This window comes from Vigna unguiculata, chromosome 3 (genome assembly GCF_004118075.2).
Source record: "Vigna unguiculata cultivar IT97K-499-35 chromosome 3, ASM411807v1, whole genome shotgun sequence".
In the NCBI taxonomy this organism is placed as follows: Eukaryota; Viridiplantae; Streptophyta; class Magnoliopsida; order Fabales; family Fabaceae; genus Vigna; species Vigna unguiculata.
The window spans coordinates 2,457,809-2,511,478 of NC_040281.1; the positions used below are offsets into that span (position 1 = coordinate 2,457,809).

General features: G+C 30.4%; 4 protein-coding genes across 9 annotated transcripts; 2 read left to right on the top strand and 2 right to left on the bottom strand.

The window, feature by feature from the left end:
• Positions 1 to 4,787: 4,787 nt before the first annotated feature.
• Positions 4,788 to 8,685, top strand: LOC114176393 (beta-amyrin 28-monooxygenase-like). The gene is made up of 4 exons (XM_028061435.1): positions 4,788 to 5,414; positions 6,233 to 6,651; positions 7,264 to 7,451; positions 8,126 to 8,685. Exons 1-4 carry the CDS (start codon positions 4,879 to 4,881, stop codon positions 8,423 to 8,425), a joined length of 1,443 nt encoding a protein of 480 aa, XP_027917236.1. The 5' UTR covers positions 4,788 to 4,878; the 3' UTR covers positions 8,426 to 8,685.
• A 4,435-nt stretch (positions 8,686 to 13,120) lies between these two features.
• LOC114177679 lies at positions 13,121 to 30,617 on the bottom strand. Of its 3 annotated transcripts, XM_028063135.1 has the most exons (29): positions 30,478 to 30,617; positions 30,124 to 30,378; positions 29,816 to 29,875; positions 29,360 to 29,452; positions 28,755 to 28,983; positions 27,387 to 27,493; positions 26,797 to 26,859; positions 24,798 to 24,898; positions 24,558 to 24,652; positions 24,405 to 24,425; positions 23,999 to 24,094; positions 23,790 to 23,910; positions 23,542 to 23,682; positions 23,222 to 23,412; positions 22,117 to 22,388; positions 21,307 to 21,408; positions 20,508 to 20,684; positions 20,220 to 20,408; positions 19,707 to 19,948; positions 19,479 to 19,625; positions 18,295 to 18,511; positions 16,853 to 16,981; positions 16,627 to 16,764; positions 15,249 to 15,308; positions 14,739 to 14,918; positions 13,934 to 13,993; positions 13,723 to 13,802; positions 13,418 to 13,457; positions 13,121 to 13,283 (listed from the first exon to the last, which is right to left on the bottom strand). In XM_028063135.1, the coding sequence occupies exons 1-27, from the start codon at positions 30,481 to 30,483 to the stop codon at positions 13,728 to 13,730; spliced, it is 3,567 nt and encodes a 1,188-aa protein (XP_027918936.1). In that variant the 5' UTR covers positions 30,484 to 30,617; the 3' UTR covers positions 13,121 to 13,283; positions 13,418 to 13,457; positions 13,723 to 13,727. The 3 variants fall into 3 exon arrangements, with proteins under 3 accessions (XP_027918936.1, XP_027918935.1, XP_027918934.1); XM_028063134.1 differs by having other exon boundaries at positions 13,121 to 13,457; XM_028063133.1 differs by lacking the exons at positions 13,121 to 13,283; positions 13,418 to 13,457 and having other exon boundaries at positions 13,485 to 13,802.
• Positions 30,618 to 39,613: 8,996 nt separating this feature from the next.
• LOC114178512 (serine/threonine-protein kinase STY13-like) lies at positions 39,614 to 45,778 on the top strand. 4 transcript variants are annotated; one of them, XM_028064462.1, is made up of 4 exons: positions 39,659 to 39,858; positions 39,957 to 40,014; positions 40,670 to 41,663; positions 45,131 to 45,778. In XM_028064462.1, exons 3-4 carry the CDS (start codon positions 40,753 to 40,755, stop codon positions 45,468 to 45,470), a joined length of 1,251 nt encoding a protein of 416 aa, XP_027920263.1. In that variant the 5' UTR covers positions 39,659 to 39,858; positions 39,957 to 40,014; positions 40,670 to 40,752; the 3' UTR covers positions 45,471 to 45,778. The 4 variants fall into 4 exon arrangements, with proteins under 4 accessions (XP_027920261.1, XP_027920264.1, XP_027920263.1 ...); XM_028064461.1 differs by having other exon boundaries at positions 39,962 to 40,014; XM_028064460.1 differs by lacking the exon at positions 39,957 to 40,014 and having other exon boundaries at positions 39,614 to 39,858.
• Positions 45,779 to 47,096: 1,318 nt separating this feature from the next.
• Positions 47,097 to 50,863, bottom strand: LOC114177500 (probable methyltransferase PMT18). The gene is made up of 6 exons (XM_028062875.1): positions 50,399 to 50,863; positions 49,410 to 50,185; positions 48,941 to 49,151; positions 48,506 to 48,803; positions 47,576 to 48,040; positions 47,097 to 47,463 (listed from the first exon to the last, which is right to left on the bottom strand). Exons 2-6 carry the CDS (start codon positions 50,091 to 50,093, stop codon positions 47,235 to 47,237), a joined length of 1,887 nt encoding a protein of 628 aa, XP_027918676.1. The 5' UTR covers positions 50,094 to 50,185; positions 50,399 to 50,863; the 3' UTR covers positions 47,097 to 47,234.
• Between the last annotated feature and the right edge of the window lie 2,807 nt (positions 50,864 to 53,670).

Here is a 53,670-nt window from a genome sequence, read left to right on the forward strand (position 1 = left end):
AAAATATTATTCTTGAAAACAAAAAACGCGTGACTGGTATTTAATTTAACCATGTTTGATAAAGTATACATGTTAAATAAAACATCAAAGTCACGATAAATTATAATAAAAGAGTGGTGATATATAATACAAACATTAATAACTTATTTAAACGAATGATAACACAAACTTGTCTCTAGTCTCTAAATACTACTTACTTGCAAGGACAATGATAAAAACACAATATACGAACAAGAAGAATAAGGAGAAAACAACGCACAATTAATAACGAAAAAATAAATTAAATTATATAAGAGATAACATAAAAGTCTCTCTATATTAATTAAAAAATAATTAATATTTGAATCTTGTGAAATATTACAAGTTTATCATTTCTCAAATAACCAATATTGAAGATTGAAGATTGTCATTTGGTAGTAACGATTTTTCTTCATACAAATACTATGTTTTAGTAATTAAATTACTCAACATTAACGAATGTAAGAATGAACATCCATATTCAAAGCAAATAACCAAATAGGTATTTATTTTATTCATATCAAGGTGTAACAACTGGATAAAATAGTTGTTCGGACAAGTATAACAAGTGTATTCATTTTTATAATAATTATCTTAAAATAATATTAGTTGGTACTTCTTTCATTTAATGTCTAACCCTAAGATTTTGTAAAAAATAATTGGAAAAAATAAAAAGGGCAATGCAAACAATAACGTGAAAGTTGGTTGCAGCTGGCGGCTAAATTGGCTCACAGTTTTCATATTGGGATATTTTCACCAGAACTTTTCCTAAATACTTTTAGAAGAAAAATAAAAATAAAAATCATAATCTATGAAAAAAAATACAGGATTGATTGGTTGATAAAAGTAGGAGAAAGAGTAAATAAAATGATTTTTTTTTTTCGATAACGAACACGATTCTATCAAACTCTAATATTAGAAAAAACAATAAAATTTGTGGGCATATAAATTTTAAAAGCAAACCAATTATATAGATCATAATTTTTTTTTTACAAGTACAGGAAGCTTGTTATGAGGGTTAAATATTTTTTTAGTTCTTTAACTTTTAGTGAATTTTTGAAATTATTCCATTTCAAAATTTTGGATCAATTTAGTCTTTCATCTTTCGAAATACGTAAATTAAATATTTTAATCAAATTTTATTAAGCTTATTTGACATTTCAAGTTCAATTCATAATAGTATTTGACTTAATATTAAAGTAAAGATAGGTCAAACAGTATAAACAACTCAAACACAATTTTAAAATGTGTATGAAACATTAAATAAATCTACAAATTTGATTAAAAAAATTAAATAGATATATTTCAAGAGATAAATGACTAAATTAATTTAAAATTTACTTAAAATTAACGAAGAAAATCATATTTAATCTCTTGTTATAATATAACGAGGATTTTATAATGAGTTGGATTTTGCCAAACGCGGATGATAGCTTCGTATTTCTTGCGGCTAATGAATACGAACAATAATTGCGTATATAACAAAACATAATATCACGATTTTTCATTGGTTGCTCCGTGGCGCACAGTTTAAATATATATTGTTTTCTTAATTTTCAAACACATTTTTTAAATATAAAATCTTGACTTACAAAGTAATATTTATAGTGATTGATTTTGATTATAATGATATTATCTAAACAAACTTACTTAAAATAATTTTATTTATTTTTTAAATAAAAATTAATATCAAGTAAATGAGTATGTAATATTATAATAATTTAAATTCTAAATACTTAGGGATTGTAATTTAATTTCTAAAAGTAATATTTTTTTAAAATTATCCAGTTACAAATTCTAATTGATTAGTGAAAGTTTTAGAAAATATTTATACATCTAAGTGTAATTTAAATAGCTATATTTCGAAAAAGTAAAATTAACAAAACAAAAATAAAAAAGGGTTAAATATGTTTTTGGTCCCTCAAGTTTCAGCGAAATTTGGAATTAGTCTCTCATCAAAACTTTTGACCAATTTAGTCCTTCATCTTTCAAAATACGTGAATTTAGTCCTTTTAACCAAATTTTGTTAAGTTTATCTTACGTTTCGAGCGTATTTTATGATAGTATTTAAGTTAACATTGAAGCAAAAATGTGTCAAACAGTATAAATAATTTAAATACTATCATGAAATGCGCTTGAAATGTCAGATAAACTTAACAAAATTTGGTTAAAAGGACTAAATTCATGCATTTTGGAAGATGAAGGACTAAATTGGTCAAAAGTTTTGATGAAGGACTAAACCCAAATTTCGCTCAAACTTGAGGGACCAAAAATATATTTAACCCAATAGAAAACTATAAAATAGGGAAATTCATTATCCGTTTTGTTCTCTTAAGTAAGTCAATGAAACTCTGCCCATCTCGATTTATTCTTGAGCAGACAAAATGTTAGGTGTTGGAAAACAAGTCCACTCTTAATGATTTAGGATTTAAACGTGCGCGCACACACATACATACATACATACATATATATATATATATATAATACACCTTATTTTATGATTTTTTAAGTTACAATTTTATGCTATTTTTAAATTTTATAGGTAAATATTTTTGCGGGTCGAATTACGAGTAGACAGTATTCATGTCCAATCCGTTGTCATTTTTAGTTCTACTTAAAAGAACAACTACTTTATTTATAAATATTGATTTATCATTACATAAAGAAATTAATTCTCAAGAATTCGAAGTTAAGATTTTTTCGTATTTAGTTTATATTTTTTAAAAATATTATTTTCAATGGACTCGAAATTTCCTTTTTTAATATGTTTCTTACATAACTGTTGGCGTGAGTGACCCGTGATGGAAGTTAGAATCAAATTGTCTCAACTTCAAAAAAATTTTACTATGATAAAAAAAATATCACAACACTCTAATTAAATCATTTAACATTTTAAATAATGACATTTCTATCGAAAAATTCTCTGATTTAATCCGAATTACAATAAACTTATTGAAGTTTACAATAAAACTATCTATAATTTTATTTATTTTTAAAATAAAAATTAATATAAAGTAAATGAGTATGTAGTATTATAATAATTTAAATTCTAAATACTTAGGGATTGTAATTTAATTTCTATAAATAATAAATTTTTAAAATTATCTAATTAAAAATTCTAATTGATTAGTGAAAGTTTTAGAAAATATTTATACATCTAACTGTAATTTAAATAGTTATATTTCGAAAAAGTAAAATTAACAAAACAAAAATAGAAAACTATAAAATACGGAAATTCATTATCCGGTTTGTTCTCTTAAGTAAGTCAATGAAACTTTGCCCATCTCGATTTATTCTTGAGCAGACAAAATGTTAGGTTTGGAAAGCAAGTCCACTCTTCATGGTTTAGAATTTAAACGTGTATATATATATATATTAATAATAAACCTTATTTTGTGATTTTTTAAGTTACAATTTTATATGATTTTTAAATTTTATACAATAATTCTTATTATTATATAAACACTTGGGTATTTATAAATCTTTGTTGGTTTATTTTTAAAATTTTGAGATCGTATCTACCAATTAGAAGTTATGACTAATCTTCTAGAACAAAAAAATATAGTTATATTTAGGGATGACAAAATTATTTGTGTTCCCAAGTATCCCCTGAGTTAATCCATGGTGGATAGTTAGTATCCATTAGTATTTATTATCCGTGGATAGCAGATTTTTTAATACTCCTTATAAACGAATCGGGTATAAGTATCATATTATCCATACCCGCGAGTATCGCTACCCACAAAAAATTAAAATTAAAATTTGATTTATATTTTATTAAGTTAAATTTAATTAAAATTAAAATTATATTTTATTAGGTTACATTTAATTAAAATTAAAATTTAATTTATATTTTATATTTTTATAATTTAATTTAAATTTTATATAAAATATTATAAAATATATATCTTTTTTTAAATATTTGTAGATATACAGATATCCACGAGTACCCGTGAATTTTAAAAAAATTCGTGGATATTTTTTAAATATGTATCCAACGGGTAAATGAGCAACGAGTGGATATTTTTGTTGCAGATCAGGTTGCGAGTAGATACTATTTGTATCTGACTCGACTCGTTGCCATCTTTAGTTGTACTTAAAAAAAACAACTACTTTATTTATAAATATTGTCATTACATAAATAAATTAATTCTCGAGAATTCGAAGTTAAGATTTTTTTTGTATTTAGTTTATATTTTTTTTAAATATTATTTTCAGTGGACTCGAAATTTCCTTTTTTAATATGTTTCTTACATAACTGTTGGCGTGAGTGACCCGTGATGGAAGTTAGAATCAAATTGTCTCAACTTCAAAAAGATTTTACTATGATAAAAAAATATCACAACACTCTAATTAAATCATTTAACATTTTAAATAATGACATTTCTATCGAAAAATTCTCTGATTTAATCCGAATTACAATAAACTTATTGAAGTTTACAATAAAACTATCTATAATTTCTAATTAATTTAGGAATTTAAAGAGTTATCCGGTCATAAAACTCGGTATTAAATGCTTGAAATACACCATAAATGTGTGATGATGTAATAATCAACGTACATTGTTTTTTAGTCTTTATGAGGAGTTTTTCAAATCTACTAAATGAAAGATTAGTCATAGGATTTTGTAATTAATCATGATTTAGAAGAAGATAAGTTTGAATCGAACACATTTTTCACTGTGTGCAAGTTTTTTTATTCTCATGTTGAGTGGCATATGCGGTATATAAGGAGCATGAGGCACCCACGAAATTTCACACCTCATCATGACATTGTGTCTATAAATTGGCACCCACAAAGTGCAGTGAGTGACTCACTTCAACGAGAAAAAAATCACACACACACGCACACGCCAAAAGCATGGAGCATTTCTACCTTTCCCTCCTTCTCCTCTTCGTTTCTCTCGTCACCACATTCTTCTTCTTCCTTTTCCACAAGCACCGCTCTCCGTTCTCCGCCCCCAACCTGCCACCGGGAGCCACCGGTTTCCCGGTCATCGGAGAGAGTCTCCAGTTTCTCTCCACCGGATGGAAAGGTCATCCGGAGAAGTTCATCTTCGACCGCATGATCAAGTACTCCTCCGACCTCTTCAAAACCTCCATCCTGGGTGAACCCGCGGTGGTGTTCTGCGGCGCCGCCTCCAACAAGTTCCTGTTCTCGAACGAGAACAAGCTGGTGGCGATGTGGTGGCCGGAGAGCGTGAACAAGGTGTTCCCCACGACGGCGCTGACGAACTCGATGGAAGAGTCAAAGAAGATGAGAAAGTTGCTCCCACAGTTCCTGAAACCCGAGGCTCTCCAACGCTACGTTCCCATCATGGACACCATAGCGCAGACCCACTTTTCTTCCCTTTGGGACAACCACACCCATCTCACCGTCTATCCCTTGGCCAAGAGGTTCATCATTCACTCCTTTTCTTCACATTTTGTTTTTTACGCCAGTATTTTGACGCAATTCTTTTTTTTAACTATCATTTGATCGTTATTTCTCATAAATAATTATGTTTTAAGTATTTTTTTAGTATTTGAACTTTGATTTAAAATTGAAATTTGTTCCTGGTTAAAATTTTGATAAATTTTAGTCCCTAAACTTTAAAAATGAATGAATATAGTCTTTTTAACCCAATTTTGTTAATTTTTTTTTACGTTTCGAACGCATTTCTCAGTAAATATTGAGTCGAGAATATGTCAAATGGTATAAACAACTCCAATATTTACCGAGAGATGCGTTCGAAACTTAAAAAAAAAAGTTAACAAAATTGAGTTAAAAAGACTATATTCATTCATTTTAAAAGTTTAGGGATCAAAATTTATCAAAGTTTCGATCAAGGACGAATACCAATTTTGGACCAAAATTCAGAGACTAAAAACATACTTAACCAATTATTTATTTATTTTCTTTTTTTAAAATATAAAAATTAACTTTTATTAATATTATTTTAATCTTATATAAATGGTCAAATCGTCGTCAAATAATTTCAAACAACTTTTTTCTTACTAAAATAAAATTTTAACAATAATGTCGATCTTTCATCTAGATTTCTAACGATTTAATGAAATCGCCAGAAATCTTAATAACTTTATTCAAAATAAAATCGTGACTTCTAACGATTTTCTTACATTTAGTTATTAATAATCTTTTACTTATTTATTTATATAATATTTCGTACAAATTTATAGAACAGAGATTATTAAAATAATCGGTATTGTAACAGGTACACGTTCCTGTTGGCGTGTCGGTTGTTTATGAGCGTTGAGGATGAGAATCACGTAGCGAAATTTGAGAAGCCTTTTCATCTTTTGGCGTCGGGAATCATATCAGTGCCCATTGATCTTCCCGGAACGCCGTTCAACAAAGCTATCAAAGCAGCAAAAAGCATCAGAAAGGAGCTGTTGAAGATCATCAGAGAGAGGAAAGTTGGTTTGGGCGAAGGAAAAGCTTCAGCAACACAAGACATACTGTCTCACATGCTGCTCACGTGCGATGAGAACGGACATTTCATGACTGAATTGGACATTGCAGACAAGATTCTGGGACTTTTGATCGGTGGTCATGACACTGCAAGTGCTGCATGCACTTTCGTTGTCAAATTCCTCGCTGAACTCCCTCACATTTATGATGCAGTCTATCGAGGTAATTTATTAATTAATTAACCTTTTATTCATTTTAGTTCATTATTTTTTGTAAATATTTGTTGAAAAATTATTTATACCCACAAACATCTCTTACGTACTTAAAGTCAACTTTCAAGTGCACAAGTCAAAAGCTTCATGTTTCAATCCTCTTAACTTGCGTCAAACTTCACCGATTTAATTTACATGATTCGGTTGATGTTTGAATTACGAACTAAAATCCAAAATAAATTATCAAAGATGACCTCATCATTTATGCGTTTGTTTGTTGTTCTAATTTCGTGCAATTTTTATCAAAATTTGGTAGAATTCATAATAATTTTTTACCTAAAAAAACACAGTAAAACTTAGTTTTTTTATATACAGCTCCAGCAGAAAGAAACCTTTCTTTCGGGGTACTTCACCCTGAAACAAGCACTTTGGTAACTAAGTCAAGCCCAAAACTAAAACAAAAAGTTAAGAATTCTCTATATGAAAAAATACATTATTGTTTTAAAAGAGAGTATTTGTGTAAAAAAATAAATAAATATTTATTAATGCTTTTTAATATAAGATGTGACACTTTAACATTTATATCTATATATATACTTAATTTTTTGTGTGATTGTTTCAGAGCAAATGGAAATTGCAAAGTCGAAATTGCCCGGAGAGTTATTGAATTGGGATGATATAAATAAGATGAAATATTCTTGGAATGTAGCTTGTGAAGTGATGAGAATTGCTCCTCCACTTCAAGGAGGTTTTAGGGAAGTTATGCATGACTTTACTTTCAATGGGTTTTCAATTCCAAAGGGATGGAAGGTAAGAAAATTGAATACTACACAGCCAAATAACTTTACGTACACTCTCTTAATTTTCCATTTTTCACTACATGTGGCTTGAAGCATTATTAGTTATGTGATTATTTTCTATAACAATAAACTGTTGTTTCTTTCTATTGAAAGAGGCATCACGAACACTAAATCACTCATAAAATAAAAACTTAAAAGTATTAGACAATATATTTGTAAGATTTTGTATAACATTTGAGGTGGGATTTTACAATGAATTTTTATCACAATAAAATATATATTTCTTCCACCCATTTATCTTTTTAATATACTTTTAGTTACCATCAAGACAAATTATTCTTATGAGAAACTTAACATCACTTTCAATATAAAACCTTAAAAACTTAAAACTTATATATTATAATATTATCTTATCTTTAATCAATGTAGAACTTCCAATAATAAAAATCAAGTAAACCTAATAACAAATAATACAATACGTCTAAATTTTGATTAAGATAAACTCTAAATGAGTATAATATTAAAGTAATGATATTTAAATATACTTCAACCTTACCGAACTAACTCAATATCAGTAAACTAACTCAATAAGATGAAGTTTATATGTGCTGTAATTTAATATTATCTGTATCTAATGAATTATTTTTTGGGTGATGACTTTGGTTTTGCTATATATGTGTGTAGTTGTATTGGAGTGCAAATGCAACACACAAAAATCCAGAATACTTTGAAGAGCCAGAGAAATTTGATCCAAGCAGATTCGAAGGAAAAGGACCAGCTCCTTACACTTTTGTGCCATTTGGTGGAGGACCAAGAATGTGCCCTGGAAAAGAGTACGCAAGGTTGGAAATATTGGTTTTCATGCACAACTTAGTGAAGAGGTTTAAGTGGGAAAAACTTATTCCAGATGAAAAAATCATCGTTGATCCTATGCCCATTCCTGCAAACAACCTCCCAATTCGTCTTTATCCTCACAAACCCTAATTTCCTTTAAATCAACACAAAAACTCTTCTGAGTTTTCTACAAATCAATCTACACCATACACATACATATATATTTATACGCCAAATCTTTTCAATGCTTTATATTTATTCTTTTACACTTCATCCTTTAATTTCTTGTATTGGAGGGACTTGTCAATATTCCAACTGATTATTGTTTGTATTAAAATATCAGTTGGGGTTGATGAGATAATAATTTGTACTTTACCTTTCAGTTATATGAACTATACTTATTTACTGTACTTGGGGCTTCCATTTTCACCATATAACTTTCCTTGTTCATCCAAAATACAATAAAATACCTACAAATGTTTGTTTTCTTCATTAAAGTATGAGCCTTGAAATTTTAATAAGAAAGAATAGATAAGATAAGTATAATTAAATTTGACTTTCTTCACATATATGTCTAATCATGACCAGATTCTGATAGAAAGAAAAATTAGGTTTAGATTTGCTTAAAGTTTTCCCCGTTCGAAAAAGTAAGGGCTAGTTGAGTAAGTAAAACTTTGAGACTTTAGGCAAAATTATTAAAAGAACTTGATGAATAAAAAAGATAAGGGATAATATATATATATATATATATATATATATATATATATTTGAAGCTCTGTAAAATTAATAGTAAATAAATAAACAATTTTCTAACTTCAAAAGTTGTCAATGGAGATTCAGGAATGCAAACCTACATTTTTGGCTTTAATTTTTCTTTTTCCATTATGCCTTATTACTCAGTTAATTAAGGGTTAAATTTGTTTTTCTCATTCAACTTTTATTAAAAAATAGAATTAGTATCTTTTAAAAATCTTAAACTAATTTATTCGACTTTTATTAGAAATTAGAATTAGTATATTTTGGAAACCTTGAATTAATTTAGTCTCTTATCTTTAAAAATGCGTGGATTTAATCTTTTAAATTAATTTTTTTTAGTTTATTTGTGATTTCAAACGTATTTCTTAACATTAAAACGAATATATGTCAAACGGCGTAAATAAACTAAAATATTATAATAAAATATATTTGAAACATAAAATAAACTTAATAAAATTTGGTTAAAAAAACTAAATTCATGCATTTAAAGAGTTGAGAAACTAAATGGATTTAAATTTTTCAAGAGGGATTAATTTTAATTTTTACTAAAACTCGATGGATAAAAACATATTATTAACTTTTTATTTAATTCTTACATATTAAATAGTGTGCATCACGTACGGACTTATGCAAAATTAGAAAAGAAGGAAAATTAATATTGAGTTATATATAAGAAGCCACGAATCTTTATCAGTTTTAGGTCGACATTTTCAGTTTTGGACTCTCTTATATACAGCTTGCAGCCACACAGCGATAGTCTTTAACTTTTTTGTGCCACTCAAATAATTAAGGGTACCAAATCAATAAAGTGAAAAGTACCCAAATATTAGAAACTATTTATAGCTACTCTTAAATATAATTAAATATTATATTTACTAAAACTTAAGATATCCTTGTTTAATCTATTATTATATAGGTTCACTTTACAAAAAAAAAAAAGTATTTTTCCTTGTAAAAACAACAAAGAAAAGAGGCATATATGATTGTACAGCGTTATCATAAAGCAAAAACAATATTTTCATATTTTTATTTTGTAAATAATGAGAGATCACATTATATATGTTTAATGTTGAAGTATCGTGTGTCCGTATATTTCAACCATCAGTTTTAAAAAAATTTAAAACTCCAATGTCGGTTTATCCAAACTAAATAAATCCCATTCATCAAATTGATTTAATTTGGGTTTTTGAAAAATTACATAAATTCAATTCAATTTTGCTCAATTTTGATTGAGTTAAAATAATGAGTTTTACAAACTCAATCCAAACCAGCACGGGAGCATTACTGATAATTTCATAATATATGTGTATTTTGTTCATCCATTAATACATATGAGGGTGTCTTTAATTCTAAATTAGAGAATATTCTGAACTCAACAAATATAAAATATATTTTGAAGGGAAAATATGATTTTTTTTTTTCCATAGTATCGCCTAGAAAATAAATCCAGTGTAAATCTAACAGATTCCGTTTAATTTAAAGGGAAAAAAAATTAAGTAAATAAAACTAGTTAAAGTATTTAAGAAAATTAAATTCAAATTGAAAATTAAAAATGATAAATAAGTAAAAATAGAATAAGAAATAACAACAAATCCAATAGTGTCTGGGAGTATCAGTGCTTGCGCGATGACCACTTAAAATTAATAAGGATTATTAAAAAGTTCTAAATATATTTTTAGTAATTGTAAAATAGGCACATTTTAATTTCGATATCTGTAAGATAATTCTTTATTTTCTTTCAGTAAAATCTAAAATCATGGTTTATATTCTTCATACAATATGATAATTTTAATTTTAATTTTTTGAAAAGATTTTTATTTGATCCTTACTATTTCAAAATTTCAAATCATTAATTTCAGTGACACATAATACTATAAATTAAAAATAATAAATTTTCATTTTAAAGAAAATAAAAAGGTAGCAAAAGTCAAATTAAAATAATTTGTTTTAAAGAGACTAAATGCGTGTATAATTAATAAAAACTATTGCCTAAAATCACATTAAAAAGCTTTTAGGTTAAAGGACTAACAAGTAACTTCCTGCACCCCATCAAATTTCATCTCCACCCGAAAATAAGTTTTCAGAAATTTTATGCGGAATAGGGGTGAGTGGGTGAAATTTGGAATCCGGATTCGTATTTCTAAAAGTATAATATTAACATTCGAATCTACGATCTTTCTCTTTCTTCTTCTCATTTAGTTATATACTGCTTTATCACTTCTTATAATTATTACAGTAAAGATCGAATAAGAATATGAATAAAATAAAATAGGTTTATTGAGGTGTTAATGATCATTGTCTTAATAACTAATTGTTCTTAAAGACTTGTTCCCAATATGAATATGTTGTGCAAGTTTTTAAGAATACAACAGAAAGTTTCTGAAAAATATAGAATTAGCAAAACAAGCTTTTGTAAGGAAAAAAAACTTATAATAAAAGAAAAGGGAAAAGTGTGATTTAAAAGAAATGAGAGACGTCTATTCATAGGCAAACTAAAATTGACTTATTAATAATAATAATAATAATAATAATAATAATAATAATAATAATAATAAACTCTTATGAGAGGTTATAAAAAGATAAATAGAAAAATAAACGAGGCACGATAAGTAAGAGATAAAGAAAGACTTGGAGTCCAAATATTCCAGCCTCCAACGTTCACAAGGCAAACAAGAAATAATAAAAAAATTCGGATAGGCTTTAATATTTACCTTTTCCACATTATCACGTTAGGTGACAGTAGCCTATATATAGAATAATATTAAAGTAATATAATAATTATTTTTATAAAGTTAAAAATTAAAATAAACATAAAATTATATATTTCTTACATTACAAAATATGTATACTGATTAAAATTAAATATATCGTCATACTTAAATTAATATTTAATAAGGAATAAGGAATTCTGTAGCTTCATGAAACCTTTTCTTAAAGGAATTTTGTAAATAGTTTAGTAAAAGTATTAGAGCCCCAAGAAGTACTAATATATTTTATCTGATAAAAAGAAACGGTTTAACAAGTCGAGCGTAGTCTGATTTTCTAAACAAAGTTTATCTTGCTTTAAGTGTCATATAGGTTAAAATAAGAGAAAAATGTATATAAAAATTGGGGCGAAATAACAAGGAATGTATCTGAAAGAAAATAGAATAGAGAATAATAAATAATTATCAATATGTTTGAATAAATACTCAAGGACACGTGAAAGAAAAATATAGCGAAAATGTTGATTTTTTTTTTGCATAAACTATTTTTTGACTATATATGTGTGTATTTATATACATTTTAAATAATTGAAAATTATTGTATGATTTTATTCTTGGACATAATGTATGAATGATTCTTTGACATACACTTTAAGAAAGCGTGTTAGGCAGAGATGATAAGAAGAGAGAAAACGTCAGACCTAAGGCGGAAACTTATCTTATCACCTTTAAATCACAATAGTGCATGCATGCACGCAGCCATCAATTCGCTGCTTTAAAAAAAAACATTATTTTCTTATTTATTTTGGATATTAGTTTAAAAATTATTTAAACAACTTTTATACATCTGAATAAAAATATCGATTTTTGTTTGAAGATATTCCCTAAAGATATCAGTCTAATTGATGCATTTGCTATTATATGTGAGTGTACAACATCTGCATATGTATACAATTTCAAAAAAAAAAAAAAACTATTATATGTATTATGTATACCTCACCATTAAAGAGTATTTAGAATTTCAAAGTATATGTATATATATAACTGTTTTATGGAGGGTTGAATTGAAACCTGGTAGTTCTTGTTGTCTGCTAGCAGATCACCGTTGTCATTTTTTTTAAACAGATAATTTAAGATATGAATAATAGTGAATGATTAAGAAATTCTTAGATGACTTTTTTTTATTACTGAATTTTATGATTACTAATATATAATTTTAAACAAAATACTAAATTTAAATTTTTTTAGTTGGTAAGACTGTTATTTAAATGTTCATACCTCAGCTTTTAATACTTGAGTCAAATTAATGTTCGTTTCATCTTGTAAATTCTCAAATCAAGTTAAGGATAGGAATTTAAAATCAGTGACAAGAAGGAAAAAGATAAATTTATAATAAGATTTATTTAAAATAAAATAGATTAAACAATAGTATTACATACTAACCTCTTAGTAAACACTTAATATTTAAATTTGTGATAAATAATAAATTGTTAGATTCTAAGCTCTGAGTTAGAAATTGTCCTAGTGTTCAGCCACAACATCCCCATCTTGTTGCACGTTTCATTTGTATTTGAGAAGGAAGATGTAGGAAAAGACAAGGGTATAAAAAAAGTTAAAAGATTATCAGGAGATGTGATGATATGAGTATTGAATGGATTTGAAGACAAGATATAATTCTGACCTCAAAAATATGAGACTTTCACTTGGTATATTTGAATTCCCTGTATAAGAATAAACACACATTCAAGTAATTCGAAACCCCTATACTATGATAAATGAGTAAACACTCGGAAGCAAATAGCACAAAAAATGATACATGGATATAGCATACAACTGAACAAATTGGGGAGCAGGATACAAGATATCGAAGGAGAAAAGCCAGAATGACATAGGACAGGAGTAACATATAAAAGCCATAATGGATAAAATAAACCAAAAAAAAAAAAAGCCATGTACATGACTCGGATGTTACAACAGCTTACGTACATTATTCAAGATTGAGTAACATATAAAACAGGGACCAATCCAGCCATCTTGCCATCCCTACCAGGGCGTTTCTTCTTAACCTGCACCGCAAAGTAGGTCATCAACAATTGATTCTCCTATGCATAATTAAAAACATGAGGAATCCATGTAAATTCTACTTATCTACGTCTCTACTTCAGATGAAATACAAATATAAATCTTCCACACTTACATAAAACCAGCCATCTACTTCATACTCAATCTCAACATCTTCTCCCGCGGTTAAACTCAACTGCCAGGAAAAACAATGAAAGCAATTACATCATGTTCGTATTTAAAATATCCATGCCTGCCCAAGATAATACATGAATTCATGAACACAACAAGCCGAAAGGCATTGTCCAAAGAAATATCAAATATGCATCAAAGTAGTCATTGAATATGTATAGTTAAAGGTCTATGATTCATTGCAACTGGTTGAATCGGTGATAATTATATATATTTTAATTTTATATTATATAATGCAAAACTTAAATTCGAATTATATGAGCATACTATATAGGCTTGAGAGGTTAAAATAATCAATAATGAAAAGGCTAAATAATAGTCATCAACATTTGAACCTAATTTCCAATATTACTGACCCTTTTTTAAGTTTTGTATACTTTTGCTTTTCAGGTTCGGATTTGTAAAGTGCGAGCATTACATTTCAGGTTCCAGATTTGTAAAGACGTTTGTGGGCATTTGCATTGTACAGCTGCATGTTTCTTGCCGCCATAGATCTTTAGTTTCAATTACCCATACCAAAAGTTGATTTCTAATTTCCAACATAACTCATTTTCTTTAGGTTTTGTGTTGTTTTTGTTTTTAGGTCAAGGTTCAAAATTGTGTTTAGTGGCACTAGTTCAACTATTTTTGCATCAATTTTTTATTCAGTGTTTGAGGATTGTTTAGATTGCTGACCTAACCTATTTACAAATTTCCCAGTTAAAATGGCTGGTTCGACGGTTTTTCTCATTGATTTTAAACCAACTTACTTCATCGTCTCCTCCGGCTGTGAAGTCATAAAGTGCACTTCCAAATTGAGGATTTCCGGATGATACTCGTTCGTCATCTTGAGACTCAAAACTGTGCGACCCATTTCCTGCTAGGGGGTTCTCAAATGACTCGTGTCTTTGCATGACAGATGATGCATATGATGGAGGCTCTTCTCTTATCTGAAAATATTTTGGGATTTAAATATTAAAACTAGATCAGAAGAATAAAATGAAACTGAGTGTTTGTTCGGATAAATCTTTTGAATAGGCATTTCTAGGAAAAATAAAAGAAATAAACATCTCCATAAAATAAAATTAGTTTAATTTAAACATAAACTAATTTGTAAAAAATTCTCTCGTTAATTTCTCTAAAATACTATTTTTAACTTATTTTTAACTTATATACAGATTAACTTTAACTTACAGAGAAATTAATTTCATTTTTTTTCCTAATTGTACGTTTATAGAAATTCATCCAAATATACTCCAAAACAAGTCAAGAGATGTTACCGGAGAACCAAGACCCTCATACATAGAGGGGCCACCACCTCCTCTTGCTGGTGCCTTATCCTGCCATGGATAATGTAAATTTCCGTAAGTAATTTCGAATCCAAAAGTTGACAACGGCAGAGTTATGGCTCAATAAAAAGTTAATAAATGTGTGATAATATTACAACATTCAAGGTAAGGTAATTAGATTAATAACTTATTGATGCAAAAATTTTATTAGAATATTTACAGAACATTTCAGTTGGGGAGAATGATGCACAGTAAATTAGGATAATTCAAGCTCCTATAATTCCATTCATGTCACTTTATAATTCAACGTCATATCAGTTTATTATCATACTTTGAATTTCTATTATTTTTTTCCATCCCTGCCTAAACTCCATAACCATTCCAACAATTAGATTACAGATTATGGAGTAAAAGGCACTTACTATTCTAAAATATCACTTTGGTTGCACTCTCCACCCTCGTACGTCAATTTAAGCATAACACACCCAAATGTAATACAATTTATAGTAAATTTTCCTTTTCAATCAAATTTAATAGTTAATTTGAACAGTTACATTACACATGCAATGCACATGCTTTTTGACTACACATATACTTAAAACGCGATAAAACCCTTTATCAAATTTTGTCTCCAAATCGGGTATATTGCTGACACGAACATAAGCATGAGAGAATAGTGTTGATGACTTAATTGTTGGTTACTCTAGTTGGTTTGTTGTATCAGTAATGCAAAAAGGTGTCAGTACAACATGGCAATCTGGAATCTTATTCAAAATTACAAACCAATTATAAATGCCAGTGAAATCTGTTAATCTAAAATTCTTGAAGAGGCAAAAATCTACACAAGTATACGTGTCTATTCCATATTTGAGTTCAAATAATTGAAAAAGAAAATCTCAGATCAACAAGTGGTATTTTATGCAATAATATGTGATGCACTGTTCAAGGGTTTATCTAAAAAAGGAACAGTGTATACAACAGAAGTTCTCAGGTAGAATGTAGGACCAACTTATGTGATGCACTGTTCAAAGGTTTATCTAAAAAACGAACAATATATACTAGAGAAATTCTCAGGAAGAATATAAGATCGACTTCTGTGAGCCACATGCAACCACACCATTTCTATAATTCCCTTTGTACCTGTAACCTGATTTCAGAAAGTTTAGGGAAGTTTGCAATCTCAAACTCAAGGGCAATGGAAGAGTTATGGTTCTAACTAACACTAATTCTAAGAGTTGACCATTCAATATTATCGTTGCTTACAAAAATATGCATAAAATATCCAATATAGATGATTCAGAATAGCATCAAATTAGAAGCACAGTGCATGTGGCAAAACAAATTGATTCTTAATATTAATATTTGGTACCGTAGTTTGTGAATATCCGGATGGACGTGAACTAAACAGTGAAGGATAACTCATTCCACCAAAGTGGGATGATATTGAAGTCTCAACTGATCCTGTTGAATCTGGAGATGATGATCCCAACGATTTTGCGTCATCTTCCTGTTTTCACAAGTAATGGATGCAAGTCAAACCACAAAGTTCAAGACCCAATGCACCAGGGTTAAAAAGGATCTGGCTTAATCCTTACCTCTAGCTCTGAAGATTCTAGAAGTGTTTTTGCCCACATATCATCATAGCTAACTGAAGGCCTAGAGATCATATTCTCTTCATCAACTTCTGGGGCATCTGTTCCAGCACCTGCCAGAAATTCATTTACCTAAATCCAAAGAAAAAAGTGTTTTCAATTTAAAGTCAATTTACTTTCGAATGAAAAGGCATATTTAGCTTTAAATTTTGCTCACAAACACACTTACTGCTAACCTCCACACGTTCATGTGGAAGTTAGCATAGTCCACGTTTTTTATTTCGACTATATAAAGTTTCTATTCTTTATTAATTGAACAAAATATGTTTTCTGCTGTTATATGACTCATCTCACAAAAGAACAAAATTTTCAACCGCTACTTGCATCTCATTCATCACATGCAAAAGTTAATAATGGTCAACTACTGGATTCGAACAAAAAATTTAGAGGCTGGTTGGTAGTCACCACTTAACAATTTGCAGTTTCTAGTTTGGCATCCCTCTTTACAGATAAAAACATTGAGAGTCAGGTAAAGAAAAAGTTTCTAATTTTCAAATGCAACTACCTGAAAAAGTAATTTTCTTAATATGGGAATGTAAAGATGTAAAAAAGCAGGGCAAGATTTATTGATACTTCATAACAATTCAATTTAATGTACATGTTATGCAAAAAATAAATAAATTTCTGCTATTACATTACATATCTAGAAATGTTTAAATTATTACAAATTAGGTACACATAATCACCAAAATAATATCAGATGATTCAGTGGTTTAAATTTGACACTAGTCTCAATTGATCCTATCCTTTTCTATAACTGTGATTAAAAGTGTCTATTTGCAGAATGTTATCAGAATCTTACCATTCACGACTCAAATTGTACACTTTGACTACCTCACAGTTTATATCACAAGATAAACTTTAAACTATCTGTGTGTTACTGTACGAATAAATATGAGCAATTTCATATCACCATCACGAGTCACAATTTAGGAATTGAGGGGGCACTTTTGTACTTATCCTAATGGACTATTTCACTATTTTATATTCCATCCTCTTGCCCAATGAATGCAATCTATTTTTCATTGCTTTGTTTCCATTCTTCTAAACAATACAGGCTTCAGAAACTCATATATAGCGGATAAATTTGTTTTAAAAGACATCTAGTTTTGTTGTTCTATCTATTTCTAGTTAAAAAATTATTACATTGTGCACTATATATCCTCATGTATATGACATATTTGAAGCAGTTAGTCATTGTTGTTGAATCTTGTGATTCAAAACAAATATTCACAGTTGAAAAATTAGCTTGGAGATTCACAATTTGAGAACCTATTATGTTTGTGTGTGTGCATAGAGTGAGAAGGGAATATACTTTGCAACCACTAGTAGATGTCATATTATCAAATTAAAGAGAAGCAAAACAAAATAGATAAAAAGCACACCCTAGTCATTGCTGGTGCATTGTTTCCCCATAAGCCATCATCACCAAGGTTTGCTGCCCAGGCATTTACTAGGTCATCATCAAGTGTATCAGGCTCAGCAGGTGGTGGTTGGGATTCATAAACAAGCTCAGATATACCAGTGGCAACAGCTGGATCACTCAAACCAGTGGATGCACTAATATTGTGGCGAGTACGATAGATGTCAATGAGTTTGGCACTATCCAAAAATTTAGAGTAAAATCATATTTAGAGAATAACACTAATAACATAAACAAAAGCAAATAAATGTTTCATTGTTTAACCAAAACATTATGACAAAAATTATTGAAGCGAACTGTATAGAAGTGTCTGTGTGTCAAACTCTCAAGTTAACTCTATCAATTTTATGAAACTGAGTTAACCCTATTAAATCCATTTTGGATAGAATCTGATAAACTCAGTAAATACATATCAACTCACAAACTCCCAAATCAGAAGCAACTCGACAAATGTAAAATCAGCTGTAGATTTTGCTCATCATTGACTCTATAGCTACAATGAAGCATTTTACCATTACTTAACTGATATTTGAAGAAATTAACTGCTTTTTAAAATGTTTTATCTTGAATAACTTGCATTCTTATGAACATATATAATTTAGCCACTCGTACAGTTTGATCTTATTTAGTTATAATGACATATTACACTTTATTATTGAGATTTATTATTTTGCTTTTTTATCAAATTGAAGTGCTGAAATATTGTGCTAATAGTATTTTGTAAAGGCTTTATGTCATTAATAGGTTTTTTAATATTTTTTTTATCATGTATACTGGTAGTTTACAAGTCAACTATATGGTCTAGTTTACGGAAGCTTCACAATTTTATATAAACTTTTGAGTTTGATGACCTTAGAAGTGTCATCTATTATGGTAGCAGTGCTACAGGAACGGGGGATTTCTGGATTGACGTTCACTCCCGGAAACCAAAACAGGCTTCTGCTTCACTTTTGCATCTCCTTCTAAAATATATTTTTTGCATAAGATATAACAGTGACAAGTATTAAAATAAATATTTGGTAGAGTGACATGAGAAATACTTCTGCTGCACTACCCTGTAAGCAGAAGAGCCTACAAATCTCTTCAGATACATGAGAAATATGCAAAATTAGCTCATATGAGGAATGCACTTCAATAAATAAGTACCTTATCGGGCCCAGAGGAAGATACTTTGTTCTTGGAACATAACAAAACAATGAAACAAGATCTAGCAGTCTTTCATGGGTTTCATATAGTTTCTTCAGTTCATCATCAGTCCATTCTTTCTTAGCATTGTCATGATTGCGTATTTCCCTGTTTATAAGCAATTCATGAACATTAGTAATCAGGATCATCAATTCTGAAGCAATTATGGAATTATGATCTGGCTCTCACTTGATCAAATCATCTTGTGCTCTATACATCTCATCCAAAACCTTTATCATTGGACTTAATAAAACTCCAAGGCCTGTACCACTTGCTCCTTGATCTTCTCCATTACTAAGATGCATATCAGAGAACTGGGACTGAAGACCACCTTGCGCCAAAGTGTGCAGAAACTCATAAATCTGTAACCTGAAAGGTTCACCAGACCTAATTGCCATTGTTGTGAGAGCCTGAGCAGCAATAATTCTAATCTGCATGTTCATTTAACAGAGAATACTTAAGTTAAACAGCAAGAGAAAATAACCATGAGGTAAAAATATGCAATAATACATATGACAAGCAGCTGAATCAAAACCAAATTTCCGGAAGGCAAACCAACACTACCGTTTTCTAATGAAGTATATCATTGTTCTCATAGTGTAGTGAGATACCATTCAAAAAATCATTCAAATTTCGAGATGGAGGTAATAAACAACCAAGCAAGTAAAGAACGGAAAAAACCCTCAAATGGGTAACATATACCTCCCAGCTGCCATTGAATGCACACCTCTGGAGCCTCGTCAAGGCACCAGCTAGAGTAGGATTACGAGAACTGGCAGCAGCTACCATTTTATCAGCATCTAACATCATCAAAGCAGTACCAGGTGGGGTGGCAGATTCCCAAGCATATTCAGATGCAGCATAATTTGCATTTTCCCCAAGAAACCATACCTAAAAGCACCAAGTGTCAGAAAAAACTTGATTCAACTTTTTTTTGGTTGTAGAAGCCAAAGTGTGAGTAAGATCTTCTGAATAAATAGCAATGCTTACTGCAGCTTGGACTAGTCTTTGTAATGCAAGAGCAGATTTTGGGTCGGATGCAGACACCCTGTCCACTGAAGTAAAACCAAGCATAGACCCAGGCTGCGGAGGTGGTAGATCAAGTACAATTGTGACTGCTTCTAAAGCTTTATGTTTCCCATTAGGACCAGCTCCAACAAGACAAGTCTGACAACACATATTCCTTTAGTCAGTCACCATTTTAAGTAAAAACCATCAAGGAAACTCAAATTTGATCAAATGAACTGCGCATCTGTGCGCATGCATCTACTATGTAATGTAATGTGGATGTGTTGCTTCAGAAGTTTTGCAGTTTGCAATTCTCTCTACTTATCATTATTTGACCGCTCCATTATTAACATGTGTACCAATCACATCAATTCAAAAATAATGAAAAGGCTATCAAGGTAAACTGACCTTCCAAAGCTTTATAACTTTGGACTTCTTCATAATACATGTCTTCTTTCCATGTATAGCGAAGTTTAGCTCATGGATTGCCTTATAGCTAACTAGCTTGTTCTTTGATCATGGGTTTTGGTTTGGTCCCCCCGTGAGTTCTTTGTTTTTTTTCTAATTTTTAATGATATCTTCATGAACTTTATCTAAAAGAAAAAGAAAAAAAACTGACCTTCCAAAGCAGCTGTAACAGCTCATGGATTGCCTTATAGCTAACTAGCTTGTTCTTTGATCATGGGTTTTGGTTTGGTCCCCCGTGAGTTCTTTGTTTTTTTTCTAATTTTTAATGATATCTTCATGAACTTTATCTAAAAGAAAAAGAAAAAAAACTGACCTTCCAAAGCAGCTGTAGCACATCAGCGTCAACTTTTCCTGGAACTTTCGTAGCAAATATCCTCGCAATTTCAAGAAGAGTAACAGCCATATCTGGGGAAGCCTTCAAAGCAAAAATGAAAAAGAACTAGTGAGCAAACTTACACTTTCTATTATGCGTGAATACAAAAAATAAACACATTTACCCATTACTTGCAATGAGTTATACAAAGTTAACGAGGAAGACTACTAATAAGATATTGTTGTCACTTCAGCAAAGCATAACTACAAAAATCCATGCCGTGCATGGGGGTATGGGAAAGCACAACAGACTGAATATTTGAACAAATTCACCATATGATTACTACAGAATCAAATATACTAACAAGTCGTTAAAAGAAAAGGAATGTTAGATATAAAATCATTCATGATCCTTTCACCTAACAACTTGAGCTTTTAGGAGAGTTAGTCTTTGACATGATATTAAACCCTATATGACTAAATGATCAAGAGTTTGACCTTTGCTTTCCTATTTTTTTTCAAATAACTGCAAAAGTAATGCACATTCTATGCTTCAAGCTCAAAAGGATCACGTGTGAAAGGGGCCATGCTTGGGGTAAATCATCCATCAGCCTTCACTTGACAGATTAAAATTAACAGAGTTGGCCTTTTGCAGCCAGCTGATCAATCCACATTATTTGCAAAAAGATTGCTAAAATTCAACTATATCGGTTTCCAATTGCCTCATCTTTTTTCAGGCAATGCTTTGTTGAACATATCCAAGTAGTATGCCTAACATTGATATAAACTTCACAAGAGAAAGTTCATTTACCTTAAACCGAGCATGCAAGGTGAGTAGTACATCATTCAAAAGTGCTGCTGACCAAGCTGGATCAGAAAGTTCTGATGCAATAATAGACTCTAGTTCATCGAATGAGTCAAACGGACCTTGCATCCAGATTAATGCCTTGAGCACCATGGCTCGTACATAAACACATTCACAGGCAACAGTCGTCCGTACCACTTCCATCAATGAGGCCAACAAACCTGCGACAGTATCTCTGCCAGCAGTTCCATTAGATACTGAAGAAGTCCTTCGAATGCCTACATCAAGGTATCAATTAAGTAGATAATAAGATAATATTTCAACATACCAAGATATCGCTAAGACTGTATCTAAACTTGGGTATAGATTTGTTTCGAGATAACTAATTGCATGCAACTGTTGAGTGGCAATCAAACTGCACTTATATTGTATCTGAGCTTACTTTACAGGAAACTCACAGAAACATTGAACTGGATTTTTCTTTGTGCAGAAAACTCAGAAAGGATTCATTTTGACTACAATTGGATGGAGAACTAGCAAACGTCTGTACAGAAGTCTTTTTAGGTTAACCTATATTACCCAACATGAAAAGGAGTGCTACAGAAGAATCCTGTGAATGTTAACAGCATTAAACATAGATAGTAACCATGCCTGTACTAAACCTAGCTTAAAAGTACAAACACAGACACAAGCAGCCTAATAAGTGAATTCATTAAACAAGCACATACCAATATCTGTCTTTCTTTCTAACAAATTAATGAGAACCAATTCCAAGAATACAAATCTCAAAATACAATCTGAAAAGCATGGCTAACAAAAGGAACAACTAAAAAACAAAAAAGAAACCGAAGGGGAAGAACATGAAGATAATACCATATAAAACTGAGCAAAAATATTATGATTGTCAAGGATCAACTGTCCAAAAAGCTTAAGTCGTTTCATGAAGACCAATGATTGGTTTTATATCTCTTGACAATTCAATTTAACATTCAAGAACCTTTGTAACTATTTGTATCTGTATCTAATTATCTATAATAATCAAAACATACTTAAAGGCTTGTTTAAAATGCTATGGAAGCATGCACCGCAAAACACATCAAATAAACATTACTTTCAGGGTGTGTGCTTTCATCTGAATCATTATAATCTGTAGAATCAGCAAATGTATTGATGTTTGCTCCTTCTTCAACATCCTGTATGCCCATTGCAAAGGCAGCAGCCCGACTTTTCCCCATCTCCTGTACAACTCTAGCTGCTGCATGAAGCACGGGTCTAGAAAAGCTACGGAAAGAACTCTCTAACCTGAAAAACATTAAATCATAGACAAGGTGAATTAAAATTAAACAGCTTCCACATCACCCAAGCCAATGACTCGATAATTCAAAAAGAAAAATCAACATGCATCAAAAATACGCAATCGAGTTTTTGAACCTTCTCATTACAAGTTTTATAAGAGGTTGAGGACGTTTCATCTTCTGAGATTTATCTTTAGAACTTTCTTTTGACGATGCATCTGGTAACTTGAGAATTTCCCTGGTCAAACGATACCACCCAGTTGCACGCTCCTCCGTCCTAGAATGTGTAAACATAATAAGATTGCATCCCCCAATCACAAGACAGAAAGTAAACGGTAAAATCAAAGCTAAACTTATGATTAGGAAGGTAGAGATAAATTGCACCTCTCAGTATTATCATATTTTCCTAGTACACATAAAATTGCCTCAAAACAGACTCTTTCACTAGGATCCAACAGAAGCTGGTAGAGCACTGAATTGAACTGGGATCTAATATCTGGTCTCTCTGTATATGCATGCAAAACACAAATTTAACCATAGCATATTTACCAAGGATCAATTTTAATTAAACACAAGTTTTTTAAAACACCAACCATCTAAAGCTCTAGCCCTTGATATTGTACAACACAACTTCGCCAGAGAAACTCTAGCCAGAACATCGTGCAAATGAAGAATATCTTGTAATGCCCCTGTATATAGACCAAATAGCCATCATAACACTATTTGTGGCAGAACAGCAACAAGATAGTAAGTTATAAATATTCACAAAGTCTTATCATTTGCATAAATACTCAGTAATTATGCAGAAATTTTCCTCTCCGTTTACACACAAATCATGAATGGAAGTAACGGAAGTGTTTTGACATACTTTACTGACCAAAAATTGGTTCATAATCATTATCTACTGTTTTTTACCAAATAAAGTTGACGCCCCATCAATGTAAAATTCAAATAAAAAAAGGAAAGATGGAAGAAACAATGAAGATCCAATTAGCATACCTCCAGGCTGAACATGCTTTCCTGCAAAAGAATATCCAAGAAGCATTAGATTTAAGGAAATCTTGAAAAAAAATATTCTAACATTATATTACAATAGTATACGCAATTAAACACCATTTTAATGGAAAATAATATGAAGATTTAAACTCTTACCTAAGGCCATAGCAACCGCATAAGGATCCCTGGTTGCTATCTCAGAAACAATTTCAAGAGCATGCCTCACAGCAACTGGATCAGCAAATGAAATCCTGCATTAAACTTTGTTTAGTTTTGAGAACTGAAGATCGGAACCAAGGGAAGAAACCAAAAGCGAATAATAAAGTAAACAAAGTTGCTCAAAGAGAGGTCATGAACTATTGGTTCCTCAAAGTTTTGGTTGTAGGAGTAACTTACCCTTGTACAGCATAATGCAGAAATGCTGGATTTCCAGGATCCAGAGGGAGCCTTCTCAGAGCACTTAAGGCACCATATTGTAGATTGCTTCGGATGATAGACTATATGACCAAGCACATAACACGTCAGAAACATAGTATAATACCATTGAAGTGTCCTCATACAATATAATAACTTATGTTTGTTGGGACTATTGGTCTATGACAAGGTATTAAAGCCTCTATGACCAAGAGATCTAGAGTTTGATCTTAGTCACACATCAATCTAATAAATAGTTGAATATCACCACTAGGGATGTGATCTTAATGGTGTATAGAGAGTTCTTCTCGTTTCTCTGAGCTGATTGCCTATCTGCCACATCAGCATAGTTTGTTCACTATAAGCTAATTGGGTATTTGCCACGTCAGCACAATCAGTTATAGTAGTTAGTTATTTTCTTTGTAAGCTGATTGACTAGTGCCACATCAACAACTTCTCTTATACTCCCTCCCTATAACTACATAAATAGATCTCTTTTCTTAAGAGATCAGAATATCAAAAACAATTACAAAGTTTCCCTAAATTCTCTTTTCTCTTAGAACCCTAGATCTTTGTTTTCTAAATATCCATGCTTCTAGCCCAACAAGCTCTTGAATGATCGGGTGTGCTAGAGATATAACATAAAATCATTCAAGTTGTTGAAAGTCTCACATTGACTAGTGATAAGGTCAATTTGTAGTATATAAGTGGGTGGAAACCTCACCTTGCAAGTCAATTTTATAGAGTTGAGTTAGGCTTAAAGTCCACTTCTTAACATGGTGTCGGAACCATGGGTTAAAGCCTACCCTAGTGAAATTTGTTATTTGTTAGGTCTATTGTTCCACCCGCTACCGAACTACCTATTACTGTCTAGTCCCACGCACGAGATTTATATGTCTCAGCGTGAGGGAGTATGTTGGAAGTCCCACATTAGCTAGTGATAAGGTTAGTTTACAGTATATAAGTGGGTACAAATCTCACCTTACAAGTCGATGTTATGGAATTAGTTAAGCTTAAAGTTCACTTCTAAACACAAGTGTTTTCACCAAAAACATATGTGATGTTGAGTCATATCTATGTCAAACCAAGTTGTGTCTTGTAACTTTCAAAATCTGACATCCTCGTATTTGTCATGTCATATTTGTTAAAGTTGGTGCTTCAGGTTCTGGGGCAACTGTATTTCCACCTTTTAGTAGGTTCTTTTCAGTTATAGATTTAAGACTCAAGAAACTGTGTTGATAAGCTGGCAAGTTTAGGCCTATCTTCTAGAGAAGTGTTTAAAAGGTATACGGTTATCCCAACTTTTGTAAGTTTGGACTTTTATCATAATAAGTTTCTTTTTTCTATGTATAGGGCTTCTTAGCTTGTGTATAGCTTTATAGTTGGCCTGTTTTTTGTTCATGGGTTTTGGTTGGGTCCCCCATAAGTTCTTTGTATCTTTCTTTTTGTTTTTAATGATATTTTCATATGATGGCAAATGATAGATGTCCTTGGGGTGTTAGTGATCTCCTAGAGATATTCGACTACACCTCTATGTTATCTATTTCTCATATTGCAGGACATTGACAGTTCTCAAGTTTAATCTTGTCAATCAAATTTTGAAAAGCCTCATTTTGTAGATCTTTTCCTACCTTGATTGGCTTTGTACTTTACACCGTGTCCTATTTTCTGAGGATCTACATATTTAGGAATATTTTTTGTATGAAAGCACCAATAGATTTATTGCAAAATGCAACATAAAGACTTGTCTTGTCCGCTAATTTCTCTCAGAAAAAGAATACTATATTATTAGGAAGAAAGACATGTATCACACTTGCTCTAATTGCTTTAAGTACATTTTTATGAGCCTTGAATTCTACATTGCTTAGAGTGGAAAGAGGAAATAGTTCCATTAGCTATAAAAAAAGATTCCCTAAATTTACAAAAAAAAAGTTACAAATATAAGGATAAAAGAAAAAATAGTACAAATCAATGATCTTACATCTTTATCACCACCTTTAGCCCCAAGTATACCCCTCTTTCGCTTTTGCTGAGCGTCACCAACCTAACAATCATTCACAACCTAACAATCATTAGAGGCAGAAAAAGTAAAAAAAGCTCAAGTACCATAATTTCAAAAATCTGTTCTGATAAAGAAAGAACACTTTTAAGGAGAAAGTGAGAAAAGGAGAATAACTCCAAATAGAAAAACTACATTGAAGTAGCAGAAGATACAAAAGGAATACAAAATAATGAAGCTCTTCAATCCCTACGTATGTCAGCCAAGGGAACTCTCTGGAAGAAACATGCATTAAACACCACTAATGAGGCTATGAAATTGTTTTCCACCAAATCATTATAGGGACAAAGATTTTCCTTTAAAGATACATAACTTCATTTCAGCCAAGGACACCAAATGACAGTGCATACAGTGCACTTATAAATGCAAACTGAGGTTACAACCAAGATTCACAAAAACACATCAATAGATCCAAAAAACTTATTCTGGATAGAGGTGACTACAAGAATAAATAAAAATAAATGGGAAAAAAACAACATCATACACAATAAAGATAATAGGAAATCACAAACCTTCTCTAGTATGCCAAAAACAATTTCATACAATCTGGACAAAATTTCAGAGTTGTTTTCAGGAGCATATGTAAGTGCCTTCAAGGATTGCAATCTTCGAGCATGAACTTCAAAACATAAGTTGAATAGAAGTCACTAACGGACTCATAATCTCAGATGAAAATTGAACACCTAATTCAAAAACTAAAATTTGTGCACTTTTAACAAGATGACCAAGTTAGTTATCAAACAGGACAAAATTACGTTTACGAAAACAAAAAATTCATTGCATGAGCATGATTCCAATAATTTAATCAAGAGATTTAGATAATTATATTAATTCTGGATGCCATGTATTATTGTACTGCATTTTCAAAGACAACATTGCCACAATGACATTCATACTGAGATTCAAAATCCAAAATAATGTTCGCAGTTTGCACCAATTACAATACAACTATGGAAGCTTCAATAAAATCTCAAATTAAATTATAGGAATACAAGAAATATCCCGCTCAATATAAACTATAATTTCAAATAATTCTCATGCAGGGGAAGTTAATCATCCATACATTCAAATAGATAGATAATAGAATTGCTGAATGCAAAATAATATATCACCATCACAATATCAATATACAATTACACAACGGAAAAGTTTGATTCAGACTATTTTTCCTCCTTTCTCTTGTTAAATAGAGATTATTTTTTTACCAAATAGGAGGTCCCAATTCAAAGGTAACATTAAGGATGGCTATGCTCCACAATTAAAATATAAAAGAGTATATCAACCTTAACATTTTGGTACACTTGTCCCATTTTATTAGTCAGAGCAAAATCTCATCCAATTTCTTTATTTAGTTTATTGGTTTTGTCCAAATTTTCCCACCTGACTGGAATAATTCATTTCTCTTATCTTTCCTTCCTCTAATGTACCAATCTCACTTTATGCTTTAAATTTCCAACAACAATTTATCCAAAACTCTACACAGCCTTGAATACAGTGATTTCTCATCTGTACTAACTCTACATACTTTCATGTATGCAACTTTTGTACATGACACCAGACAAGGCAGAACAAATGCATTTGCCTTGTCAACAGACAGTATAATATGTGTGTGTGTGTATGCCAAAGCTTATTGGACCAAAAGTTCTTAAAATCTTCAGGTAAAACCATTTACAAAATTGCTGCAGTGAAAAAGGAGTTAATGAGAACTAATTCATTCCACATGAGTTCTGGGGATACTTTTACTTAAACCGCCCAAAAGTAACTATGACTCCTTCTCAACTAAAGGTAAAACATATAAGCCCATGCACAAATACATATACATGTATGCAACATTATGCCTAACATTAATAAAACCATAATTAAAAGTGAGTAACACTCACATTCAGTTTCAGAGTTAGTGGATGCTACAGAAAGCTGCTCTACTATTCTAGGCACAACATCAGCTCGAGTAACACCTCCAACTGCATCAATATCAGCCAGAGCATCCCAGTTAGGAGTGGGTATCCCACCACCGCTGCTCAAACCTTGGGAACCAGTGTCAGACAAAATTCTGGCCAGGTAGTAATAGACATATCGAAGAACACTTCTATCTTCACACTGCTGATTAAGCTGCAAAACAGGGACAAAGATACAAAACTTTATCCACACATTAAGCAGGGGGAAACAAATTCCAATACGAAAATCATTAACACATAATGATAATAATAGGAATAATGATGATGATGATGATGTACATTGTAAAATCAGCAGCAGGACTGTTCACTAAAGAAAATTGTCACAAGTATGCCATAAGCTTACCAAAGACAAACCTAGGGAGTAATAAGTTTAAATTTAATAAATAAAAAGAACAACACAGGCTACACTGAAGACAAAAATACTAGTACAAAAACATTCGAGCTCTGGGAATAAGGACATGCCACATACATAAGAGAAGACCAGAAACATATATAAGCAAACATTCAGGTTCAAAGGAGTTGGAGAATACCATGAGAAGAGAGGGAGCCAATGAAGGGTCCACAGAATTGTACACAGCAAGTTTTGGAAACACTTGATGCACTAATTGCCGTTGAGAACTTTTCTGAAGCCATATTACCATAATAAACAAAACATGAGTGAATAGACAACCACATAAGCATGTTAGTGAACCTATTTGAATAAACACTGTTGTGAACACTAATAAGAGAAATAAACAAAAAGATAAAATGGCATATGCTAGTCAAATCAACTTATGCACTTAACTTTCATAAAATTATGAACTTAACTTCTAAAGAAGTTTTTTTTTCTAAGCTTTACCAAAAGTTTAAGTGCGGAAGTTGATTTAGCTTATTTAAGAAGCTCAATTCCTTTTATTTACTTCTCCTATAAGTGCTGGTAGAGAAGCCAAGTTTATCCTATCTTTATCCTAACAGGAGTCTCGCAGAGAGAAAGTGATAATAGTCACCTGATCAGAAGTGGCAGCTAGTTCGTGAATGCTTCTAGCGAGTTGTGAATAAGAAACTGGCTGCAAAAGCAAGCGAGAACGAAGATCAAACGCACAGAATCACGCACCACCAATACTATCTTCCGCATAAGACAAGACTTCAATGTGCAATATCATATCCACTAAACTCTACTTGCTAATAACACCGAATTTCTAAGTACATATGCAAAAGCAATGTAGCTGCACTCAAAACTAACTGATCCACTACCCGCAACAAATTGAATTACGAAGCACCGCAAATTCTTGCAGAAGAGGCGACATCTCTGTACCTTTTTCTTTTGTTTTTGCGGCATGATATTGGTCCTAACTGGATGCAAAGCAGCTTTGGCAGCAGAAATGGTATCATTCTGGATCTGCATCAACGCCGCTCTCTTCGATCTCTTCTCCGCCAGAGGCTTACCTAACGCCGAGGGCAGAGATGACGGTGCCGTCGTCGCCGTAGATGTGGCCGAAGACGACGATGACGTTGTCGCCGTCGTAGGGTCTGCCGTTATCAGATCCATGAGTGTTGTTCCCGACGAGTCCTAACCAAAATCAAAGTTAAGAAAGTGAAGGTTGGAGTTGGAATTGCTAAGAAGATGTAATGAGTGCGAATAAGAACTAAGCACAGAATGAGAATTTACAGCCATTTGCTTATGGTGTGATGGAAGGATCCCCTTTCGCTGTCTTCTCTATTGTAAGCGCTACGCTAATTCGTCACCGCGGGGTGGCCAACCGTGAGAATGGACGAGTTCCGCCATCGTTTTTATTTCCTTTTTTTTTTTTCAAACTCTTGTTGCCCTTCGGACATTTTTTTTTTTTACGATTTTTTAATATTAATAAATATGTTTTACTAATTAACAGAAAAAGTATGATTAACCTTTTTATTAAAACAAATACATGCCCATCTTTTTATCATTATATTTAAAAAATTAATTAATATAATGATATTAAAATAAAAAATTATTGAATTTATATTAAAATTATAAAAAGTATATACATAAACAAAATAGTTATTATCTTTCATTAATTTTAATCATATTTATTATTTTTTATCATAATAACTGATAAAATGACTCATATTTGCAGGAACAAGATGGAAAGGGGTATAAAAGAATAGTTACAAAATATATAACTTTCACTATATATGTGAGAAAAAATAACAGTTTTTAATTTATATTATTAATTATTTGTTTATGTGAATTTATAAAAAAAAATATTTAGAAGTATTTAAAATAACATAGTCCAGCAGTCTTGATATTGGGTGGTTGCGAGTTAAAATGTAGTTTTCAGAAACAAAAACAATAAATGTAACGTGTTCAAAAGTTACCTAGGAATTTTCCTTGAGAAAATTGAACTTTGGAGTAATTGTTTTTTTTTTTCTTTTTTGAGACTTAGCATAGTTTATATATTCAAAAGGGAAAGTTTTAAAATTGAAAACAACCTTCTTGACTCAAATGGTAAAAAAAATCCATAAATGTATAATATAGCTATAATCTATAATGGAAATTAAATAAATATCTCATACTTTTAGTAGAAAAAAATGTATTTTAATAAATTTTTAATAGAAATAGATATAAGAATTATGCTATCAATTAGTGAATATTTACTATTTATTATTAGTGAATTTTATTTAAATGTGGATTTAAAAAATAATTAAATAAAATTATTAATAAGAAAACTACTAACAATTAAAAATATGTTTATGATTTAATTTTAAAAATTTACATTTTTATTTACACTTATAAAATTAAAAAGGTTAATATTTTTAAATGTATATTTTATGGTTTAACTTGTTTTTTTTCTATTGGAAAAAATAAATTTATCTGCAGTAATATTTTATAATACAATTTTATGTATATTATGGTTTAAATTTTTTTAGAAATCATTTTTATTCGAAATTAAAAGAATACAATTTTTTTTTTCAAGTATCTTCAATTCCTACTTAATAACAACAGCACAAATTTCTTTAAATATAGAATAGACATCAAGTAAAGGTTAAATATGTTTTTTTTTTAACTTTAAGTAAAATTTGAAATTAATTTATTTCAAAATTTTAGATCAATTTAGTTTTTTATCTTTCAAAATATGTGGATTTAATCCTTTTAATCAAATTTTATTAAGTTTATTTGATATTTTAAGCATGTTTCATAATAATATTTGATTTAACATTAAAACAAAAATGTGTCAAACAGTATAAATAACAATCCTGAAATGCGTATGAAACATCAAATAAATCTAGCAAAATTTGATTAAAAAGATTAAATTCATATATTTCAAAAGATGAAAAATTAAATTGATTTAAAGTTTCAAAATGAACTAATTTCAAAATTTACTAAAGATGTAAAGGGACAAAAATATATTTAACTCAAAAATTAAATAATTAAAAGAACAATACATGTAACTTCTGATCAGCATATATGACCAGGTTACCTTTGTAAAACACTGGTTTGAAGTATCAAATCCTATTTTCTTTAACTTTTCTGTAATCATATTTTATGAGTGAAATAGTGGTCGATCATTATTATTTTTAACTAGTCAAGGATTTTAAAGTAAAACATTCCGTCCTCTAAGTTTTTTCTTTGTTGTTCATTTTGTTTCTTCTTCAGAATAGTTTAAGGCATTTATATTAAGAAATTAATATATGTCAGTTTATTCAACTTTTGAATAGTGTTTTAATTCAGTAGGTGGTGTTTGTGAGATGTTTTTTACATTAAAATTTGTGAAAGGTTATTCGAGTGTGTTATATATTTTCAAGCAACTCATATTTGATTTTGCTTTAATAAAATGAAATTTTGATTATTTTGATTATTTTTATTTAGACTTAACTACATTGTGTAATATGTGAAGTCATTATGCTATATGTTGGATGTTTATTGTGGAATCTAAGTCTTATTGAGAAAAATTAATATAAAGGAAGAAAAATCCGTAAAAATTCAATGTTTTAAGATGTTACAGACAATTATAAGTAAGAGTATTTTTGTTATTTTATTTACGTAAATAAACTATATAAGTTAATGATAACAACATCTATGACATCGACTTTTTACATGGAATTTTGATAGTTGTCAATGAAATTTAATTTTAAGACAAGAAACATGCACCGAGGGACTGCAACTAATGTTAAAATTGTCAGAAACAATAATTGTCCAAAGTTTTGGAAAGTAATGTAAACTTTTTCAAAAATAAAACATCATGAATAGAAAAAAATGAGTTAGAGAGGTGTCAACACCCGATTTTATTCCGTGATCATGAAAAATAAGAAATAAAAGTTTCTTTTAAAAATTAAAATTCAAAAGTTTTAATTTTTCTTGTTTTTAAAGAAATTAAATAAAAAAATAAATGAATTGTTGGATGAATTAGGAAATGTAAAAATGGACTTAATTATTGGCCCAACCTCTTCAAAAACAAAAAAAAATAAAAAATATATATGTAATATTTGTTTTGTCCTTATTAATGTTTCTCGTAAATAATATTACTCAGGAATTTATTACATAATTAAATATGTTCTTAATTTTTTTTATGTAAATTTGAAATTTGTCTGTGTCCAAACTTGATACAACTTAGTCTTCAAACTTTATAAATAAACAAATATAATCCTCCTAACCCAACTGAATTAAATTTGTTAGATGAGTCAAATGACATTTTTGACCAATGTTTTAGCTGTTTGTAATGTTTAACATGTTTCATCTCAAATGTCAACTTAAAACGTTGTTTAACACATAAACAAACAATAATGTTATTGTGTTATTGAGTTAAAAAAAATACATTAATTAATTTCTTAAGATTGAAAATCAAAATTTGGAACAAAGATGAACTTCACTCTCACATATAAGTTTAGGACCACATACATATTTAACCATTTACTACATAAATAACATATTGAATGTGTTGCAAATGGTGGTATGACAAATGATTTAGTTTGTCTAGGTGAAATTTTAAGTAAGACATGGTGTTTGTTTAGTAGTTAAAAATATAAAATCATTGTAACTGATTTTACCAATGAATTTTACCTACAAATTTATGAATTTTAATTATCAATGAACATTATTGTGGCTAACAAATCCATTGATGAATTAGACTTTCAATTACTAACAAATTTTTTCATCGCTCACGAATCTATAGATTGAAATTATAAAATTATATAAATAGATTTCATGTAAAAATATATGTATATAACTTTAATATATGCATATGTAATAATATTTTGAAACACTAACTTACCATATTCTATGTTTTTATGTTTTCTTAATGATGGCATGTTACATGTGTAACATTCCATTTTCGTAGATTTATACTACTAATTGTACCGTTACAAGTTAGATATTAAGCAAGCATAGTCATATGAATGAAAAAAATATACACAAGCATACCAATATGACATAGCTACGATCCTTTCAATTTTTAAAAATTCTAAAGAGAAAAAATGCGTACATCACATAAACTTTATTACAATATAACAAAATCAAGAAATTACACCATACTTTATATTTATGTACATCACTCCAAAACTTGGGACTCAAACACAACCCTCAACTTACTCACCAAAATCATCTTTACCTGTAACCTCATATGCTCACGCTATATAAGCGATCATTGCGAAAAGGTGACACAAACACAAACAACAAAAGAGGATAAGCTAATGCAAACACGAACATGCATAAACAATTTATCCCATGATATCTCAAGCAATTCAAAACATATCATTTAAAGATTCAATCATCACACCATTCATAAACACTTAAGCAAAATATAATACTAGACTCGATATCTGGATTTATGCATTGACTCGGACTCCATAAGTCGTGCATCTATCGTCAAATGAAATTGAAATCCTTAAAACCTCAAGTGTTACAGACCAGTAATAGAATTTGGTTTCCCCTCCCCATGACAAGGTAAATTCTTTAGAGTTTAAAAAATTTGGAGCCCACAACCCCAATACTAATTGTAAGAATTTCCTTCACTTTTCACCACCTAAACCCTATCATATGCATGAGTTTGTGAGTCTAATAGATTATAAGATGGCTTCGCAAAGGGTGTCCTTAGTCAATGCACAACACTAACTAACTTACATACATTTCCTCTTTAGTAAAGATATGGCCATGTAAGAAAAAAAAATAACATGCAAAGTAATAAAGCCTTTATATCAACCTTGAAATCCCTTCCTAAAAGTATAAATTTCATTTCCAATACATGAACATCTCCACCTTAGAAATTACTACTCATAAACATATATCACATGAAAAACATAACCCATAATCACCCACATAAAATAGGGTTTCCTTCCCAAAAATCATTACATATCACCACTTTCAACCTTGAATCACACCCATAATCACATGAAAAACATAAATCAGAAGATCACAAAACTATAAATAATGAAAAACGTTAAAGCCTTACACAATACATGTTGGCGCTCACTGCTGGTGTGCACAAAAACTCATTATGAAGGGAGCGCTCAACGACACAAATTGGCAGTCAACGCTGGCAACCCCTGGAACTCTCTGACTTAAGAGCACTCAATGGTGAAAACCAGCGCTCAGTGCAAGACCACTTGAGCTCACTGACTTGAGCGTGCTTAACGACATAAACCACAACTCAATGTCTTGTCACAAAATGACAATTAACTTGAATTTTTTTTTAAATTGGTGCTCAGTGCCCCTAGGCCACCACTTAATGCCATAGAAGGAATGCATGAAAACGAGAGTTTTGCTTGCTTAACTATCAATATGACATCTTCCATCTTTAATAGTTTCAACTAGTTTAAAAACACTTTCAAATGGATACCAGACAAACCAACTACACCAACCATAAGCATCTCATTTAAGCACATACCAAAATCAATAATAATTTATAAGATAAACAAACCGTAAATGAAAGTTAAACTAAGTTGGAACTATCATACCAAAACTTGAATTGCTAAATAATACATCTTCAGATACCCCCAAATCAAATTACATTCTTACTTATAAACTTGTATAACTTAATGAAAACAATTTTAACTCATAAAATAAAACCCCTATTTATCAACCATGCATTTAAATTAAGAAAGTACCATGCCCTTTTTTTTGGCAACCCCTAATTGGCCAATTCTCCATGTCCATTCTATCATAGATTAAGAACCACTACCCACCAAAATCTAACTACCAATCCACCACTGAAATCAATATTTCATACACAATCATATCTTACTCCATTCCATTAAAAATTACAAACCTTTACACAAATTATTACACATCAAATACTTCAAATTTTAAACAAGAATTAGTATGCAATAAACAATTCAAGCAGAGATCAAAGTCAAAATATAAAAATAGCTTCCCTCATATTGGCCTAGCTCAACTGCTCTAAAACCACAAAAAACGCCTATAACTCCACAAGATGCTTTATTTAAACATAAAAAACATCACAAAAACGATAAGGACATATCATTATGATCACTGATAATCATATACTCATATTAATGACTTAAACGACACATGCAACCAAAAGAAGAGCCGCGTGAAACGACAAAACAAATTGGACTGAGAAAAAAAGGCACAAAGCTAACTTACTCGAACAGATAAACTAATCGGTCCAACTTAAAGAAATTACCGCAAATATCACTTTAGTGGTTTCAAATCTACAAATGGATGAACAAATAAGAAGAACACCTATAAAGAAGTCAAAGAACTTTATAAAAGCGATTTCTAGAAAATAATGTGTTTTAAACAATAACTCATTTATATCAAAATTATTCATACAAAAAACATTTTAATATTAAAATAATAAAGTTTCACTATATTTAAAGCACTATAAATTCTAAAACACAATTTTCTAGATCTTTACAACGTAAAATCATATAATATTTCTTTTTAAATTTTTTTAATGTAGATTAAGAAAATGAATTGTAATATCATTAGTGGATTTTTGTAAATATAGTATTTAAAATATTTTTTGTATGATAATTTTTTATTTTATTGCAAGTATGATATATAATAGTTATTAATAATAATTGATCAAATAAATAAAAATAATTGTGAATATTATTATGCTTATTCGAATAATAATATCAGGTAATAATACTTGTTATTTATAAAAAGTTACACATTAAATAGTCATACCTATATTATTCTAATAATTTACAGTAAATACAAATTAGAAGAAATATGCAACAAAGATAAATTACTTTTTAAAAGAATATGCCAAATTAATATTGATTTAAACTATTTTTGTTTTTTTTTTTAATATTATTTGTCACTTTTTATTTTTAATTTGGGTTAAATATGTTTTTGTCCCTTAACTTTCAATAATAAAAATTAAAGTTAGTCATTATTTGAAACTTTAAACTAATCTAACCTCCAAACTTTAAAAATACGTGAATTTAATTATTTTAACCACATTTTTTTAAGTTTATTTGACGTTTGAAATATGTTTCATGATAGGATTCCAGCTAATATTGAAGTAAAAATGTATCAAACGGTGTAAATAACTCAAATGATATCATGAAATGTCTTTTAAACATCAAATAAACTTCACAAAATTAGGTTAAAAAGATTAAATTCAAACATTTATAAAGATAGAGGACTTCACATTAGATCAAAGTTTTGAAAATGGATTAATTTTAATTTACACAAAGAGTTAAAAGACCAAAAACATATTTAACCATTTTTATTTATCATCAACCAAGAAATAATATGATGTTTTTTATTTTATCTTTAATTTATTAAATGTTAAAAATTTCAACTTATTTCTAATTTAAAACATATAAATTTAAAGTAATGAATAAGTAGAATAACATGAAAGATCTAAATTCTTACAAAAATTACTAATATAAATAAAAATTTATAGAAATTATAATTGTTAAAGTTTATCAATAATGCTCATGTTAACAACTAAGAATCTAGAACTAAATTGTTAAAATAAAAACTTTACAGAAATGCACATGTTTATACATTAAAATCACATAGACAATTAAGCCAAATATATTAATAACTCTGATCAATTAATTAAATTAATTATCTGTAGAGTGAATATATATAACAAGTATTAAATGTTAGATTAATGTTTCTGAACTTTACTTATAAATATATATAGATATGAACGGGTTAATTATCAATCAATGCACACATAAATATTTATTATACTTTTACATAAAAATTTATTACGTATTGAATGGTGTGAGAAAAAAAATCTAAAGTAACGTAAAAGAAAACGTAGCAGTTTCACAACTTTATTGTTTAAACATTTAAATTATGTATTAACTGGTAATAAATGCACATTTATGTTTTTATATATTCAATATTTATAGTTGTTATGTGCATTTATTCCATTCTTGACGGTGGAAGAAAAAGACAAATAGTGGGGTTAGCAATGACATAACGGAGGTAGGTTTTTGTTCAAAAAGTCAAGAAACGTAAAAACGCACAGCGTACTCAACGGGATGCACAAAAAATGTGAGTGCGCCTTGGGTACTCACTACCCCCCACACTGTGTCTCATGGATGCTTTAACTTACTTTTACTCTTTTATATTTACAAAACAAAATTAACATTTTAATTATATATAAAAATAATTTATTTGAATAAATTATTATTGATTTATCGGAGTATATTATTCTTAATTTTTAGTATTTTTACCCTTTTTGTATTTTTAATATTAATATTTAGTACATATATTAATTTTACTTGTAATAATAATAATAATTTTATTAATTTAAAATTAACATATAGTTATATTAATGACACACTAACCTATGATATTGATATATCAATATTGTTAATTTGAAAAGTAAGATATTACAAAAGAATTATAAAATTGAAAATTTCAATAATAACTCATTTTTAAATTACTCAAAAGTTTATTAGATCAATTTTAAAGAAAATGATTAAAAATGAAATTATATATATATATATATATATATATATATATATATATATATTAGCAAAATATTTCATTAATTTAGCCATTGTTGCTAATAATAATAGGATATAAATAAATATATTATTTTAATAAGATATAATACACTTATATTATTTATACATGTAATTTTCTTTAGTTTATAATCAATTTACTTTAATTTTAACAATTCGTAAGTACAAAATTTGTATTAAATATTTATATTTGTAATAAATGACATTCTAGTAATTTTTTCTAAATTTGAGTAACTTATATGTATTGCCTAAATTATTATATAAGGTTTTGATTTAATTTTTATATATTTAAATTTGTGATATTTTATTTTACAATTTTTATGTTTTATTTTTTATATTTTAAGAATAAAAAGTCTTATTTAATACAAACTATATTAAGTTTTATATCAAGCTAACGTAATTTAATGAGAAAAAAATTGCAAGATTTTGAATTATAACTTTTTTTTTAAATAAGTATGAACAATAATGAAAATAAGCTTCATAAGATATATGTGTAAACATTTATAATTTCTACATATTAGTCATTTAAGATTATTATTTTTATGTAAATATCATTTATATTTTTTAAAATATTTTTATGATATAAGAGACTTAAGTTTTAGAAGATTTCTTTATTCAATTATACTTGCATGACATATAAATAAGACTATTTTTTTGTTTAAAAATAAATATTTATTTTAATAACTAAATAAAAGCATTATTATATTTATATTTTATAAAAAGTATAAATTAGGAAAGTAACTGTAAGAATCCTGAGATGAGTTCACATAAGTGACGTGTATATTTAATAACGTTAAAAGTAAATAATAAAATAATAAATAAAAAGAATAAAAGGAGTGAAGAAAAAAAAGAAGCTATGAAGACTTAGAATGTTAGAAGAGGAGGGGAAAAAGACTAGGCATATAAAAACCTGATAAATAAATAGAAAAATCAAAAGAAAGTCATCCATTTCATTTCCTTCTGTGCTTCTTCTCTGGTCTCTGGCTTCCTTTGTACGGGAAGAACTCAATCTTGTCCATTTCCTTTTGTTTTTTCTCTCTTCGATCTCTCCACCTTCCTTTCGACGACTCTCTTACCACAGTTCGTGTAGTTAATCTGAGCCCTCTCCCTTGAGGTACGCGTTTTTCGTCTCTTCTTAACCTTTTGCTTCTAAACCCTTTTCAGATTTTAGGGTTTGTTCATGTTTTCACTATTTTGCTTCTGTTTTGTAAGATCAGTGACGGCTTCGTCAGTATTTGTGTGAGATTTGACTGCAAAGCTGGATTGGGAGGTTTTAGTGTTTTCTATATATAGCTTTTTGTGATTTTTTGTAATTATTGACTTGTTTGTGTCTTGTCGGTGCTTTGGTCTATCTGCCTGTTTGTGCTCTTGAGAAATTCTATTTGAATTTTGCTTGCTCTGTGTTTGATGTGCTAGACATGAGTAGCTACTGGAGTTCCTGGCTTCTAATCGGTGGATTTCATTTAATTGGCGTTAATTTTTTAATTGTTGTCTTGGAAAGTGGTTTTGTTCGGGAGAAGTATGGGTATGCCTTGATTTGCACAAGGATAGACTTGTAAATCTGGTCTTTGCGGGTTTGCTTCTGGAATTTATTTGATGGGGCCGTATTTGTGTTTAATTGTTTTCCTTTTTTTAATTAAGTTATGTAACATGCATTTTGTTTTAAGTTTGGAAAGAACTGATGTTATTGGATACTGGATGTGTTTTTTATTTGGTTATGATATCTGGACCAGCTTTTGCATGCTACTTTTTTTTTTTCACAAATCTGGTTTGCAATCTTAATAGCACTAGTTTTTTTTCCCTTACTGGCTTTTGTAATTGATGATGAGACCAATGCATACATGAATGTTGTCATTGTTGGTGTTATTAAATTTTTTATGTTGATTGAAGTGCTAAATTCTTATGTGGGTTTGTTTTGGATTTAGGGTTTCTCCAGGTGTGATTTGATTTACAGTCTCTGATGCTGAAGAATAATAGTGCTTGAAGGCTTTGCTCTTCTGTGTGAAAAATGTTGGAAGGTGGTGCGAAATTCCCGGGAATAATAGATCTCAACAAAAATAATAACAACTACTATGATTTCTCTCAAGGCTTCTACCATAAGCTTGGGGAGGGTACCAATATGTCAATTGACAGCGTTGGGAGCTTACAGACAAGTAACGGTGGAGGATCTGTTGCGATGTCTATTGATAATAGCAGTGTTGGGTCCAATGATTCCCATACTCGCATGTTGGACCACCAAGGGTTGCGGAGGCGTGCCAATGACAACTACTCTGTTGCACATAGTGCCAATCGTCGGGGAAGAGTTACCCATGCATTGAGTGATGATGCTTTAGCTCAAGCTCTAATGGACAACAGTTCTCCTACTGAAGGGCTTGACAATTTTGATGAGTGGACAATTGATTTGAGGAAACTCAATATGGGTGAGCCTTTTGCACAAGGAGCCTTTGGAAAACTCTACAGAGGTACTTACAATGGTGAAGATGTTGCTATTAAAATATTGGAGAGGCCGGAGAATGATCCAGCAAAGGCTCAATTGATGGAACAGCAATTCCAGCAGGAGGTCATGATGTTGGCTACCCTAAAACATCCTAACATTGTTCGATTTATTGGCGCATGCCGTAAGCCAATGGTGTGGTGCATTGTGACTGAGTATGCTAAAGGTGGTTCAGTTCGACAATTTCTAATGAAGCGGCAAAAGCGATCAGTTCCCCTCAAATTAGCTGTGAAGCAAGCTTTGGATGTTGCAAGGGGGATGGCTTATGTTCATGGCCTTGGGTTGATCCACAGGGACTTGAAATCTGATAATCTTTTGATTTTTGGTGACAAGTCAATTAAAATTGCTGACTTTGGAGTTGCCCGAATTGAGGTTCAAACTGAAGGGATGACACCTGAGACTGGAACATACCGTTGGATGGCTCCGTAAGATCATCTACTGCTCTTGTTTTAATATTAATATGCTTTATTGCTTCTTTGTTTCTGGCTTTTTTTGGACAGCTTCTCTATTATAGTTAACTTTTTAAAGGTATTTAAGGGAATAATGCTTATATTTCAAATGCTGCTAACAAACTGTTGCTCATTTTCTATAGCTTGTTTTCTTTGTTCCTAATCAGTTGTTTGTGAATTGTGATCCTGAACAGAAATGGCATATACAGCTGAAATAGTAATTATGCAATTTCCTTATGAGATGTATGCTTTCAGTGTACAACTTTTTTTGTTTGCTTTTTCTGGCTTTAATGTTGCATGGCTCTGGTTAACCATGTTGTATTATTTTTGTAATTTTTAATGTTAGCTAAATATTTTTCACTATAACTTAATTATGATATGCATTTTGTCTCACATAGTCTTCTTATTATACATTTTCATGCATCAAGAAGTGGAAGGAAATCTTCTTCTGTCTCATTTGTTTTGACCCAAATGGTAAGGCATGTCTACATTACCAGAAAGACAATTGCAGTCAGGTTATCCAAGTGAAGCTTGAGTGTTGTGTCATTTGTTTTAGAAGCAAGCTTTAATGATAATGGTATTTTTTGGAAGTTGCCATGATTGGAAGTTTTAAAAATTAGTCTTGGTTTTGGATCCTACTTGTTTATATTCTTGTTAAACTTTTTCCTTTTTTCTTGTGACTTGTTCGCAATTATGGGCTTATAAATTCTTTTTTGACAATGGTGCTGTCAATTTTATTTGTGTACCCAGCCTGCCCAAATCCTTACTTGGAATACAATCAATCTTTTAATCTGACATTAGAAAATTTTGGCAGGATGGATTTGTGAATCCCTGGGTATTTTTTTCTTTTGTTAAGTCTTCATATCTCTGGCTTGATTTATTTGTGTTGATGCATACACTCTGCTGGCTAGCAACTACTAACCATGGTACAAATACTTTGGTGGTAGAGTTGGCAAATCCTGCTTAGGGGATCATTGACCTAGTTTTTGATACCCTAGAACAATGCTTAAAACCTATTGCTCATTCTTCAGACAAATCCAATATGTGCTTGTCCTATTAGTAAAGTCTTTCTAGTTACTACCCCCTGTCAACCAGAAGTTAAATGAATCAAAGTGGCCACTGCTTGGTTTTCAGTTAGTGATCTTGTTGTGGTTTAGGGTAAACTGCGATGGCAAGGTGAGGCTAAGTTGTTTTTTACCGCTTTCTGGTATTTTGTAGGGCATTTTTGGCAGAGTGAATTTTTGTTTCTTGTATTTGAATTGGGGAAGTGAAAGTGGTTGTATGTTCTTGTCTTTTATGTGTTTATTATTTTAATATAATGGCGTGATTTGGAGACTGTGGATGATGCTATCAAACAAGAAAAACTAAAATGTCCATAAGTTCTTATTAAGTGGGCAGAAGTATTTAGAGAAGGGGGAAGTTGGGAAGAAGTGAAGTTGCAGTTTGTGTTTCTTTTTGCCTTAAACCAATACTCTTGGTCGGTGAGTATTGGGTATGCATTCATATATGTACCCTATACATACTGATGTGTACCTGATAGGGTTGTTGTGGCTCCTGTTTATGACTACTCAATGATCTAGTTGTCTGACTGGCATGGAATAAGGTAGACAGGATGGTGTAATCTTTAGATAACTTTCATATTCTGTTATGTTTGGTTCAAGTGAAGAATACATTTTGGTTCAAGAAATATGCCGTGGTGCTCTCCTTTAACTAATCCATCTCTGGGTGACCCAGCTGGTCTGACCTATATTTTCCCATATAGGTTTACATTTGACCATCCCTAGACCGCACTATAAGCTTCATGCTTCATGCGTTGGTTTCTTGTCTTGCTATATTGTTGCCTGCGTAGCCCTGGGTTGAAGCTTAGCAGTTTAACTATATTGTAGTATTGTTATGAAGCGTGAAACTGTTTGATTATGGGCATATCCTATTACATTCCTGCATTATCTCGTGCGTATCATGACGCAGGTGGTGATGCCTTGATGGGTCACAATCATTGCATGAGTGAGTTATGTTTCTATTTTAACCTCTTTCATGCTCTCTTCTTTGAAATAGATCCTATTAATTATTTTTTTTGTAATATTTAATGACATGTCTCCAATGTCTTTATTTGAACTGTTACACTGTCTGATTAGTTAATTTAACTGTATTGAGCGGTAGGATTTAGTCTTCTTACAGAAATGGTAACATGGAATTTATATGGAGGAATATAAATAGATAAGGTGATTGTTTCTTGTGGCTGACCCAACACAGGATAAAAGACGTGTTTATTGTTGTAATTCTCTCGGTGTCCTGAAGGGCATCTCTTCTATGCAAAAAGAAACTAAGTGGTCATGCTGACCCTTGTAAATGTTTGAGTTTTTCTTTTCAAATGCTTTACTAATATCTTGTTATGCATTTCTAACATTATTTTGGTGGTACATAAGAGATATTATTGAAACTGTTAGTTTGGTTGAATAAGCTTACTTTATTACTTTTGAAACAGTGCATGTATATATTATGATGATTGTTTTAAGTTTTATTTATCTAAGCAAAGAAATATTTTGTAAACTTAGTTGAATTAGATTGGTAGTGTAATAATATTTACAATGTCAACTGCTAATGAATTTCAATACATTCGATGATAGTTGATTTTTGTAATAGCCACTTTAAAAGCATATGTTGGGTTTAATTTGTTGACAGTTTTACAAGTGCTTCAAGATTAAACTCATTTTATTAACAGCGTAGGATTTCAATTTGATCCTTCAAAATTTCTTGTCATCATTTTAGCCCTCCAATGATTTTGTCAGCAAATTAATCTATGAAAGGTTTAATTTGTTGCCATATCAGTTTCCCAAATATTCTTTTTGTTATTTCTTCAGTCCACTTTAGACCACTGAGGTATTAATTTAGTGATGGACTAAATCTTTGAGGTTTACTAATTTGGTGACTCAGAAGGATAATACTATGGGTAAGGGGGAGTATTTAAGGCTGGACATTGATGTGTATCATTCGTAAATTGCATTACTTGTTAGATATTCAGATGAATTGGAATGCCATTTAGCTGTTTTTTTTTATGACTTTCTTATAATGATTAATGATATATTTACCTTTTCTTTCTTTCTTATTTCTTTCTAAGATTATTCTCTGCTGAATGAGGTATGTTGTTAGCTTTCTAGAACTAGCTGGTAATCAATACTAATACCATGTGGGAGATTTATGCAATTTTGTACCAGTAATTATAATGTAGATGAACAGCTCCATTCATGATACATAATATTACTAATCAAGTCAGATTGAGAGTCTGCATGTTTTCATGTTTCTTCAATCACCAAAATCCAAAATCCAGCTGTCGAATATGTTTGAAATGTAGAAATTCATAACTAGTTTTAAGTGTGTTATTTGTTTGTTTAAAAGTTAATTTGGTGTAGTATTTAGATATGTTGTTCGCTGATGAACTGCAGGGAGATGATCCAGCACAGGCCATACACACAAAAGGTGGATGTATATAGCTTCGGAATTGTTCTATGGGAACTCATCACCGGTATGCTTCCATTTCAGAACATGACAGCAGTGCAGGCAGCATTTGCAGTTGTGAACAAAAATGTTCGTCCGATCATACCCAATGACTGCCTACCTGTTCTGCGTGACATCATGACAAGATGCTGGGATCCCAACCCTGATGTGAGGCCACCATTTGCTGAAGTTGTTGGAATGCTTGAGAATGCAGAGACTGAGATCTTGACAACGGTTCGGAAGGCCCGGTTCAGGTGTTGCATGACTCAACCAATGACTGCTGACTGATCCTGCAACTGCAAATGCAAAAGTCATATAAACATAGACTGGAAAATTTGGGAGCAAGATGAAACTCTGGTAGTGAAGGGTGACTATATAATAGCTTTGTGTATTTGTGTGTTTTATTTATTTCTTCTGAAGAAAAAAAATGAAAATCTTATCTGGAGGACCTTTTGCTTATTCGGTTTCTTATTACTGAATGTCTGTTCTGAATTAGTAAAGAGGAGATGGTGTATGTAATACATGCATGTTTTACAGTTATGTATAGCTTGAGTTCAGAAGGCAATGAGATCATGGGCGAAAACTTTTGCTGTTTATGTCGCTTGCATTGCACCATACCGGGGCTTAAATTCAACTACACCCCTAAATTATCGACAAATTTTTTCTAAACATGATTTTGTTAGGAAAAAAAGGTGGCAATTTGAATCGTTATGAATTTTGGTTAAAATGTGAACTGTGTTTAAAGCTAACTAACGTGTGACGTTTTTGTATTTTCTGTGCAGGTGGATCTCATTGCCATTGGCGAATGTTATTTTTTTAGATGTTTCGTTGTTATCAATTTACTCTCGTCCTTAAATTTATCTTTTGTTTACTTTAGTTATGGACTAGAGAAGAAATTTTATTCCATCGAGTTTGATAAAATTATACTACTCTCGATTGATCTTTAACTTCTTCAAATTTTATCTGACTAGTGAATACTTCTGAAGCCTCTAACACCGCTCATTCTATAACATTCTTCATTCAATGATATTACTCTTTGTATATCTCATCTTTTTCATGTATTGCATCAAACTCCTTTTTCCGTCTAAATAGCGTATTGCTTCTAACTTTTTCTGATGCAAAACATTTGTGGAGTGCAATTAGAACTTGCTTAGAATTTGCCGTTCTTTGCTAAGAAATATTTTCAACAGTATTAGAACTTTAACTGATGCATACCAATCTTGTGAGAAAAAAAAAGAGTTAAGTAGTTTAAGGTTAAAAGTAGAGAAGAGGGTAAGAAAAATACTCCTCACAAGATACGAAAGCAAAATTGGTTTCCGATCAAAGATTTTTTCTGTGACGTTGCATTCTAGTACCTTTCCCCTTTTTATGCGTTTTTATGCATGTAAATATTTTTGTTGTAACCTTGATATATTCATCATGGGATACTCAGAGTAAATCGCCAACCAAATAAAAGTATTTATGATGAAACCACAAAATCTAAAGCTACTTGCCATTCTAGCGGGATGCTGGTATATAAATACTATTTTTTTTATTAACCACGTTTAAATACCAAATAACATGACATCTTTTATTTTATATTACATTTTTTATTTTAAAATGTAAGTAGTTTGAGATAAATCAATTATAATATTATTTTATTAAATGTTTTAAGGGGTAGGAAAATTAAGGATAGACATATAACACTTTTCATTCTAATCTAATTTCAACACTGCGTTTTAATGTTTGGCCTTTATCATTCACAAAAGCAATTTAAGTAATTAGAGTCAGAAGTTATTACATTTTGTTATGAGAGTGATAAAACTAACATTGGCCTTATGGTAATGCATTTATGAAAAGTGTAAAACCTCATCTTGGAAAAAGATAAATAGGCAATAAAATAGGATAACAATTTTGGGATGTTCTGATAAATTAATTTAAGTAAGGGAATAAAATAGGAAGAATATGTCTAGACAAAAATGCAAGGTAAAACAAGCATCTAATTACAATTTAATTTCTAAGAAGTAAAACAAAAAGGTATAAGAACACAGAATTTTAAAATAACCCTATCTGCTAGACTGGTTTCTCTTTAACTTCTGCAGTCCAGTAAGTTTTTCCAGCAACAAGAATCTTTTCAGGGTTGAAGGGTCCACTTTCATGATCCATTATACTGCTCTTCCATCTCATTGCATCAGTAATGGTTTTAATCTTCACCAGAACCTCCACTGTCTCTCTGAATATAGCAGTACCTTCAGGCCTCAAAATTCTATCCATCTCCAGTAGTATAAGAGTAATGTTGCACCTTTCACACACAACAATTGACCAAATCAAAACCAGATAATAAGACATAACTATGTGGAGAGAAACAACATAAGCTAGATAACTCATTAGATAATGTCCAAATGTTCACCCACCTGTCCTGATATATGCCAAAAACATTAGCAGCATGGATGAGATCATATGTTCTTGGATAAGTTGAAAAACCTTCGCACCAATCTTGGTAAGTTCCAATGAAACCTCGTTCATAAATTGCACCGAGTGTGTCATGGTCTGAATTTGAGGGAACAACATTCATAACCCACACTGGATATTTCATTAAGGCTGCTGCAAACCCACCAAGATAAGCATTCATGTCCATCACGTTTCTATATTTTCCTTGGTGAAGAGGAACCAGATGCTTGTAATGTGCTATTCTTTCCCTCCACAATTCGTTGTCCTTTTGAAATTTCTCCTCATCGATGTTCGGGATTGAACCACTGCTGATTCGAGGAGGGACGGCAAATGCACGCTTAGGCCATTTTTCTAGTGCCCCACCAGCTATTTTGTCTGAGCTGCTAACTTCTGGCAATGGAGTTATGCACTTTTCCAAATCTTGGTACCTTTTCAATGCAATCAAACAAAGAAAATAGCTTGAACAACCAAGATTTTTAATCATGTAATAAAGCGATCATACCCATTGTAGAAAGAACAAATCTTAGATGCAATAATCATAACACTATTACTGCTATTACCAAAATCAACATTTGGTCTTGGCAACAGTTATTTGATTATCAGCACGAAAACAATGTACTCAGATATCTCAGAGAACACATACCTATTTAAGAGATTGACATCATAACACGTTTTTCCATTTAAACAAACTAAAGCATTGAACTACTCCAAAATGAGATGTTGATTTTTACGAGTCTAGATTCTTTATTATTATTTTTGTGTGGTTCTTTACTAAACTTTCAAAATATACCGAAAACATCAGAATCAGTGAGTATCAATGTATTTTAAAGATATAGTAGAGGAATAACACAGAAAATGAGTTTAGTTGCAATAGAAATTAGCTAAAGAATTACCAAGCCCTGTCAGCATTGTCGGATTGGCATAGATGTGGTGTTTTATAAACCTGTTTAGTTTGTTTACATCCAACGTGGTTTTTAGGCTTTTGCCAAATGGCTAAGTCATCCTTCTCAACCACTTTGGTCCAGCATATGCGTTTTGCCACTTCTTCAATGGCGTCTTGTTCCTGCTTCAAATCCTCTTGGGTCCTCTCCCACCCCCTCCAGTAGGTTTTCCATCGAATAGGTGGCCCAGAGAGAATCCAATACCCACCAGGCCTCAGAATTCTATCCACTTCGATCAAGTACAAACCATCTGTGAATGGAAATCACACACACTTGATCAAGTACAGTTTATGAATTCAGCCAAAAAATGGTCCCATTTTATAGATCTTCTTGATTAGTAATACCCAGTGAAAACAAGGGCCATCATCATAAGAGAAGTGTGAATACCAAATTTTTCCCAAGGGATCAAGCAACGAGAACAATGAGCCATATCGAACGCCCTTGCTGGGTATGGAGTTCTCTGTGAAGCCATCACACCTATCATTGCTGGAACTCCTCTTTCCAATGCAAACTGGACCTGAGCTTCATGTGTATCCCTTGGTGCAAAGGACATAGCTACGATGTCCCTTTTCAAAAGATAAGCACCCCAACTTGCAACCTTTACAATTCAGATTTGAAAGAAGGAATTAAGTATAAGCAACACATCCTTCACAACAAAAACATATTTGTTGAATGAACTTCAATGAACAAAAGCAAATAGTATACACAACACACAGTGAAGATTTTTACAATACTATCCAACCAGATATTGATATGATGATACACAATGTAGAATATTTATATTGAGAGTGCATAGAAATGAGGCTAAAGATTTGATTTTGGATGTGTGCTTTAGGATTAAGATCGAGTAACTTACACCACAGCCGGTATCAATTGCAGTTCTGATAGTACCGGTGGTGAGGGGAATAAGCTCATTAATGTCATCAATGTATGCATCAGCTCCACGTGGAAACATGGTACCTCCTCCGGGGAATCTGAATCTGTCACCTTCAACTTGAATCCAGTTTTGAACGGCTTTCTCAATGCTGAGTTCTTTGTGTGGAATATTGTCATACCAAGCATAATCTCTGCTCTGAGGCCATTTGAAGGGTGGCTTATACTTTGGTGGAGCTGGTATAAGGCAAAACAATTGTTCCTCCTTGCTGGGGCAATGCCTCTCCCTATACTTCAACATATTACGGTCAAATCTTCGACCCCTATCTCGATCTTGGCACGGAGTGTATTCACTGAGTGATATGTCACATGGTGGAATATCTTGTATCCCTGCAGAATTTGTTATATCAATTTGATGGTGACTTTCGAAGTCTAAGTTTGTTGCTGATGATTGAACTGCTGAAGATGCTGTGCCTGATGAAGTTGACCCAACATTGCAGTCTACTTTGGAGTAGATATCAGATTGGCTATTGGGTGTTGGAGTGTTCCTCCATGCACCCATTACGTATGATAAAATGCACAGTCCACTCACCCCTAAAATCCATGTCAAACGGTTTCTCCTTGTTTCAAACGGAGTATGAGGTTTTGGCGATCCTTCCTTCCCCATTTTCCCTTCTGCCTTTTCACCTCTGAGCAAATTTTCAAGTAAAAGGAGTAATATGGGTTTATTATGATCACAATTGTTTGAGATACATGAAGCTGCAACAACAATGACAATTGAATGTGTTAGCCACGTGCACAGTGCTAGAAAAATGACAAAGTTATGAAAAACTCATAAATTAAAAACTCATAACTCGAAAAAAAAATAAATAAACCCAACATATTAACAGTGGGAATATGGATTCTGAAATTTAGCAGCAGCATTCTTCTGAATTGATATTCTACAGTGAGAAAGGGAAGAAAAGAGCATACCTGAAAGTTTTGAGTGAAATACAGTGTTGATATTCTACAGTGAGAATGCAAACTTCCTCATATAACTGGGGATCTATTGTTCTATCCCATTTATAAATAATCCATAGATGACAAGGTTTTGAAGTGAAGAGAAAAGCAGCAAAGGAAAAGAAAAGAAAAAAAAAGTGAATTTGTTGTGAGATAGATAGCAAAGGTGGTGTTGAGAAGCCTAGAAGAATGTGTACATTTATTATATATGAAGATGTTAAGAACAAAAGAGGAAAACAAAAATGGTTGAAAGAAAAGGAATGTGGGGTTTGTTTGTAGCTTAATTTTGCATCTTCCATTGTTCCCTAGTTTGTAGTTCATCCAGAGAAATGAAAGAAGAAAAGAAAAATAAAAAAGTTGGATTTGGTCAAAAAAACTATTTGTTGAGATGGCAAATGATGAGACATGGTAGCCTCTATTTACTCTTCTGTCACTCATTCTATGAAGATTGTTAATTGTTTGTTCCTTTTAGTACAAATACATATGCAATATATATAAAACTAGGTTCGAGTTTTTTTTTTTTTATCCCTTTCATTCTTATCAACAATTTTATTTAATTTGGATCTTCGAATAATACTTAGGTGATAGTCGTGTTATGGAAAAAAAGTACTAAGAATATGTATCTGATTCGCAGTTTGCATCATTGTTTAGTGTTTCACTGTGGCATGTTAGGCCAATTTCAATCCAAATGGCCTACCAAATCCAACATTTTTGCCTAAAGAAAGATCCTGATATTGAACGTAATATAAAAAAAATTCATAAATTCAATACTTAAGATTTTAGATTAAAAATAATAAAAATTATACTATGACTCTTAAGATTTTAGATTAAAAATAATAAAAATTATACTATGACTCTCATTTATTTAATTCGTGCGTGAGTTATTAATTTTTTAAAAGAAAATGTATTAATCAATGATCAGTATGCTGCGACCTAAAAGATAAAAGTTAAAAAACGACAATCATAATATCATTATTCTAAAAGTAATAACAACTAATTCGGTGATTGAATTCATATCATTTATATAATTTATTCTTTAAAAAAAAATAATATATCAATAACTCATTTTATATTTTTAAATAAGTTAAATAAGAAAGTTTTTGTAAAAGTTAAAGTTAATAAATTGATTATATAATTAGGGGACAACTTAATTCATTTTATCTCTATTCTTTTAAAATGAGATGGTTCTAAATAAATAGGATCTGGATTTTACAAGTCATTTGATTCCTTAGCATTAAATAAAGGTTAGGCATGTGAGAAAAGTTGTGAAAACTTGAAGTTGTGAAAAGCTTAGGTACCAAATATTAGGAAAAGGAAAACAAATATGAAACTTGAAATGACTTTTCTCTATATAACAATAATGCACTACACTTCTCATTCATGATTTTATTTCTTTCCATCGAAAATTTAGTCATCAAAATCGGGTTTTGATACTGCCTTTACGAATTAAATGCTTTAAATTCAAAAACAAGTAAATTAGTTATACATTTTAGTCCATAATTCAAAACATCGTGATATTTAAATGATAGTATTAATGCTTTTAGATTAAAGAGTGGAAAAGGCAGTTAAGACTGTGAACATGTTTGGTAAAACATTTAGTTGATAGTTGTAAAATGAGCTAATATCTTACAAGTTTATAATATATTTAATAAAAATAACTGATAAATTAAGTAATAAATATAAAATTATATAAAAAACAAATCTTATTACGTAAATAAAGGTTGTAGTTTTATACTAAAGTATACTTTTATACTAAAGTATGAAAGTGTTAAGATTTCATATTTCACAAATAATAAATGTTTTATTAGAATTGATTGTAATTAGCGATAATTATAAAATAAAAAATGAAGTTAATTGTTTAACGACTTTTAAGTTTAAAATTTTTGTCACAAATAATTATTTGACACTATATATTTATCTGTGGTTAACTTTGTAAAAAAAATTACAATAAAAAGATAAGTGTGTCATTAATTAGTGATGTCATTCAATAATTAAAAAATTAAGAATTCTTCTTTATATTTTAAAAAGGTATATGAGAAATTAATTAAAAAATGCATTGATTTTTGTAAAAGATTTCGAAATTGATATACAATTTAAGTTTCTTACAAAAAACACGTAAGTAGTAGAAAGAAATAATCATTTTGTAAAAATGTTGAAAATTAAATTTTAAAATATGCTTGACAATCATTATAATAGATTATTTTTTATACGCAATAGATAAAACAATTATCACGATTTGAACCATTTAAATTATATGAAAATATTTTTATTTAATATTAAAAAAAATCAAAATCACTAAACAATATAGTTTTCAAAGAAAACTTCCTAAACCTTAAAATCTTGAGATATTGATGAATTAGATTTGTTTTCAAAATTAAATATATTAAAAAATAATAAATCAATTTACCTTTCATATAAGGATATATTATTTTCTAAATATATATACAGTTTATATAATAGTTTTAACGATTGAGGTTGCTTTAAAAGTAATAAATTTTTCAAAACAATAATGAACGAAAACTTAAAATTTAAATAGAATTATAATAAACTATCTTATTACTAAAAACAACTCATTCTTTTGAAAAAAGTTTCAAAATCAATCTTAAGCCATTTTTGGTTAATCAATGATAAGCTTGGATGAATTAGTCTATCTTAACATTCTAATTATGGATTATTTTTGTCTTTATTATTTCTATCACAACTTCAACATTGAAAATGATACCCTAACGACCTAGATGGTTTTGAAATTGTTCAAATTGCTCAACTATTTGTTTTTATCTCAATAACACCAACCTTGTTATTCTATATTATTTAAAAATACAATATAAAATCGCATTCATACAGGCTTTTATGAAATTAGGAATAAAAAAAAGCAAAATTAATTCATCTAAATTTATTCATTTCAACATTTATTAGTTATTAAAATACTTTTTTGAAAATGAATATACATGAGTTTATTTGACTTAAGTGTAGAGTGGTTTTGACTCTTCCGAGGCTAAGAGAAAAAATATATATAAATGTATTGGTTGAAGGTGCAATTAAGTTTTTTTTTTTTCTTTATCTCACGGGATTTTCAAGCAACTTCAGATGTATTTAAAATTTTATATAAACTATTTTAAAAAACAACGAAATTGTATAATAAAAATCATTATCCACAGTTTAATGTATCGACCGCCATAGAAAACATGGTCAAAACTTTGACCAAATACTTATTTTGATGTTTGATTTTCAATGACTTGAGGTGA

Coding starts and splice junctions, on each gene's coding strand:
- LOC114177500 (XM_028062875.1), bottom strand. CDS start 50,093: ATGGGGAAGGAAGGATCGCCAAAACCTCATACTCCGTTTGAAACAAGG. Junction 48,804..48,940: donor GATCCCTTGGGAAAAATTTG/GTATTCACACTT, acceptor TTCCATTCACAG/ATGGTTTGTACTTGATCGAA. Junction 48,041..48,505: donor GACAATGCTGACAGGGCTTG/GTAATTCTTTAG, acceptor TGCATTGAAAAG/GTACCAAGATTTGGAAAAGT.
- LOC114178512 (XM_028064460.1), top strand. CDS start 40,753: ATGTTGGAAGGTGGTGCGAAATTCCCGGGAATAATAGATCTCAACAAA. Junction 41,664..45,130: donor ACATACCGTTGGATGGCTCC/GTAAGATCATCT, acceptor GATGAACTGCAG/GGAGATGATCCAGCACAGGC.
- LOC114177679 (XM_028063135.1), bottom strand. Junction 28,984..29,359: donor TGGCTCCCTCTCTTCTCATG/GTATTCTCCAAC, acceptor CCTGTTTTGCAG/CTTAATCAGCAGTGTGAAGA. Junction 18,512..19,478: donor CTTCCTCTGGGCCCGATAAG/GTACTTATTTAT, acceptor ATTTTTGGATAG/TGCCAAACTCATTGACATCT.
- LOC114176393 (XM_028061435.1), top strand. CDS start 4,879: ATGGAGCATTTCTACCTTTCCCTCCTTCTCCTCTTCGTTTCTCTCGTC. Junction 6,652..7,263: donor TTATGATGCAGTCTATCGAG/GTAATTTATTAA, acceptor TGATTGTTTCAG/AGCAAATGGAAATTGCAAAG. Junction 7,452..8,125: donor CAATTCCAAAGGGATGGAAG/GTAAGAAAATTG, acceptor ATATGTGTGTAG/TTGTATTGGAGTGCAAATGC.